Source organism: Haemaphysalis longicornis, unplaced genomic scaffold, assembly GCF_048455015.1.
Source record: "Haemaphysalis longicornis isolate Haplotype H1 unplaced genomic scaffold, Haemaphysalis longicornis Haplotype H1 scaffold_5, whole genome shotgun sequence".
Lineage (NCBI taxonomy): Eukaryota > Metazoa > Arthropoda > Arachnida > Ixodida > Ixodidae > Haemaphysalis > Haemaphysalis longicornis.
This window is the reverse complement of record NW_027526385.1, coordinates 205,986,693-206,056,147: the sequence shown is the minus strand read 5'-3', so window position 1 is coordinate 206,056,147 and position 69,455 is coordinate 205,986,693. Positions and strand designations below refer to the sequence as shown.

At 47.2% G+C, this 69,455-nt stretch overlaps 20 non-coding genes across 20 annotated transcripts; all 20 read left to right on the top strand.

Annotated features, from left to right (window-relative positions):
* Positions 1–31,118: 31,118 nt before the first annotated feature.
* Trnas-acu (transfer RNA serine (anticodon ACU)) lies at positions 31,119–31,190 on the top strand. Its single transcript has one exon. It is a non-coding gene; the product is annotated as a tRNA-Ser (tRNA).
* Positions 31,191–33,050: 1,860 nt separating this feature from the next.
* On the top strand, positions 33,051–33,122 carry Trnas-acu (transfer RNA serine (anticodon ACU)). The gene has a single exon. It is a non-coding gene; the product is annotated as a tRNA-Ser (tRNA).
* A 410-nt stretch (positions 33,123–33,532) lies between these two features.
* On the top strand, positions 33,533–33,604 carry Trnak-uuu (transfer RNA lysine (anticodon UUU)). Its single transcript has one exon. It is a non-coding gene; the product is annotated as a tRNA-Lys (tRNA).
* A 1,849-nt stretch (positions 33,605–35,453) lies between these two features.
* On the top strand, positions 35,454–35,525 carry Trnar-ucu (transfer RNA arginine (anticodon UCU)). Its single transcript has one exon. It is a non-coding gene; the product is annotated as a tRNA-Arg (tRNA).
* A 1,851-nt stretch (positions 35,526–37,376) lies between these two features.
* On the top strand, positions 37,377–37,448 carry Trnak-uuu (transfer RNA lysine (anticodon UUU)). Its single transcript has one exon. It is a non-coding gene; the product is annotated as a tRNA-Lys (tRNA).
* A 2,503-nt stretch (positions 37,449–39,951) lies between these two features.
* Trnas-acu (transfer RNA serine (anticodon ACU)) lies at positions 39,952–40,023 on the top strand. Its single transcript has one exon. It is a non-coding gene; the product is annotated as a tRNA-Ser (tRNA).
* A 407-nt stretch (positions 40,024–40,430) lies between these two features.
* Positions 40,431–40,502, top strand: Trnar-ucu (transfer RNA arginine (anticodon UCU)). Its single transcript has one exon. It is a non-coding gene; the product is annotated as a tRNA-Arg (tRNA).
* A 2,329-nt stretch (positions 40,503–42,831) lies between these two features.
* Positions 42,832–42,903, top strand: Trnak-uuu (transfer RNA lysine (anticodon UUU)). Its single transcript has one exon. It is a non-coding gene; the product is annotated as a tRNA-Lys (tRNA).
* Positions 42,904–45,401: 2,498 nt separating this feature from the next.
* On the top strand, positions 45,402–45,473 carry Trnas-acu (transfer RNA serine (anticodon ACU)). The gene has a single exon. It is a non-coding gene; the product is annotated as a tRNA-Ser (tRNA).
* Positions 45,474–47,800: 2,327 nt separating this feature from the next.
* Positions 47,801–47,872, top strand: Trnas-acu (transfer RNA serine (anticodon ACU)). The gene has a single exon. It is a non-coding gene; the product is annotated as a tRNA-Ser (tRNA).
* Positions 47,873–48,279: 407 nt separating this feature from the next.
* On the top strand, positions 48,280–48,351 carry Trnar-ucu (transfer RNA arginine (anticodon UCU)). The gene has a single exon. It is a non-coding gene; the product is annotated as a tRNA-Arg (tRNA).
* Positions 48,352–49,240: 889 nt separating this feature from the next.
* Positions 49,241–49,312, top strand: Trnas-acu (transfer RNA serine (anticodon ACU)). Its single transcript has one exon. It is a non-coding gene; the product is annotated as a tRNA-Ser (tRNA).
* Positions 49,313–50,683: 1,371 nt separating this feature from the next.
* On the top strand, positions 50,684–50,755 carry Trnas-acu (transfer RNA serine (anticodon ACU)). Its single transcript has one exon. It is a non-coding gene; the product is annotated as a tRNA-Ser (tRNA).
* Positions 50,756–52,597: 1,842 nt separating this feature from the next.
* On the top strand, positions 52,598–52,669 carry Trnas-acu (transfer RNA serine (anticodon ACU)). The gene has a single exon. It is a non-coding gene; the product is annotated as a tRNA-Ser (tRNA).
* Positions 52,670–53,076: 407 nt separating this feature from the next.
* Positions 53,077–53,148, top strand: Trnar-ucu (transfer RNA arginine (anticodon UCU)). The gene has a single exon. It is a non-coding gene; the product is annotated as a tRNA-Arg (tRNA).
* Positions 53,149–57,888: 4,740 nt separating this feature from the next.
* Trnas-acu (transfer RNA serine (anticodon ACU)) lies at positions 57,889–57,960 on the top strand. Its single transcript has one exon. It is a non-coding gene; the product is annotated as a tRNA-Ser (tRNA).
* Positions 57,961–59,812: 1,852 nt separating this feature from the next.
* Trnas-acu (transfer RNA serine (anticodon ACU)) lies at positions 59,813–59,884 on the top strand. The gene has a single exon. It is a non-coding gene; the product is annotated as a tRNA-Ser (tRNA).
* A 3,292-nt stretch (positions 59,885–63,176) lies between these two features.
* Positions 63,177–63,248, top strand: Trnas-acu (transfer RNA serine (anticodon ACU)). The gene has a single exon. It is a non-coding gene; the product is annotated as a tRNA-Ser (tRNA).
* A 3,287-nt stretch (positions 63,249–66,535) lies between these two features.
* Trnas-acu (transfer RNA serine (anticodon ACU)) lies at positions 66,536–66,607 on the top strand. Its single transcript has one exon. It is a non-coding gene; the product is annotated as a tRNA-Ser (tRNA).
* Positions 66,608–67,500: 893 nt separating this feature from the next.
* On the top strand, positions 67,501–67,572 carry Trnas-acu (transfer RNA serine (anticodon ACU)). Its single transcript has one exon. It is a non-coding gene; the product is annotated as a tRNA-Ser (tRNA).
* The last annotated feature ends 1,883 nt before the right edge of the window (positions 67,573–69,455 follow it).

Sequence of the window (69,455 nt, the reverse complement as noted above, 5' to 3'; positions counted from 1 at the left end):
TCGTTTAATTTAAATGAACTAGGATTCAGTATCTCACTCAGCTGCATTCCAGCCGCAAGAGGTGCCTTTTAACGAAAAGAAATGCAAGAAGTATTGAAAAATCTCAAAATTTTGCGCCACAGTGACGTCTTATGGAGAAGAGTGACGTCGTACGGTCCAGCACTAAAACATAATTTTTATGCGTTAAATGAACGTTAGAAGTAAAGTGATGCGGTAAAATGAAACTAGATGCCCCATTACATGGTCCAGTCATGCGTTTTTGCGACTGGCCAGTTAGGCGGCGCCAATTGCACAAACAAGGTTCTGTGATGACATAGCAGAGTGGCAGGAACTTGGCTATGGAGTCGCCGCGGCTTCACACGTTTTCTATATCTCCATTATTTTTCGAAGATTGGGATGATATTGGTATCATTGTTAGTGGCATTAAGCAGTCTTTCGAATAAACTCAACTTGTATGTTGTCTTCATAGCTCCTTTCCGTCGTGCGGATATTCGCATCGAGCTCTCAGTGGCTCGAAAAAGTCGTGAAGCCATGCCTGCTCTTTGAGATCACACAGAGATGTACACGTAACTCTTGCGACTTGTTACTTCACGTTCCAGGCGAGATAAAAGCACCTCCCCGGCTGAAGCAGAACTCCCATGAGGGTCAGGCTCCTCTCTAAACAAGTTGAAACAAAGCTCGGGATTCATTTTAAGTTTACCACCCTGTGTGACGTCAACATTGGAACATTACTTTGCGGCGATTTGCAGCCGCTAAGCTTCAGATACGCGCGTCCGAATAACCGAAGTGCATACTGAGCCCATAGTATTCGAGTAAAAACAATCTCGCAGATTTAACGCTTCATGTTAGATTCAGTGTTGATCCTGTACCGTTCCCACATTACAATCATCAACCTACGCGCCATTACAAAATGGTTCGTAAGAAGTACAACGGTATTGTTACACTAAATTTCAACTGGAACTCGTTTTCTTCCCCACGCACGGCACCAGATTGCGTCTCGCCAGGAAAAACCTTTGTCCCCTAGAGCCTAACTTTCGAAACTACAAAACGTCTTTCCTGAAACGGTTTGTGTATTAACTTCCGGAAGCATTAAAAATGCACTATGTGAAAGCTTTCACTTTAATGTCTTCATTCTCACTGCATCAATTTATGGAATCTGAAGAAAAACGACAACATGCGGGTGAAAATGCAGAGATCATAGTTTTTGACTGGGGACTTCATCAAACGTAGTTTGACAAATTTTCAACGGTAAAAGGCGCCACATGAAGCCCTAGTTCCGAATAACTGTCATCTTCCAGGGTAACTTTCTCGCACCAAAATTTATAAATAAATTAAAGTAGCGAAAAACATGCAGGTCCATACTGAAATTTTATCCGAAAGCGCCACAACATACATGTAATTATTCATACTTCTACATTTCGCCTGGAGGGCACAACAGTAGGGGGCAAAACACATTTTTTACACAAGAAATGTTCCTTCAAATATGAAGAAATAAAGAGTAACAACAAACAGGGAAATAAACAGAGAAAAACGTACATTTAAAAGCGTACAAAATATGCATTAAAGTACAAAAATATGCAGCACTGCAAGCAAAACGTGTATGCAGACACATGTAAATAGGCACGCGCACGAAAGAAAACAACTATGTAATAAGCAGACATGCGCACGCGGAAGAATAGTGCAAAAATTTAGATTTGAAAATGATTGCGCAAATGTTCAAGAGATTTGTTGTCGCCTGCGCCTTTGGTGGTTTCCCGGGGAAGCTGATTCAAGGATTTTATTGCGCGGAAAAAAGGGATTCATAAAAGCAGTTGTATGAGCAAAGATTTTTTTATAATAAGCGCGTGGTGAAGATGGTGCGAAACATTAGTGGGCTGCAGTAGATGAGCATTTTTCTTGAGTGGTGTTCTGTCAACTTGTACCTCTCTCAGAAAAGCTACACGAAAAAAAGCACGACGCGATGCAACCGTAGGCCAGGCAAGGCAATCTTTTATCCGAGTAATCCTACTAGGAAATCTGTAGCTCTTCGTTACAAAACGAGCAGCGCGTTTCTGTATGACCTCGAGACTACCTATCTGACTCTCAGGGAAGGCATCCCATAACGTGCAACCGTATTCCAGAATCGGATACATATTTTTGCTTGATAAGAGTTCTCTTACATCTTCGGAGCCTGCGTAAACTTTCCCCTAATGAAATGAGGAGTGCGGGCTGATTGCATTGTTATATATTCCATATGTTGCTTCCTTGTTAGGTCGCCAAAAATGTGACTCCTAAATATTTATCCTGGGTTACCTGGGTCATAGCTTCGTTATTAGGATTGTATTCTGTTTGAATGGTTGGCGTTTCCAGAAAAATTGAATGTGGTTGCATTGAGATACGTTTAGAGACCTTAGCCACTGTCTGCACCAAAGACAGATGTTATCTGAATCAGTTTCTAACGTAAGCCTATCAGAATTGTCTCACATCTCCCGGTACAAAGCCCAATCCTCTGCGTATAGCCTTGTATTTGACGTTATGCGAGCACCGATATCATTGATATCTATAAAAAATAAAAGTGGTACGACGACCGACATTTGGGGTACACCACATGACACGTAAACGTTTGTGAACTAAACACCAATAAATAAAACCTTTTTAGCCCTGCCGGTTAGATTATTCTGAAGCCAACACAGAATACTGCCTGCTAAATCAAGAAACGAAAGCTTGTATAAGGGGATGTTGTGAGAAACATTGTCAAAAGTTTTCTGAAAATCCAGCGGTACACACTCTGTTCCAACACCGTTATCGAAAGCTTTAAATGGATCCTACAAGAATTCAATTAGATGAGTGGTACATGATCGGCCAGACCTAAACCCGTGTGGACAATCTACAAAGAAATTGTTTTTTTTGGAGATGGGTAATTATGGCTGTGAACATTATGCGTTCAAGTGTCTTTCAACAAACACTACTTAAGAATATAGGTCGATAATTTGGAACCAAATCTTGGCTTCCGCCTTTGTGGAATGGGGACGACCTCTCCAATTTTCCAATCCTCCGATATTGTGGAACTTCAAACAGATATGTTATACAAGAGTGTTAAATATTTAAATATGTCAGAAGCGCAGTATATCAGTAAAAGATTTAAAATTCTATCACCAGCTGCTGCAGAGTTTGGTTTTATGTTTTGAAGAAGCTTTAGCACTCCGTAAGCATCAACGATAATTTCAGGCATACGCTCAAGTATTGAGAACATGCAAGTCGGCTATTGGCTCGAAAGGACTACGCGGAATACTCGTTAAAATATTTGGCCTTATCAACTTCGTTAAGGACACAGTTTTAATAAATTTGAGTGTAGGTATGCATGCACTGCCCTTGCAGTTGGACATCACCAGTTTCGAGAATTTTTTTTAAAATATTTCTAATATTTGAGCCCAACGAAAGAAAGAACGCACTTTGATCAGATTTTGTTTTGCATTTTAATTAATCTTCTAGTTCCCAAGGCTAACAAATAAATTCGGTCTTGGGTGGGCCCTATGATTTCTAAACATTCGTTTCCTCTTATTCACGAGTATGTTTATTTCTGATGTGAACCCTAGCTTATCTAACCTTTGCTTTCGCAGAAGTATCTTAAATGGTATATTTATACTATGAGGGCTAATATTTTTGTCTTGAATTTCAACCACAAATGCGTGATGTCTGATGCAGTGCTGTGAGACTCCAACAAAGTAAAATAATTTTATAGCTCTAAGGCAATTAAGTCGTATTCGCCCCTATTGCAGAGGTAAACCTTACGAGGCCGGGGGTTAAGTAAAGGAGGGCGATCACAAAAGACCTGTGCGGTTATTCCCACATAATACCTAATACCAGAGATTGCGGAGATTCAGAGTTAGAATCACGGATTCAGAGTCAGAAAAAAGGCAAATCAAGCGTGTTGACATCAACGCTAGAGTAAAAAGTAGGACACATCAGCAAATTTGGAAAGGCTATGGCTGGCAATAGGGTCTCCAAACGCTGTACCTAATTGTGCTTTGCAGGAAAATACAGGCAACCTATTTACCCAGCAGACGTCAGGCATTTGAAAATCTCCCCTGGGTACGAAATAATCTAACAGGATAACAAGTTGGGCGGGTTGGTGTTGATTCATCTTGAAAACAGGCGCGGAAAGACGTTGACTAAGAAGAGCGTCGTCCTGTGTATTTCTCTTCTTAGTCAACGTCTTTCCGCGCCCGTTTTCAAGAAGAAATTTTCTGTTTTCACGTTTTGCAGCTGATCCGATAATAAAAGGAGGGCCGCATACTGCAGTCACTGGGTGGGCGATGAAACGCCGCCATCGTAATGTGCTCGCCATTCTGATGCACGACCTTGCACCGTACCAATTCGCAGTTTATATTGCTAAGATCTATCGGAAAACTCGGAATGGTTTTTTTAACCAGAATAAATACACCTCCGCCGCGTGAATTTCTGTCTTTAGAGTATGCTTCATATTTGTGGAGGAACGCCTCAGAGTGGGTGATAGATTCGTCATGTCATGACTCCCAGCCAAAGAATATATCCGTGTTTAGGGAGGAAAAGAGGCTCGCTAGCACATCAGTTTTATTTTTAACACTGCGGCTGTTAACAAGAATATCAATATTTGAGGCAGCGCACTCACAGAAGACACAAATTCTCAGTAACAAGACGACTGCCGAGGCGTCGTGTGGGAACTACGTTATTGGCTGCACAATACTTTTGGAGACGACATCATAAAGATAACAGACCCCATCAATGAACACCTTGTCATGCCTGAGCTTGTATTTAAAGACTGCGATTTGCTAAATTCGAGCAGCTTTATTCGCGCAACACATAGTCGGCCTGAAAAATCTTCGCGCAAGGAACATTCAGTATCTTTTATTTTGATGCCTGAAGTTAACATACATTTTTCATCCTTAAACCTAACAGATCATGCAATGATGGGCAAAATATCGCCTTCGTCGAAAGAGCCAAATTTCTGTGTGGAGTCAATGTTAACTGCCTCAAGTTCAACCACAAGTTTATCGCTCCAGAACGAAACAACGGTTTCTTCGCACTCCTTCCACGTCTCGGATTTACTATCAGACAAAGCAAAAACCAGAAAATTTCCACGCTGCCTGTTCTCCGCATCGTCTGTGCATGCGTTCAGCGCTGCTATTTCGACTGATTGCACTTTGAAAGCACTTTCTGCACCCCCTGCACCATTACTAGAAGATCCCTGCCTTTGCTTAAAAGAATGGACTGTTTTCGTCAGTATTTGTAGCGGTTCGTCAGTGGTACGCTGTTTGCTACAGATATCTGCTAAGTCGGACATAATCTTTTCGTGACAGGACTCAAGTCTGTTCATTACTTCCAAGATTGCAGAAAATTTCGATGTTTCTGTCTGGGTGCACGATTCACGTAGATCGGTACGGCTAGAATTCGACTCTGGGTCCCCCGAGAATAATAAGAGGAACTGCGACACAACAGCACAGTTCACTGCAATCAGCAGTTGTTTAGCGACTGCGAGGAGAACGTTTTTGGCGTCAAACGGGCATGACGCCGCAATTAAAAATGATTTGCCCTTCTCCTACGTGAAATGTTATCGAAGTAATTAACCTGGACGAGAAGCGTTGTTCCGTACAGCGCCGTCCCCTTTAGGTGTGAACACGGCACGCCGTAGCGTGGCCGCGCTCCACGGAGCGACAGCGCACAGGCCACGGCTGCGCATCGACACTAAGCAGCGCAGGTGCATAGGGGCTTGGAGGCGGGGCTTCGTGTCCTCTGCTAGCGCGGGAGCGCGCCGTCCTTGCTTTGCTGTGAAGCACGCCTAAAACTCTCCGCATGGTTGTTGCGTCTTAGCGCGCCGCGACCCCTTTGCGTGGAAGCGCCCTTCTCTCACTGCACCGCGTTCTGTAGTTTTGCGTTCGACAACTGAGCGCTTCCTGTTTTCAGGTCCGCAGTCCTAGTGAAAGGCATGTATTGTAAGGAATTTCGGGACTGGTTTGGCTGCGGCTATAGGGTTTAGCGCCACAAAATGAGTCTTGCTACAAAGACGCTGCAGAGAAGGGCTCCGGATAACAACCTCAGGCTCTGTACTGTGCACTGATACCGCGCATCAAACGCACGTTCCTCCAATTCGCAGCTCTTGAAAAATCGGCACCATCCACTGCGATCCAAAATGAGTTTTCCGGCTGTGTATACACAAACACCCAAACCACTGAAACACCTTGGTGGGCCAGGTAAATTACTGGTGGGTTTCCCAAGACTTCCCGCAACCTACAAGGAAAGCGGGTTGAGGAAAGCTTTATTTTCTGCGTGTGCTTTCTAAAGCAGATGGACGTATGACTGGACATGCTGTCGGGCCTGCCTTTTTAACAGTGGAGCGTTGTTACTGACCGCAAGTTCACCGTTGCAGACAAAAAATACCAATTCCAAGCGCAGGTGATCGCGTGCCTCGCAGTGGCCGCTGGGTCCCCAGCTCGCGCAATGGCTTTAGCGAAAAATAAAATAAAGAACGTTCAGCACTGTCGTCAACCACTGCCGGGCATGTAAAAAACTTAATTGCAAATGCTACAGATCTAATGCTAAATTTGAAAAGGCGCCCTGTTTGGTAGAGGTGACTGAGACGGCCACATTATCTGGAAGCCCTTATGGATAATTCCAGGAATGGCTACGATTGTGCAAATCTTTCCCCAGACGATTTCCACATGCCGAACCACTGCCTCAAGCGGATGACCAAGAGCTGGTGGAAGTCTACAATGCTGAGGATGAATTTCCATCCACCAGTAGCCACGAAGAATAAGATGAACTCTTTGATAAATATGACGACAATTACTAGCATCGCAACTATGCAAACGAGCAATGATAATCAAACTTAACTGTGTCTGGAAATTACCACAACAGCTTCGCTATTCAAGCCTTGTGGGTGAGTGCAAGCTTACCAGTTGTTTTTTTTATCAGAGTGTCATATGGTAAGTGAAGCTCGAAGACGCTGGGGGATTGTTCGATGCGGCATTCAATGTGATCAAGGCACTCATAGAAATCGACAAGAAATATAATAAATAGGAAAAGAAATCACAATGTGTTCAGTCCACAATGCATGAATTTGTTTATATGTAGGGCATTGCGTGCAATATTAAGCACATTGAAAACTTATCGAAGATATTGGTGATTTTTTTGTTCGTGGCATTTGGATATGCAATGTGTCTGGGATGGTAAAGAAAAGAATGCAGAAGTTGTGGACCTGAAGAAGGAGAAGCTGTTTCGCAATTGTGGAGCTTGGAACTGGTGACCACAGCTTTATTACTCACGTAGGCCCATTGCGAGGATACCAGAAAAGAGGATACGTAGTAGGGTGAACAAAGGGAAAGGCCACTGTCACCCAATAACAGGCCAGAAGGCACCGCAACCAATGGACTATGCATTAAAATGTAGCAGACGAGAGTGGGAGCAGTCCAGGACTCAGCTGGAGAGTTGGAAGATTGTGCTGGGTGCGTGACCCGCTGGCTGTGAGACTGCTTGAGCCGTCTCGACGATGTACGATATTCATTGATATGACAAAAAGACCACACACATCGATTCCAAAAGTCGGAGATCGAAACCCAGTCGCTGTGAAGAAAATACCGCGGGGGAAAAATGCACAGACGCCGAAAAGCTCCGTAATACGAGTGCATTATAAATGAGTCCTGGTGGCCGAAATTATATGTACACCTCCTCTACAGCATCTATCAATATTCCAAATCAAGCCAGTTCTGAATCTCCTTCAACAATGCATGCATTTAACTGGACTGTGGACCTGAAAACAGAATGCGCTCAGTTGTGGAACGCAGAAACTTCACAACGCGGCCTAGTGAGAGAAGTATGCTTTAGGGCAACGCAGTCGCGGCGCCCTAAGACGCTACAAGCATGCTAGAGTTTCAGCGTGCTTCAGAGCAAATCAAGCACGGCCCGCTCTCGCGCTAGCAGACGACACAAAGCCCCCTCCCCCACCAAGCCCATATGCGTCTGCGGCGCTTAGCTTCCATACGCTGCCGCGGTCTGTGCGCTGGCGCTCCCTGGAGCGCGGCCACGCTGCGCCGTGTTCGCACTTAAAGTGGACGGCACTGTACATGGCACGTCGAGCGGTGTCCTTCCCCGATGACTGCAGCGGGGGTGGGCGTATATTATCACAACGCGATGTCCCTGGTTGCGAGGCCAGGTCACCGGGTTGCCACGCTAGATAGTCGGTCAGGGCCAAGTTTGAAATGACACCCCAAACTGGAAAATTGGGGCGTTGAAGTAGCAGAAGTGGCGACGGGTCCGATTCTTGCTGGAAGTCAGAAGTCTATGTTTTGACGACGACGCCGCACGAGGAGGTTGGCAGGATGAAAAGAAAAACCTGGAAGAGAAGCGTTGGTAAATACATGGCACGTCGAGCGGTGTCATGACCCCATTTGCCCCATCATGCCGACAGTTATCAAAGCCAAAACAAATGGCATAAGGTTTATCAAAAATTTGAAAGACATGAATGGACATTTTTTATATAAACCTTGCAAGCTTTTATTGCTCTTGAAGTATCGATTGGACATGCATGGCGCGTTCGCATACTTTTTTTATTAGTTCTTCGAAAAAAAAACAGCTCGGGGATCGGCAGTCACGACAACAGATCGAAGACCATTTTACATATACGACACAAACTTCTTGTTTGCAGAGTCCTTATTCTACTAAAAGTTACGACACTGTTGTTCAGCGGCCTAATAGAAGAAACTAAAAACATTTTTTGATGTAAAATTGTGAAGTATCTCGGTCTTCAAAAGCACAGCCTCGTTGGGGCCATAAATACTTGTAAACGGTTTACGGACATAAACTTACCTTATACCAGTTCTGAAAATATTGCCACAGGTATATATATTGGTAATATTATGAAAATTACCAAAATCCCGGTCGTAACCAAATAAGTGCAAAATATTATTTGTTTTAGTCCTCTGAATACCTGTAGCATATCAGAAGAAACGAGAAAATGTGGTTGAAGGAATTGTAATTATTACATGAAATATGAGTATATTTTACAAAGCACAGTTTACAAATTGTCCAATGCTGACTTCATGTGTCATATTTTAAGGATGTGCAGAAGGCGCCCACCAAGGAGGTGGAAACACATCCCCCCCTAAGTAGCTATAAATATTCTGTAAACGAAATTTATACCTATGCGTAAGACTCCTGCAATGTTGCAGCCACGTGTAGCCACATAGAGATCTGCACTTCTTATTCTAAAATTTCCACACAGAAAAATACCCTGCCGCACATGTAAGGACTCTTCCCCCTTTTAAATATTTGTACCTACGATTGCCCTAAAACGTTACTCTGTCAAACCAATTGCTTCACAGAGACTGCACTAATAACCCCCCTGTTGTGCGATACGTGTTTTCAAATTAGTTAGTATAGTCCCACCGCATTACACATCCTTACACCAGCATTACACGCATTACAAATCCTCACAAAACTTGAACTCCGAAAGACTTACTATAGTAAAGTAGAGGCATATATTTATTGGAGGCGGTACGTTCTGCACACCAAATATACACAGCTGCTGTCAAACTATATTTATGGCAACAACACATATCGGTAGGCTGACATCCGCTCCGTTATATTTTAACACGTCTCTGTTACTTGCTTTTAGTGACACAGCCACTTTTAGCTAGTAAAAAAAACTGGCCTGTCGAGTAACGTGGTCACTCACACTCCGCGGTATGAAATACCTAGAGACCAAATTGCATGCTCACTGTGCCCTGTCAACGTTTTGCGATGCTTCACATACACCCAGGACGTCAGTGTTGCTGAAGACACAACATAAGGAGCCTATACAGATTCCAACTAAGGGACTATATTACCATTAAGCAACACATATCACTAATTTCCTTGCACACAAACCCACAATACTGCAAACCATTCATAACTCGACCTAGTGAGCACCTTTTTTAATCAAGACGAATTCAAACAATGTTATATAAATACCACTGTTGTGGCCGGCGCAGTCGTAACCCAACACAACCACCGATGCCGAACCTTTTACAGCACACGAAACGCAAGCAACTTATCGCATCTAAGCGCATTTATGTGACAGTCCTGGTGGGCCTGCAACCAGCATAGAATTTCCTTACGATGTCATCTATACCTGCAATATAGGAGCCGTAAATTAACCCTTTATTCTTTGTGTGATTCTGCCTAGGCTGGGACCCGAACTTTTTGGATTGGGCAGAACGCGTCGCATGACCCACATAAATATTCAGTAGTCTCAAATTCGTTAGGAGTCACGGGCAAAGACCTGTATTCTTCTACACGCCCTTTTTCCTACCCCAATTTTACACACACAAAAACACACGCACGCACGCACGCAAACACGCTCTCACACACACACGCACACGCGCATGCACGCACGCAAACACGCACACATGCACACACGCACACACGCGGAAGCACGTACACACGCTCGCCCGAACACACGCAGGCACACACTCTTGCGCACAAACACACACACAAATATATATATATATATATATGTGTATATATATATATATATATATCAGTGGGTGTACCCGTGGTACGTAGGGATCGCCAACACCGATCACAAGGTTAATTCCGACCGTGGTTGTTGCTTACCAGCTTGCCTGCTCTTGGATCAACGGGAATCGGGATGACGCTGATCATAGTTGTTGCACAGTCGCTTTGCGCCACTTGCTTGTCTTCCGCACTACAATTATCCTCCAACCCGAAGGGAACCACCCTGGTTACCGAAAAGCACAATCACGACGGCTGGGTCGTAGTATGGCTTGGGGCGATGTACCTGTATAGCTTCGCGGGCGCGGTACCGCAGGTCTGATTATGATGTGAGCGGATCGACAACGTAATTAACGCGAGAGGTTTGTGCGAGTACGGGTTACGGTTCATTAAATATGCAAAGGTGTTGTTAGAGAGCCTAGGGGTACTAGCTCGCTATAAAATCCCTTTAATAGGGTTAGGAGCAAAAGTCACTTGTGGTTTGTCACGTTAGCGCCGATGTTTCCGACAACATCTTTTGTGGTAAAGTTGTGTACAAGCTAATGACACTCCTCAGCGTGTCTGAACAGCTGAGACACTGTCGTGCACCCCGAATTATAGGGTCAATAGAGTAGAATACTGTCGTGAGGACAGGATGCTTCAAGGCCATACCGAAAGCACGGCGTTCCTTGTCTGCTTGGTGGTCGTTCGCGTCCGAGTGTTCTACGCGGAAGTAACCAAGGGGAAAATCGTTTCCCACTCGGAATGGGAAGGAGATCCGCACTCGGGGAGCATGTCGCCTAGGGCGCGGGTTAATCTCCCCGTCAGCCCATTAGTCTGGGGATGATAACCGTAGTGCTACGGTGGGTGACATTGAATGCTTTGAGGAGACCCTCAACCCCTTCTCGCACAAAGACACGCCCGCTGTGAATTTGAAGTTTCCGGAGAGCTTCGTGACGCAGTATAAAATGATGCAAAGCCAAGACCATCTTCTCGTGCCGTCGCAGCTGGTAGAGAAGCGGTCCCAGCATATCAACTAAGGTGACCGACGGCAACGATAGCTCAATGTTTGTGGGCAGCAGTCAGGGACAGTGGGCCACAAGAGTCTATCTCGACGCAATCGAAAGGGCATGCGAGGAAATCAAATGTAATGGGGAAGTAGGTGGCTAAGGCGGGTACTCCCTGCGCTACTTTTCACATCCCTCGCCTAAATTACCTCATCCGCCACCTCTGGTACGCCTTAAAGACACCTGCATGGGTGCACTGCGCACCCAGTGGAGCGTAAGTAGAGCACATCCGGTAGCGGGCATGCGGTAAAGCGCATCTGATATAGCGCAAATGACGAGTGATTACAGACCACTTACTAATTTCGACGAAAATATATCATTGCAGTAAACAAGCCCGTCACGTGTAGTGTGAGCAGCGGTACATACTGTTTTAGAATGTGGACAATCGCCGTCATCTGGGTTTGCACCCTATCATCATCGCACCATTAGCGAATGATTGACGCCGTCCTTCGTTGCCTTCAATGGAGAACCTGCCTATGTTATCTAGACGACATTGTTTTTTCACTACATTTGCTGACCACCTACACCGCCTCGATGAAGTACTTACATGCCTTGCCAAGGCAGGGTTTCAACTAAATACGAACAAGGGCCGATTCGCGAGAAAATCCATCAAGGTGCACGGACACGTGGTGACCAAAGACGGAATTTGCCCGGACGTCGACAAAAATAATGCCGTGCAACACTTTCCCTGGCCGACCCATCTCAAGTATCTCCGAAGTTTCCTCGGCTTAGCTTCTATTTCCGGCGTTAATTATGAAACTTCGCTTCACTTTCTTCGCCCCTCTTTCGCATCTGGAAACTACTACACATGGTCTGATGACTGTGGAGCCGCGTTCAAAATTCTCCAGCGCACTCCCACTTCTGCGCCGGTGCTGCACCGTTTTGACCAAACGGCGGCCACTATACTACAGACAGACCCCTGTGGGCATGGCCTCGGTGCCGTTCTGTTGAAGCGCACCGCATCCTGAATGGAAAACGTTGTGGCCTACCCAGGCCTGCACTCACACCTGCCAAATGAAATTATACAATCACTGAACAGGAGTGTCTCGCAGTTGTTCGGGCAGTACAAAAATTTCGCCCATAACTGTACGGACGTCATTTTATCGTGGTCACAGACAACCATGCTTTATGTTGTCCCTCGTCCCTCAAGAACCTGAACGGGCGCTTGGCCGCTGGGTCTTGTGGCTGCAAGAGTACGACTTCACTGTGACCTGCAAATCTGGCAAAAAGCATATGAATTCGGACTCCCTTTCGCGTTTCCCTGTCTCGTCACAAAGTGAGTCATCAACTCCTGCGGCTCAAGTCACCCTGCCAATGGCGCCTGTGGGCGTTGTGAGTTTCAACTGTCCTGAAGAATAGGTTCCACTCCAACGGGCAGACCATTATTTCCGGAACTCATGGATCAACTGAGCGGTTTGGCAGAGCCGTGGAACAGCCGCTTGCGTTGTCAGCTGCAGAAGTTACATCTCTTTATTGGTATCCTGCATCGTTATAATTACGACCCTAATGGTGACAAGTGGGTTCCCGTCTTTCGCCGTGCTCTTCAACTGCAGATATTTCGAACTTCACGACAACGCTACGGCCGAACATTTAGCCTTTCACAAGACCTATCACCGGATTAAAAGTTGTTTATTGTGGCCTGGGTTTTCTACCCATGGTTCCAAATATGTCGCCTACTGCGCGCCCTGCCCGCAACGTAAACGACCAACCACAGCGCCTGCAAGAATGCTGCAACCACTACGTTGTCCGTCAGCACCATTCGATGTTGTGGGCATCGAATTATATGGCCAGTTTCCCGTTACCCCAGCTGGTCATCGGTGGGAAGTAACTGCATTTGGCCACCTTATCCGCTTTAATGAAACCGCCCCTCTCAGAACTGGTTGCGCTGTAGAGGTCGCCGAGTTTTTCTTACACACGCAATTCTTGCGCCACGGTATACCACGTGCTCTTCTAAGCGACCGTGAGAAGTTTCTGTCAGCAGTCCTTGCGGAAGTTCTCCGTTCCGCCGAAACCGTCCATAAAACGACCTCGACTTATCACCCTCAAACAAACGGGTTGACTGAGCACTTTCACCAGACAATTTCTGGTATGCTTTCTGCCTACATCCGACCAGATCACCGCAGTTGAGACACTGTTCTGCCTTTTGTGACATACGCGTATAATTCTGCAGTTCAGCGCACCACTGGTTTTTCGCCGTATTATTTTGTCTATGAACGCCTACCTTCTTCTGTTCTGGATTTCAACTTTCCTTTTTGCACATGTTGACTACACAACGAATGTTCGCGAATTCATTGCTTACTGCCACCAATTAGCTTCCGCGAATACTGAAGCCAGTCGCCATCTCCGCAAGTCTTATCAAGCCCTTCATAAAGGCTCATTACTCATCAAGGTGTCTCCATCATCGCATGGGACAATCTGAAGCTGTTACAACCCCACGACACCCCCACTCCCCCGTCTTTGGCTCCCTGGAACCGCGCTTCTGTCACGGACTCTACGGCCACCCATCCCGTCCAGTGTAACGCCCACCCAGTTCGCACAGACCAAATCAACGCCATCTGGAACTGTAAACGCCCCCACGAAACTGAGTTTTACACCAACGCAAGCATAGCTCATCAACTAGTTGGCATCACATGGACCTCACCACATCTCCCCTCCATCCAAGCCAAACGAACGCTTGATATTCCATGTGCTACAATTATAGAATCGAAACTTTATGCCATCATTCAAGCCATCGACTTCCCAATGTTCGACTTTCACTCCTCCGTTCCATCCCAAATACGCATCCTCACTGACTCATTCGAAGCCCTCAAAATACTACAAAGTCCCTCATTGACCAATCTTATTGGCAACAAAATCTTGCATCAGATCTCCATCCTAAACTCTAGCGGCATCAATCTTCGCATCGACTGGTCTCCTGGACACGAGGAGTCCTCACCGGAAAACCAGGCAGCCCAATTGGCTGCACGGAAGTGTATAACCTCAAGTCCTCCGCAGCTACCCGACTTGGCTACGGCTCCTGTGTCATTACCGCCAGCCATGCAGATTCTACGGTACAAAAAAAGAGTGCTCAAGATTCCCACTCCCACCGGCTGTTCATCCGCTCTGCCCCGCTCCAAAGATAAGCCGAATTTTTTATAAACAAGTACTTTGCCAATGCTAACCTAAACCCAGAGACATTTTGTAAATGGTACTCCCCATCCCTGCCGCCTGGATGTCTCTTCTGGGCCTCCCTCACACCCGTCAATCTCCAGCACCTAATTTGTCACTGTGCGAAACTTACGCGTCACAGAACCTTCAACCCCCCTCCAAATGCCTCCTGCTCATAAACGACCCTCGAACACTAGCACCCTCCACGCTGACTTTAATTGCACACTACTCTCTAGAAAGCGGCCTTGCGCGAGCAGTTGAGAGCCGTGAGCCTGCTCTCCTCGCCCCACGTGGTCTCTTCGCCTTTGTGAGGAGCCAACCAGCTTCCACTTTAACGGTTTATTTTCAAGATGCCCCAAGCTACGAAAATCCCACCCTATACATCCGCTTCCCCCACTTGACCTAGCGTTTTCCTGATGTAATAAAGTCTATCTCCACTCTCCTTGCTACGATTCGACTCACCGCAGTGTGTCTTGGAGGCCAGGGGAACACGTTTTGCTCTGCACACCCGTGTGTCAATCTGGTGTGTCAGAAAAGCTGCTTTCGCGATTCATCGGTCCTTATACCGTGCTTCAGCAAACGTCCCCGGTCAATTACCGCGTGGCTCCGAACACAGCCGTCACCGATCGTCGCTGCCGTGGGAGTTAAATTTTTCAATTTTCTCCGCTGAAGCCATACGTTCATCGTTCTGACATTCCCGAGGTAGCGGTCCTGTGACCGTTTTTCCGAAGGGGGAGGATAAGTGTGAGAAGCGGTACAGGCTGGTTTAGCATGTGGACAGTCGCCCTCTTCTAGGTGTGCACCCTATTATTATCGCATTATCTTCGTCTTGGCGGCGACAGTGTCAACAACATCGCCTTTTTTGCTGAGTCTTCCTGGCGCTGTGACCACACGAATACAGTCTCCTGCCTGTCGACACCCAGAGCCTCTCAATAACTAAATCAACGGCCTGACGTCACAGTGCCCGAGAGGTGCTAGATAACATAGGGGTAGAAATCAAGTGCCAAATTAAAGACACCCAAAGGTCCTTGCATGCCTGACCGGTCATGTCCTCAAGTGGTTTGGATGCCTGTGTTCAACCAATAGCTGTAATCTCTGCTGAATCGGTGGATAAAGGTGAACGGGAGCATCGGCGTCGCTGTGCTTGTGCCCAGACTGGTATATCCATTGGATGTCGTATTCTGGAAGGCAAACAGAGCTTAAGCGACAAGGGCCAACAAAGGGAATGATGATTTGCGACTACATCGAAGGTTCGACACTAACGGTTTGGTCGTAACTTCAAATTAGCCCACGCGGTTCCCAAACAAGGCATTTCAGGAACAGAGTAACTAGATTCTACCTTTTTAAGAGTGCGGCTGGCAGTATTGCGGCATACTTCTCGAAACAAGCCTTCCTTTGGGCAAGGAATGTTCACAGACCTAGATAGCTGGCGTCGGCATTGATTTCTGTGTGCGAAGAAATATCGAAATGGCGATAAATTAGAGGTGACGTAAGCGAGGCATGCAGCGTCAGGAAGGCATCAACGCATGTAGGAAACCGAGTAGGCAATTCGTGACTGCTGCCGAGCAGCTTCGTTAGAGGTGAAATTACGAACACAAATGTGGATACGAAGTGTCGGAAGTACAAACGCAGTACGACGAAACTGTTCAGAGCTTTCCCACTACTCCGCTTTGGGAAGGCGGCAAGAGCTTGGCGTTCACAGGGTCTTAAAGGAGACCCTCCGTTGAAACAACATGGCCCAAACTTGTCAGTTTGCGTGAAACGAAGTGACTTTTTTTAACATTCTATCTGAGTGCAGCATTGGTAAGGCCCTGCAGAATGTGTTCCAGCCAACTGAGATGGGTGTCAATGTAAGGTATAAATAAAACGATAATATTCAAGCAACATAAACAAGTCTCCCACTTGATACCACACTGATTGTCGTCCGTCACACAATTAAAAGTGACCTGCTCATTACATACCTCGAACGGCATCACGTTGAATTCGTATAACCCTTCGGGCTCCCGAAGACGGTTTTGATGCTATCGTTGTCTGCCATCGGCACCCGCGAGTAACCGAAGCGGATGTCTAATGAAGAAAACTACTCTGCGCCTTGCAGATACTGTATTGCCTCGTCAATGCCTGGGAACGGATTAACGTATTTGCTGGGGCTTTTGTTCACTCGGTGATATTCGACACAAAAACAAATTGATGATGATTGTGTTTAATTGCGCAACGGCTTCTAGGCCAAACACCGGCAAAACATGGGTGTGTAATGACGCAGGTGGTTTATATGCTGCAAGCTTTTGTCAAAAGATGGTATTGTAAATTGGTATATAGGTCCAATGATGTTATCTAAAAAGTGAATAAAACTAGTTCGGACAGTAGAAAAAGATTTGGGCTAAAATCAGGGTGCCTCGGGGAGAGTTTTTGCCTAGCACAGAAAAGATGAGGCCCCTGATTGTCATAGAAAAATACCTCAGCAATGTCCTCATTACTGACGAACGAGCTGGGGTGATGCGTGATAAGAAATTTTCCTTTCAAAAACCAACCTTGGCCATGTTTTCTAAAACTTTTCTGTAATTGATTATTCTTTCATACGAGAGAAAGTGCGCCGAGTGTAGTGGTATGTGTTGTGTGTTTATACAAGCCAACTGACCTTGTTTCGAGTGATTCACATTCAATTAGGATATGGCGTACTCGTAGATCTCTTCCACATTTTTCATACGTCGGTCGTGGCGTTCCATTTAGGCGGTATCCATGTGTGGCATGTGTGTGCCTTATCCGTAAACGACAGAGAGCAACTTCTACAAACCCGTTTAGTTTTCGCTTATGTGTCTACGTATTTGTGGTTTGATTGCATGGAGCTTGAATTCCGTTTCCGTGTCCCAATATTTCTGCCAGCGTTCCCGGAGTTTTCTTTTATTGAGCGATTTCAGGTCACAGTAAGGCACTCACATAAGGTCCCCATTTCTGCGAAGAGCGGGACCAGCTGCCTCCCTATCAGCAGCCTCATTTTCTGCAGTTGAACAATGACCAGAGACCTAGCAGACAATTATTTTGAGCCCAATCGATTATGCTGCCATGATAAGGTTTATGAGCGAATTGAAGACTTCGTTCTTATGCGGCTTCGCTAACGACATGGCTGTCCCGACAGTTATAGAATCAGTGTATAGGACCGAAAAAAACTAATAAATGCAAAGCATCTCTTGCACTCGGCTCCGTCGTCCGTCCTTCCGTCCTTCCATCCGTCCGTCCGCAACTCTCTCCACCAGCTGTGCGATAGTGTGCGCTTCTTCTCCTCCACCTCTCTCCACGCCAGCTGTGCGATAGCGCGCTTGGGCGTCTCCTCTCTCATGTCCTCCTCTCCACTCCATCTGCTCAATATAAAAAACCCGGTCCGCGCGCCGCTCCTTCAGTTGCTGCTTCGGTTGAGTCACGCTGCGCCGTCCGATGAGCTGAATGGACACCAACAATTCTGTCAGGGAACTGACTGGCACACCTTCAACCAGTACCAGCAAGCTCACTCACAGAACCACGAGCGCCTCTGAAGAAGAGGCTGCGCAGAAGAGAGCTCGCGATGCACAACGTAAACTTCAGCGTTTCCTCAGTTGCTGCTTCAGTTGAGACACGCTGAGCTGTCCGATGAGCTAATTGGACGAAGATTTTTGAAGCACAGAGGTTCGGTCCAAGTACTGCACATGACACGGCTGAATTCGGTTTGGACGCATCTGTGTAGAACTCTGCATATTGATATTTATGCTGAAGAGTTGAAAAGTGCTGCTTTTGAATTAGGGCACTAGGTGCCTTGTTTTGTTTATGCTTGCAAGTGACATGTCGCATGCTACAGGCGATAACTTCCATGAGGCTATAACATCACCTAAAGAGGTTTTGTACGTGTCCTTGAAGGAAATTTCTAAGTTGGAGGATACAGTGTTCATGGTTATTGCAAAGGGCCCTGGAAGCGACCGCCACCTAACGAACAGAGATACAGTGAATGTGTCTGGATTAAGATGTTTGGTGGGTGCTCTACGACTGTAGTTATTTTTACAGCATATAACAAGGATGTGTAGGCAAGCTGGTTTTTCAAAGACCACACGTGAGATTCTACATACAAATTTCTATCGGGTCGTACGAAAAGCACGCGTACCCAACAACAGACCTAAACGATACCCAGGAACCATTAGTTTCAGAGCAGCTTTTGTGGCTGACTGATACACTAGGCTACCATAATCAAGCCTAGACTTTAGGAGGCTGTTTAAAATTTTTATTAGGCATTCTCTCTCTGTGCCATAAGACTGACGTGACCCAGTCTTTTTATAGTTAGTGCTTTAGTGCATTTTATTCGTAATTGTTTTATGGGAAGAATAAAGTATAATTTTTCATCTAGCAGCACAACCGAACATTTGCGCTCTTTTACTATCGGGATGGGCTTCCCTTAAATAGTCAGACATGGGTCTGTCCACATGCCTCGCAAGATAGCTGCTTTTGTCAGAGTAAAACTTAAAACCATTCGCCTTTGCCCAACTTTAGAGGCTGTTCACTCCAAGTTAGAGTTCTCTCTCACAAATTGCCATATTGCGAGATATAAAAGTAATGTGACATAATCCACCTATAAAGAGTAAAAGAGAGACCGGGTAAAATGTAGAATTAATTTTGACTAATAAAAGTGAGCAACTCAAGATACCTCCCTGAGGTACACCATTTTCATGGATAAAAGTGAGTGATAAGAGGTCACCAATTCTCACTCGGAATTTCCGGAGGGTCAGACAGTTTTCTATGACATTTACATATTGCGACCGATTCTGAACAAAGGTCGAGTAGAATACCGTAACGCCACGTAGTATTATAGGCCTTTTTAGGTCAAAGAATGTAGTCGTGCAGTGTTGTTTATGCATGAAGGCGGCAGGCGCGTGTTCCTCAAAGGCCTCAAGGTGATCCGTGGTACACCTTCTCAAACGAAAGCCTGCTTTCCACTTTCCTAAAATCCTGTTATGCTTTAAAAATAAACAAGGAGTCTGTTTATCTTTTTTTCCGAATGCTTGCATAAACCGCTTGTTAACCCTTTACCCCCCGATCAACAATATTGTCGACCTAACGAAAAACAATCCCTGTTCAAAACGCGCGCCTAACGTAAGCTTATTTCGCTAAGTTTAGCGGAAACAGGACACATGTTCTTCATTTCAGTTGGTAAATAGGATCACAGATGGCGCCAGTCACAGCCTTGTTGACAATAATTTACCGGTTTGTGGTTTGCTGACACTCTCTACAACGACGGAATTCTGCCTTGGTATCCCAGAGCTCCTACAAGGTAAGCAACTCAAGAATATTTAAACACGTAGAAGAAGGTATGAGGAACCGGCTATATGAATACCGTGTTGTTGTTTAGCCGAGACGCTAATCAACGAGCTCGTTACCGCGGTCCACAAAATTTTTGAGCTGCCAGGCAAGAGTTGAGGAGCGCCTTTCGTGCCGTGTGAAGGGTTTCGCTGCTACATGCCTCGGTTCGGGCGGTTTATTATTATAATTATTGGCGGCTGTGATATTCTTATCACAGCAGATAAAGCCGAATAAGCTATTAGGTGGGCACTCTGATCCATAATTACTTCGACGTTTTTCACAATCAAAGCTCTGGGTCCAGAATTTGACAGTGGAACGGTGCGAGTGGATTTTCGTGCAACTCCGCGAACGTTTTCTTTGCAGGAATGGACAGACATCTTTTATGGAGTGCGGGGAATGGAGAGCGTGTTGCTTTTGTTCTGCAGTGACTCCAATGTAGATGGTGCAAGTGACTCCAATGTAGATGGCACAAGTTATAAAACTGCACGCGGATACCTCAGAAGCACCACCAACCCATGCTTATGACGTGACCAGTAGTCCTGATCGCTTTACGAGAACCAGTCTACAGGTCTGGAAATCATCATTGTCGGCTAGCAGCTCCTCCCCTCCATCAAAGAAAGCAAAAGTCGCGCAATCGCCTCCTCGTGCCAGTTTCAGACGATGATGATGATTACGACAAGGGTGGCACTTTGCGCTTTTCGCGTATTCCTTGGACGTTAGCATAGTAAAGCGCTTGGCATAGCATAGTAAAGCACACGTTAGCATAGTAAAGCACAGTGAAGCGCTTGGCTTCAATGCAACAAGAACTGCTTTGCCCTATACAAAAAAAATTACTCCTCTCAAAAATTTTCGTCTCTCGGTTTTCCCGCTTCTCATGATGCCCGTTACGAGAAGGTCAGCCACTACTCAATTGCAGCTCTAGAACGTGACTTTGGTTCTCCGTCGCACCAAGGAAACCAGACAAGGGGTCGCTTCGCCAATGTGCCACAGGGGCGTCTCTGAATTCAAGTGCGCTGAAAGCGGTGTAAAGAGCAGAAATTTCTGACTTTTTGAGCCCGCTAGAATCTCTTGAAAACTGATAAAAAATAACCAAAGTAAAAGCGTCAGAATGTTCCCTAAACCAAAAAAATGTTTTTTTAAGCCCCGCCTTTTTACCGTTAACTGAAAGATCAACAAATTTTTTACCTTCTCTACCTTTTTTGGTTTTTTTATAAAACATCATGAAACTTGTTTCGTTGGTTCTGAGGTTGCTCTGGAGAACAAATAAACCAGAAAAAAATATTTTCCGCTGTTTTTTTCTTATCTTGCGAGCTAAAGGGTTAATGCAATTGGCCAGCAGCTCGCAAGAAAAGAAGTATCCTGCCTTCTTTTGGTATTTGAATTACAATGAACTCTTTCCCAGATTTAGTAAAGGGTTCTGCTTTACATAAGTTATTGAATGGGAAAAGAATTGCCTTTTCAGTGTCTTGATGAACGTGTTTTCACATTTTATCAGTGATTTTGTTGGCCCCTGGAGCAGCTTCTCTACTGTTCCAAAGTGCAACAGCAAACTTATGTTTGGTGGAGTAGCAGTTGTTGCCTATGTGATCTTTCTTTTTCTGCAGAGGTTGGTGTTTCATTCAGTTTTTCTGTTGAACGAATTGTTCCGTTGGGGATGCACAGCTGGAGACACTCTCAAAGTGTTGCCAAAGGCTTGATCTTCAAGGGTGTCTCCAGTTGTAGTAACAACGGGTAGGGTGTGTTTTTTCCTTGTAGTGCCCTATTTTTTTTCAAGTTTTGTGGGTATCCGTGCAAGAGCTGATGGAAGAAAGAAACGTTTTCCAGCTTTCGGTTTTCGCCTCTCCTCTAGTTCTGCGGCCCTTTGCCTTTGCGCGCTCCAAGGCAAGCAGATTTCTAGTAGTTGGATACCTTCTGAGGGCTGCCCAGGCTTTATTTCGTTGTTTGCGAGCTATCTTGCACGTGTCGTTCCACCAAGGCCTCCGTTTCTTGTTGTTTCTAAAAGAGGTTTGGGGAATTGAGGAATGTGCTGCCTCTATTATGTGTGCAGTAATTATATCTGCAGCTTCATCAATATCTAACTTTTCTATTGAGCCATACGACAGTTGGGACATCACCCTAAATGTTTTACAGTTGGCTTCCTATTGACGAAATCACTCTATGTGTGTTGCTAATGTGGGGCTATCTATTTCGGGTAATGCAACCGGAAAATGGTCACTACCTTACAGATTTGTTGTTACACTCCTCTACTAATGGAAAGAGAGTTGGGCAGCCTATTTCGAGATCGATCGGAGAGTAATTGTTGTGGGTTGTGTTAATAGGTCGGCTTTTTTTCTAAATAAGCAGTTTCCAGAAGAGTGCCACATTTTTTTGTGAGGCTTCTATGTGTATCGGCATGTGCACAACCCCAGAGTTGAAGATGAGCATAAAAATCACACATCAGTATGTAAGAAACCCTATGGAGTTGGTAGACTAATGTTTCAAATTCCTTAGCCTGAAGATAGTAATTTGGGGGTATATATATATATATAATAAACAAACAGTTATTAGAATATTAGAGATAATTTCCCTCATGGCAACTGCTTCACGGTTATTTTGCAGGGTTATTTAATAAAAAGCAATCAAAATTTGAAGTACTAAGGCAACATCTCCAGAGGAGTGATTGCAGCCATCTCTAGCCTTTCTAAAAACGTGTACTGTGTCAGAAAGTGTGTGCGTTTTGCATTCACATGTGTTTCCTGGAGACAAATGGTTTCTGGCTTGTATTCTGACAATATTTCGTGAATGTCGTCAAGATTTTTCAACAAGTTCCTACAATTCCACGAGATAATATTTTGCAGCATAGATTTCGTTTTGGGGAAGATTGTGCTTGCTTGTTTACTTCAGTTTCTTAATTATTGCGTGGTGTACCTGTTACTCTTTTTATTTGTTTTCTGCGCTCAAGTGAGGGACGCCGCTTCCTCGACAGCTCTGGTGCCACCGGGAACGGCGTTACGTCCATTTCCTAAACGGGCGCCCCATGAGAAGCTCATAAATCTTGCTCTTTTGTGCCTGCTCCAAGAGGGTTGGTGTTTGTGTCGACCACGCGCTGTGGAAGCGCAGAACGCGGCATGGCAAACGTGGAGGGTGGAGCCGGTCCGTCGAGTCCATCATCCCCAACCTCTCAGGAACCGTGAGGGTATGTGCAACAGACACCGGAGCGGCCGCACCATCTCCAGAAGTCTTTGTTGCCAAAGCTCCTGCAGTCACAGGTAGTGTGACGACGTTGTGGGCTGGCGTGGGCAGCACAGCAGAGTGCGAGAATGGGACCAAAGTAGTACTGCTGTACAGGTTGCCACTGGCTCCAGACGCGACCCTGCCCCCCTGGCGAGCCGCGTTTGCATACCTAGGAAAAACATGGCTAGTTTTCTCCGTGCTTCGGGTAGGTGATGTTTTGCGTTACTTTCAGGTTGATGATTAGTTTTTCGGCTTTGAACTTTCCGCATGCTCGGGAATAGGCTGCGTGCGGTTGTTCACATTTGACACATCTCAGCTGATCAGATGTACAGTTTTCAGATGAGTGATCGTGCGCTGCACAATCGGCGCACGTCAGACATCCGCAACAGGAGGTCGTACTGTGTCCATACCATTGGCACTTGAAGCATTGGCGTGGGTTGGGGATGTATGGTCGGACTTCGCATTGCAAAACTCTTGCAGTGACTGGCTGGGGAAGAGTGTTCCGATCGAATGTTAGAATGACGTGATACGTGGGTATTTCATTTCCTCACGCCTGGTCATTATTGGACGTATCTTTGAACGGACTCAATGTACGAGTCCAAGTGTTTTTCCCGCTCTGATTTCGGTGTCCATTGCCGCCCTACATTGACGGAGGTTGGGGCAGTGCGCTCTTTATCCAGCTTATCGAAACAATATTCTTCTAGGCGTAAATTTCGTGTAAAATTGTCCAGATCTTTCAGCAAGCTTAACTCGTTGTATCGGCTGGTACTTGGGCAAAATGTCAACCCGCGCAAGATTAACGACCACTCATGAATAGTAAGCTGTACCCCGGAGAGATTAATTATATTTTCATCTATGTTCTTTTGAGTTTTTGACAGTTCTTTTGACTTGTAGGGTGGGATTGGGGGTGCAATTTTGGAATTTTCAATGTCTGTGTGGTGCGGAGCTGAATTGATTTGAGAAAACTCGTTCGAGTATGGAACTTTATTCCTTGACAATTTTTTTAATTTTGATTCTCATTATTTCATCTGTCTTCGTTTTCTCAAAAAGTTCCAGTTCGCTGGCCTCCAGCGCAGAAAGGACAATATTATTCCTAGCACGAAGCTCCTCCGCCCTCAGAGACGCGAGTGTATTATCACAATGATCTACTACGTTTTTAGTTAGCTGAAGTGATGCGGATTTAAGAGTGTCGTTCCAATTTTGTGTTTAACACTTGTTAAACGTATGCATCGATGGTGTTAATGATAGAAGAAGGCCCTGGGGGGCGATCCCAGCCTTTAGATTTATTTTGAGTGTACGCACATGTAGATCATGGCGCACCCGCTTCTCAATTGTTTTCCTTATCTTAAAAAAATTAGGCTTCAGCAGCTGATCACGCGTGCCATCTGAGAGAGAGAAGGTCGGAAAATTTGCGCGGCCAGGATGTCAATTCATGCAAATGCGACGTGGAGAGCCACAGTGTTTTCGGAGACCGTACCTTTTGACGGCTGGGGTGGCAGGTCTTTTCTTGTTTTCTGGACTGGATTCCAGAATCTCGCAGTCTCTCGCGCTCGGCTGCGGATCAGAAGGTTGTGGGCTCGTTGAAGTGCGTGGGTTGAGTTCTGATTGCCTGGGCTTGGGCTCGATCGTCTGCAGGTTTTCCGACGCAGATGTGCTTGTGGCAGAGAGCCCTGGGTCCGGGCCTTGGGGTTGTTCAGGTGGTGCGCTGTTTGATTTGGCGATGGGTTTGGCTGGTTGCGGTGCTTTACGAGGCTTTTGGGGTTTTTTGTTGATAGCCACAGAAAGAACGCTGCAATGTGTTTCGCTGGGTTTCTACGCGGAGTCCGGAGACGCTGCGTCATCTTTCTGGGGGTCACAGTTGTACGCACAGTCCCAGCTGTAAGCCTTCGGTGGTCGTTCGGACGAGCGACCGGGCTGGGCGCCGGTTCTCTACTGCTAGCAGAGGGACTGTTCGAGCTGACCACCTGGGCGAAGGATGGTATCTGTGGCTGCAGGTGGCTAGTTGCACTGGGGCATGTGGGGTAGGCCCTATCGTCCATGTGAAAACTGTTGATGCAGGGGACGTTCGGGCTCGTCGGCGGTGGTTGGACGGTGGCACGGGGGAGGGCATGGTCTCTCCAATCTCCGATTTGGGGTTTCCGGGTTCGCAGCAGCAGGTTGTACAAGTTCCAGGAAAGTAGTGATACTCCCGTGAAGTTCGGGTGCAACCCATCTGCCGCCAACCTAGTTTTGACGTTCGGGAGCAATTCCCCAAACATAAACAAAATCTTGAAAAAGCACTTCAACATGCTACAACAGAGTGAACGGCTTTCGAAAATCTTCCCCACCCCTCCTCGGGTCGTATACAGGCGGCCCAAAAATATTAAAGATTACCTTGTACACACCAAAACTGAGAGGGCACCGAAGGGTGGGTGTCGACCATGCGGAAAGGAACGGTGCCGCGTATGTAAACACATGCAGACAACCAGGGTGGCAGAAAGCACCAACTCAAATTTCAAGCATCTAATTCACGCGACACTCGACTGTGGCTCTTCTAATGTGGTGTACCTTCTGGGGTGCGGTGTTTCTGGCATCCAATACATTGGCCAGACGGACACGGCATTCCCATGCGCTTCAACAACCATCGCGCACATGTTCGTTCACTACCGGATGTACCCTTATCACGACATAGTAACTCCAAAAACCACCCGTTCGAATCCAACAGGGTCACACTTTTACAAAGTGGATTTTATACTACAAGAGAACGCGAACAACGTGAATCTTTATTTACAAATTCAACACCGTAAAGGCAGGAATGAATGTTAGCCCGGGCATTGTGTCGTCTATACATGCTGTTGATAATCTGGCTGCAGAAAAATCCCCTATCTAAATTGTAAGTCTCTTTGTTGTTGAAACAAGTAATCAAGTTTTCTTATTTTATTTATTACCTCCTGGGGTTTCCGCACAGGCGGCATTTGCCACAAACAACAGCGAGGCGCCCGCCGCCGTTTACTCCAACAAAGGACCCGCGCGAGTCCCGCGTGCGGTTAGAGGATTAGTTAAGCTCCTTCTCCCTGGTTCATGGTCAGGGACGACCCTGTCTGCTCCCCGGGCAGGGCGGAAGAATAGAGCTAAGAATGATGAATGGCGCTCGCCCGTCCTGCCGGTAGGCGGAATCTACATGCTTTGAGCCACAGTGCGGAGATCATACCTACACTCTTAACGAGCATGCCTGTTTGTTTTGTAGGGTTGGCGTAACTGAGAAATGTGTGCGGCTGCGACCGCTTCTTGTAAACTCTTCCCGTAATGTCAGTGACCATTAAAATTCTGTGCCTCCCAGTGATGGTGTGAGAGCGTCCCTGTTACTGCTTTGCGCTTTCGTTATTTAAGCAGAGCGGCCCCCCTCTGAAGCGGGCGCTACCTGTCAATCGTTCTACAAGCGGGCAAACGATGGAGGACAGTGTTTTTGAAAGAGTTGTGTACTCCTCTCTCTTTTCTGCATGTTTAGGTTTCTTTTTGTTTTACGTTTTCTTTCTTTTCCTCCTTTTTTTTCCTCTCTCTTTTTCGCAAACATTCACCTCACCTCGCCGAGAGCGTGTTTGTTGCTTCCTCTCTCCCCAAATCCCCTTTCTCTCTTTTTTCGGCGTCGTTGGACGACGAGCTTATACATACGTTCACAGAAATACGAAATGTTTTCTTGAGAAAGATCGGCATCCGATCGAAACTTCGACCAATAAACAGTTTTGTTAGAAGCTATACCCATTTTTTACTATATATATATATATATATATATATATATATATATATATATATATATATATATATATATATATATATATATATATATATATATATATATATATATATAGAGAGAGAGAGAGAGAGAGAGAGAGAGAGTCAGAATAGGAAATCAGGGGCTCGTAGAAATAACACAGAAATAAGGGATGGCAGCCAAGAAAACCTCGGAAAGCCAAGGAGAGGTTGTGGTAGGTCATTGAAACAGATAAAGAATTTGGAAAGAAAGAAAGAAAGCGGAGAACAAATGCCCGGCAGGTGGGATCCGAACGCACGACCTCCAGAATACCGGTCTGGTGTGATAACCACTACACTACCGGCGGGGCGATTTTCCCCCTCGCTTTCGGGGTATTATGTCAATGTAATTTTTTTTCTTTGTTTTGGGGTGGTAGCCAGCGCCACTCTGACTTCTCGGGGTGACGGGGACCTTCTTTTTAATCCCCGCGCCGTGCCTCGAGTGTCTACGACATGTCGAGAGTGGTCAACCAGCGTTAAAACCTCCTAAGCTCCCTATGGCACCAAGACTGCAGAACAGAGGCCCTCGCTTTGCATGTAGCGAATCAGAATAGGAAATGAGGGGCTCATAGAAATAACACAGAAATAAGGGTTGGCAGCCAAGAAAACCTCGGAAAGCAAAGGGGAGGTTGTGGTAGGTCATTGACACAGATAAAAAATTTGGAAAGAAAGAACGAAAGCCGAGAAAAAATGCCCGCCAGGTGGGATCTGAACCTACGACCTCCAGAATACCGATTTGTTGTGATGACCACTACGCTACCGGCTGGGCGATTCCACCCCCACCGTACCTGCGTATTTATGTCAATGTAATGTTTTTTCCTGTGCTTGTGGGTGGTAGCCAGCGCCACTCTGACTTCTCGGGGTGAAGGGGACCCCCGACTTATTTTGCACTAGCCGCTCATTTCCTATTCTTATTCGAACATGCATAGCGAGGGCCTCTGTTCCGGGAGTCTTGGTGCCATAGGGAGCTTAAGAGGGTTCAACGCTGGTTGACCACTCTCGAAATGTCTTAGACACTCTTGTCATGGCCCGCGGGTTAAAAAGAAGGTCCCCATCACCTCGAGAAATCGGAGTGGCATGGCTACCACCCCCAAGCACAGGAAAAAATTACATTGACGTAAATTCCCCGAAAGCGGGGGGGTAAATCGCCCCACCGGAAGCGCAGTGGTTATCGCACCAGACCGGTACTCTCGAGGTTGTGGGTTTGGATCCCACCTGGCGGGCATTTTTTCTCCACTTTCATTCTTTCTTTCCAAATTCTTGATCTTGACCTCCCCTTCACTTTCCGAGGTTTTCTTGGATGCCAACCATTATTTCTGTGTTATTTCTACGAGCCCCTCAATCCCTATTCTGATTCGCTATACATATATATACAATTATATATATATATATATATATATATATATATATATATATATATATATAAATATATATATATATATATATATATATATATATATGTATATATTTATATATATATATATATATATATATATATATATATATATATATATATATATATATATATATATAAATATATATATATATATATATATATATATATATATATGTATATATTTATATATATATATATATATATATATATATATATATAGATATATATATATATATATATATATTTATATATATATATAAGCGAAATAGCACACAAAGTGAAGGAGAACACAGTCGCCCAGATAGCCGAATTGGTAAGGCATTCGAGATCTAATCGAAAGGCGTGGGTTCGGTCCCCACTCTGGGCGCGCGTTTTTCTTTCTTTCTTTCTTCCGTATATTAAAAAAAAGAAAAGTTAACTTTAATAACCGTAGTAAAAAATGAGCCTAACCACAACCCTATGCCTCCTTTGGCGTTGTAGACTGCCGACCTATATTTCTGTATTTCCTCAACGAGCTCTTCATTTCCTTACTATATTATTCTGCGAAAGCATAGCGAGGGTCTCGGTTCTGGCAGCCTTGATGCCTAGGTAGCATAAGAGGGCATCCCGCCAGTTACCCGCACATGACATGCTGTAGACGCTCAAGTCACGCCCCGGGGGTTGAAAAGAAGGTCCCCTTCTCCCCGTATTGTCAGAGTGGCGTTGGCTGCCACCCTCAAGCGTCAGATACACTTCTAGCAAATATAAATAGCACAGAAAGTGAAGGACAACACAGGTGCCCAGATAGCCGAATTGGTAAGGCATTCGAGATTTAATCAAAAGGCGTGGGTTCGGTCCCCACTCTGCGGGCGTGTTTTTCTTTCTTTCTTTCTTCTGTATATTTAAAAAAAAGTTAACGTTATTAACCGTAGTAAAAAAAGAGCCTAACCACACCCCTATGCCTCCTTTGGCATTGTAGACTGCCGACCTATCTTTCTGTATTTCCTCAACGAGCCCCTCATTTCCTTACAATATTATTCTGCGAAAGTGTAGCGAGGGTCTCGGTTCTGGCAGCCTTGATGCCTAGGTAGCATAAGAGGGCTTCCCGCCTGTTACCCGCTCATGACAGGCTGTAGACGCTCAAGTCACGCCCCGGGGGTTTAAAAGAAGGTCCCCTTCTCCCCGTGTAGCCAGAGTGGCGCTGGCTGCAACCCTCAAGCGTCAGATCCACTTCTAGCAAATATAAATAGCACAGAAAGTGAAGGAGAACACAGTTGCCCAGATAGCCGAATTGGTAAGGCATTAGAGATCTAATCGAAAGGCGTGGGTTCGGTCCCCACACTGGACGCGTGTTTTTCTTTCTTTCCTTCTTCCGTATATTTAAAAGAAAAAGAAAATGTAATTTTATTAACCGTAGTACCAAAAGAGCCTAACCACACCCCTATGCCTCCTTTGGCGTTGTAGACTGCCGACCTATCTTCCTGTATTTCCTCAACGAGCCCCTCATTTCCTTACTATATTATTCTGCGAAAGCGTAGCGAGGGTCTCGGTTCTGGCAGCCTTGATGCCTAGGTAGCATAAGAGGGCTTCCCGCCAGTTACCCGCTCATGACAGGCTGTAGACGCACAAGTCACGCCCCGGGGGTTGAAAAGAAGGGCCCCGTCTCCTCGTGTAGTCAGAGTGGCGCTAGCTGCAACCCTCAAGCGTCAGATACACTTCTAGCAAATATAAATAGCACAGAAATTGAAGGAGAACACAGTCGCCCAGATAGCCGAATTGGTAAGGCATTCGAGATCTAATCGAAAGGCGTGGGTTCGGTCCCCACTCTGGGCGCGTGTTTTTCTTTCTTTCTTTCTTCCGTATATTTAAAAAAAGAAAAGGTAACTTTATTAACCATAGTAAAAAAAGAGCCTAACCACACCCCTATGCCTCCTTTGGCATTGTAGACTGCCGACCTGTCTTTCTGTATTTCCTCAAGGAGCCCCTCATATCCTAACTATATTATTCTGCGAAAGCATAGCGAGGGTCTCGGTTCTGGCAGCCTTGATGCCTAGGTAGCATAAGAGGGCTTTACGCCAGTTACCCGCTCATGACAGGCTGTAGACGCACAAGTCACGCCCCGGGGGTTGAAAAGGAGGGCCCCTTCTCCTCGTGTAGTCAGAGTGGCGCTGGCTGCAACCCTCAAGCGTCAGATACACTTCTAGCAAATATAAATAGCACAGAAAGTGAAGGAGAACACAGTCGCCCTGATAGCCGAATTGGTAAGGCATTCGAGAACTAATCAAAAGGCGTGGGTTCGGTCCACACTCTGGGCGCGTGTTTTTCTTTCTTTCTTTCTTCCGTATGTTAAAAAAAGAAAAGGTAACTTTATTAACCATAGTAAAAAAGAGCCTAACCACACCCTTATGCCTCCTTTGGGATTGTAGACTGTCGACCTATCTTCCTGTATTTCCTCAACGAGCCCCTCATTTCCTTACTATATTATTCTGCGAAAGCGTAGCGAGGGTCTCGGTTCTGGCAGCCTTGATGCCTAGGTAGCATAAGAGGGCTTCCCGCCAGTTACCCGCTCATGTCAGGCTGTAGACGCACAAGTCACGCCCCGGGGGTTGAAAAGAAGGGCCCCTTCTCCCCGTGTAGTCAGAGTGGCGCTGGCTGCAACCCTCAAGCGTCAGATACACTTCTAGCAAATATAAATAGCACAGAAAGTGAAGGAGAACACAGTTGCCCAGATAGCCGAATTGGTAAGGCATTCGAGAACTAATCAAAAGGCGTGGGTTCGGTCCCCACTCTGGGCGCGTGTTTTTCCTTTCTTTCTTTCTTCCGTATATTTAAAAAAAGAAAAGGTAACTTTACTACCCGAGGTAAAAAAAGAGCCTAACCACACCCCTATGCCTCTTTGGCATTGTAGACTGCCGACCTGTCTTTCTGTATTTCCTCAACGAGCCCCTCATATCCTAACTATATTATTCTGCGAAAGCATAGCGAGGGTCTCGGTTCTGGCAGCCTTGATGCCTAGGTAGCATAAGAGGGCTTCCCGCCAGTTACCCGGACATGACAGGCTGTAGACGCTCAAGTCACGCCCCGGGGGTTGAAAAGAAGGTCCCCTTCTCACCGTGTAGTCAGAGTGGCGCTGGCTGCCACCCTTAAGCGTCAGATACACTTCTAGCAAATATAAATAGCACAGAAAGTGAAGGAGAACACAGTCGCCCAGATAGCCGAATTGGTAAGGCATTCGAGATCTAATCGAAAGGTGTGGGTTCGGTCCCCACTGTGGGCGCGTGTTTTTCTTTCTTTCTTTCTTCCGTATATTTTAAAAAAAGAAAAGGTAACTTTATTAACCGTAGTAAAAAAAGAGCCTCACCACACCCCTATGCCTCCTTTGGCATTGTAGACTGCCGACCTATCTTCCTGTATTTCCTCAACGAGCCCCTCATTTTCTTACTATATTATTCTGCGAAAGCGTAGCGAGGGTCTCGGTTCTGGCAGCCTTGATGCCTAGGTCGCATAAGAGGGCTTGCCGCTGGTTACCCGCTCATGACAGGTTGTAGACGCTCAAGTCACGCCCCGGGGGTTGAAAAGAAGGTCCCCTTCTCCCCGTGTAGTCAGAGTGGCGCTGGCTGCCACCCTCAAACGTCAGATACACTTCTAGCAAATATAAATAGCACAGAAAGTGAAGGAGAACACAGTCGCCCAGATAGCCGAATTGGTAAGGCATTCGAGATCTAATCGAAAGGCGTGGGTTCGGTCCCCACTCTGGGCGCGTGTTTTTCCTTTCTTTCTTTCTTCCGTATATTTAAAAAAAGAAAAGGTAACTTTACTACCCGAGGTAAAAAAAGAGCCTAACCACACCCCTATGCCTCCTTTGGCATTGTAGACTGCCGACCTGTCTTTCTGTATTTCCTCAACGAGCCCCTCATATCTTAACTATATTATTCTGCGAAAGCATAGCGAGGGTCTCGGTTCTGGCCGCCTTGATGCCTAGGTAGCATAAGAGGGCTCCCGCCAGTTACCCGGTCATGACAGGCTGTAGACGCTCAAGTCACGCCCCGGGGGTTGAAAAGAAGGTCCCCTTCTCACCGTGTAGTCAGAGTGGCGCTGGCTGCCACCCTCAAGCGTCAGATACACTTCTAGCAAATATAAATAGCACAGAAAGTGAAGGAGAACACAGTCACCCAGATAGCCGAATTGGTAAGGCATTCGAGATCTAATCGAAAGGTGTGGGTTCGGTCCCCACTCTGGGCGCGTGTTTTTCTTTCTTTCTTTCTTCCGTATATTTTAAAAAAAAAGAAAAGGTAACTTTATTAACCGTAGTAAAAAAAGAGCCTCACCACACCCCTATGCCTCCTTTGGCATTGTAGACTGCCGACCTATCTTCCTGTATTTCCTCAACGAGCCCCTCATTTTCTTACTATATTATTCTGCGAAAGCGTAGCGAGGGTCTCGGTTCTGGCAGCCTTGATGCCTAGGTAGCATAGGAGGGCTTCCCGCCAGTTACCCGCTCATGACAGGCTGGAGACGCACAAGTCACGCCCCGGGGGTTGAAAATAAGGGCCCCTTCTCCCCGTGTAGTCTGAGTGGCGCTGGCTGCAACCCTCAAGCATCAGATACACTTCTAGCAAATATAAATAGCACAGAAAGTGAAGGAGAACACAGTCGCCCAGATAGCCGAATTGGTAAGGCATTCGAAAACTAATCAAAAGGCGTGGGTTCGGTCCCCACTCTGGGCGCGTGTTTTTCTTTCTTTCTTTCTTCCGTATGTTAAAAAAAAGAAAAGGTAACTTTATTAACCATAGTAAACAAAGAGCCTAACCACACCCTTATGCCTCCTTTGGCGTTGTAGACTGCCGACCTATCTTTCTGTATTTCCTCAACGAGCCCCTCATTTCCTTACTATATTATTCTGCGAAAGCATAGCGAGGGTCTCGGTTCTGGCAGCCTTGATGTCTAGGTCGCATAAGAGGGCTTGCCGCCAGTTACCCGCTCATGACAGGCTGTAGACGCTCAAGTCACGCCCCGGGGGTTGAAAAGAAGGTCCCCTTCTCCCCGTGTAGTCAGAGTGGCGCTGGCTGCCACCCTCAAGCGTCAGATACACTTCTAGCAAATATAAATAGCACAGAAAGTGAAGGAGAACACAGTCGCCCAGATAGCCGAATTGGAAAGGCATTCGAGTTTTAATCGAAAGGCGTGGGTTCGGTCCCCACTCTGGGCGCGTGTTTTTCTTTCTTTCTTTCTTCTGTATATTTTTAAAAAAGTTAACGTTATTAACCGTAGTAAAAAAAGAGCCTAACCACACCCCTATGCCTCCTTTGGCGTTGTAGACTGCCGACCTATCTTCCTGTATTTCCTCAAAGAGCCCCTCATTTCCTTACTATATTATTCTGCGAAAGCGTAGCGAGGGTCTCGGTTCTGGCAGCCTTGATGCCTAGGTAGCATAAGAGGGCTTCCCGCCAGTTACCCGCTCATGACAGGCCGTAGACACACAAGTGACGCCCCGGGGGTTGAAAAGAAGGGCCCCGTCTCCTCGTGTAGTCAGAGTGGCGCTAGCTGCAACCCTCAAGCGTCAGATACACTTCTAGCAAATATAAATAGCACAGAAAGTGAAGGAGAACACAGTCGCCCAGATAGCCGAATTGGTAAGGCATTCGAGATCTAATCGAAAGGCGTGGGTTCGGTCCCCACTCTGGGCGCGTGTTTTTCTTTCTTTCTTTCTTCCGTATATTTAAAAAAAGAAAAGGTAACTTTATTAACCGTAGTAAAAAAAGAGCCTAACCACACCCCTATGCCTCCTTTGGCATTGTAGACTGCCGACCTGTCTTTCTGTATTTCCTCAACGAGCCCCTCATATCCTAACTATATTATTCTGCGAAAGCATAGCGAGGGTCTCGGTTCTGGCAGCCTTGATGCCTAGGTAGCATAAGAGGGCTTCCCGCCAGTTACCCGCTCATGACAGGCTGTATACGCTCAAGTCACGCCCCGGGGGTTGAAAAAAAGGTCCCCTTCTCACCATGTAGTCAGAGTGGCGCTGGCTGCCACCCTCAAGCGTCAGATACACTTCTGGCAAATACAAATAGCACAGAAAGTGAAGGAGATGACAGTCGCCCAGATAGCCGAATTGGTAAGGCATTCGAGATCTAATCGAAAGGCGTGGGTTCGGTCCCCACTCTGGGCGTGTGTTTTTCTTTCTTTCTTTCTTCCGTATATTTTAAAAAAAAGAAAAGGTAACTTTATTAACCGTAGTAAAAAAGAGCCTAACCACATCCCTATGCCTCCTTTGGGATTGTAGACTGTCGACCTATCTTCCTGTATTTCCTCAACGAGCCCCTCATTTCCTTACTATATTATTCTGCGAAAGCGTAGCGAGGGTCTCGGTTCTGGCAGCCTTGATGCCTAGGTAGCATAAGAGGGCTTTACGCCAGTTACCCGCTCATGACAGGCTGTAGACGCACAAGTAACGCCCCGGGGGTTGAAAAGGAGGGCCCCTTCTCCTCGTGTAGTCAGAGTGGCGCTGGCTGCAACCCTCAAGCGTCAGATACACTTCTAGCAAATATAAATAGCACAGAAAGTGAAGGAGAACACAGTCGCCCTGATAGCCGAATTGGTAAGGCATTCGAGAACTAATCAAAAGGCGTGGGTTCGGTCCACACTCTGGGCGCGTGTTTTTCTTTCTTTCTTTCTTCCGTATGTTAAAAAAAAGAAAAGGTAACTTTATTAACCATAGTAAAAAAGAGCCTAACCACACCCTTATGCCTCCTTTGGCGTTGTAGACTGCCGACCTATCTTTCTGTATTTCCTCAACGAGCCCCTCATTTCCTTACTATATTATTCTGCGAAAGCATAGCGAGGGTCTCGGTTCTGGCAGCCTTGATGCCTAGGTCGCATAAGAGGGCTTGCCGCCAGTTACCCGCTCATGACAGGCTGTAGACGCTCAAGTCACGCCCCGGGGTTGAAAAGAAGGTCCCCTTCTCCCTGTGTAGTCAGAGTGGCGCTGGCTGCCACCCTCAAGCGTCAGATACACTTCTAGCAAATATAAATAGCAAAAAGTGAAGGAGAACACAGTCGCCCAGATAGCCGAATTGGTAAGGCGTTCGAGATCTAATCGAAAGGCGTGGGTTCGGTCCCCACTCTGGGCGCGTGTTTTTCTTTCTTTCTTTCTTCCGTATATTTAAAAAAAAGAAAAGGTAACTTTATTACCCGTAGTAAAAAAAGAGCCTAACCACACCCCTATGCCTCCTTTGGCATTGTAGACTGCTGACCTGTCTTTCTGTATTTCCTCAACGAGCCCCTCATATCCTTACTATATTATTCTGCAAAAGCTTAGCGAGGGTCTCGGTTCTGGCAGCCTTGATGCCTAGGTAGCATAAGAGGGCTTCCCGCCAGTTACCCGCTCATGACAGGCTGTAGACGCTCAAGTCACGCCCCGGGGGTTGAAAAGAAGGGCCCCTTCTCCCCGTGTAGTCAGAGTGGCACTGGCTCCAACCCTCAAGCGTCAGATACACTTCTAGCAAATATAAATAGCACAGAAAGTGAAGGAGAACACAGTCGCCCTGATAGCCGAATTGGTAAGGCATTCGAGAACTAATCAAAAGGCGTGGGTTCGGTCCACACTCTGGGCGCGTGTTTTTCTTTCTTTCTTTCTTCCGTATGTTAAAAAAAGAAAAGGTAACTTTATTAACCATAGTAAAAAAAGAGCCTAACCACACCCTTATGCCTCCTTTGGCGTTGTAGACTGCCGACCTATCTTTCTGTATTTCCTCAACGAGCCCCTCATTTCCTTACTATATTATTCTGCGAAAGCATAGCGAGGGTCTCGGTTCTGGCAGCCTTGATGCCTAGGTCGCATAAGAGGGCTTGCCGCCAGTTACCCGCTCATGAGAGGTTGTAGACGCTCAAGTCACGCCCCGGGGGTTGAAAAGAAGGTCCCCTTCTCGCCGTGTATTCAGAGTGGCGCTGGCTGCCACCCTCAAGTGTCAGATACACTTCTAGCAAATATAAATAGCACAGAAAGTGAAGGAGAACACAGTCGTACAGATAGCCGAATTGGTAAGGCATTCGAGATCTAATCGAAAGGCGTGGGTTCGGTCCCCACTCTGGGCGCGTGTTTTTCTTTCTTTCTTTCTTCTGTATATTTAAAAAAAGTTAACGTTATTAACCGTAGTAAAAAAAGTGCCTAACCACACCCCTATGCCTCCTTTGGCGTTGTAGACTGCCGTCCTATCTTCCTGTATTTCCTCAACGAGCCCCTCATTTCCTTACTATATTATTCTGCGAAAGCGTAGACAGGGTCTCGGTTCTGGCAGCCTTGATGCCTAGGTAGCATAAGAGGGCTTCCCGACAGTTACCCGCTCATGACAGGCCGTAGACACACAAGTGACGCCCCGGGGGTTGAAAAGAAGGGCCCCGTCTCCCCTTGTAGTCAGAGTGGCGCTGGCTGCAGCCCTCAAGCGTCAGATACACTTCTAGCAAATATAAATAGCACAGAAAGTGAAGGAGAACACAGTCACCCAGATAGCCGAATTGGTAAGGCATTCGAGAACTAATCAAAAGGCGTGGGTTCGGTCCCCACTCTGGGCGCGTGTTTTTCTTTCTTTCTTTCTTCCGTATGTTAAAAAAAAGAAAAGGTAACTTTATTAACCATAGTAAAAAAAGAGCCTAACCACACCCTTATGCCTCCTTTGGCGTTGTAGACATCCGACCTATCTTTCTGTATTTCCTGAACGAGCCCGTCATTTCCTTACTATATTATTCTGCGAAAGCATAGCGAGGGTCTCGGTTCTGGCAGCCTTGATGCCTAGGTCGCATAAGAGGGCTTGCCGCCAGTTTCCCGCTCATGACAGGCTGTAGACGCTCAAGTCACGCCCCGGGGGTTGAAAAGAAGGTCCCCTTCTCCCCGTGTAGTCAGAGTGGCGCTGGCTGCCACCCACAAGCGTCAGATACACTTCTAGCAAATTTAAATAGCACAGAAAGTGAAGGAGAACACAGTCGCCCAGATAGCCGAATTGGTAAAGCGTTCGAGATTTAATCGAAAGGCGTGGGTTCGGTCCCCACTCTGGGCGCGTGTTTTTCTTTCTTTCTTTCTTCCGTATATTTAAAAAAAAGAAAAGGTAACTTTATTACCCGTAGTAAAAAAAGAGCCTAACCACACCCCTATGCCTCCTTTGGCATGGTAGACTGCTGACCTGTCTTTCTGTATTTTCTCAACGAGCCCCTCATATCCTCACTATATTATTCTGCAAAAGCATAGCGAGGGTCTCGGTTCTGGCAGCCTTGATGCCTAGGTAGCATAAGAGGGCTTCCCGCCAGTTACCCGCTCATGACAGGCTGTAGACGCTCAAGTCACGCCCCGGGGGTTGAAAAGAAGGTCCCCTTCTCACCGTGTAGTCAGAGTGGCGCTGGCTGCCACCCTCAAGCGTCAGATACACCTCTAGCCAATACAAATACCACAGAAAGTGAAGGAGATGACAATCGCCCAGATAGCCGAATTGGTAAGGCATTCGAGATCTAATCGAAAGGCGTGGGTTCGGTCCCCACTCTGGACGCGTGTTTTTATTTCTTTCTTTCTTCCCTATATTTAAAAAAAAAGAAAAGGTAACACTTCTAGCAAATATAAATAGCACAGAAAGTGAAGGAGAACACAGTCGCCCAGATAGCCGAATTGGAAAGGCATTCGAGATCTAATCGAAAGGCGTGGGTTCGGTCCCCACTCTGGGCGCGTGTTTTTCTTTCTTTCTTTCTTCTGTATATTTAAAAAAAGTCAACGTTATTAACCGTAGTAAAAAAAGAGCCTAACCACACCCCTATGCCTCCTTTGGCGTTGTAGACTGCCGACCTATCATCCTGTATTTCCTCAACGAGCCCCTCATTTCCTTACTATATTATTCTGCGAAAGCGTGGCGAGGGTCTCGGTTCTGGCAGCCTTGATGCCTAGGTAGCATAAGAGGGCTTCCCGCCAGTTACCCGCTCATGACAGGCCGTAGACACACAAGTGACGCCCCGGGGGTTGAAAAGAAGGGCCCCGTCTTCCCGTGTAGTCAGAGTGGCGCTGGCTGCAACCCTCAAGCGTCAGATACACTTCTAGCAAATATAAATAGCACAGAAAGTGAAGGAGAACACAGTCGCCCAGATAGCCGAATTGGTAAGGCATTCGAGATCTAATCGAAAGGCGTGGGTTCGGTCCCCACTCTGGTCGCGTGTTTTTATTTCTTTCTTTCTTCCGTATATTTTAAAAAAAAGAAAAGGTAACTTTATTAACCGTAGTAAAAAAAGAGCCTAACCACACCCTTATGCCTCCTTTGGCATTGTAGACTGCCGACCTATCTTCCTGTATTTCCTCAACGAGCCCCTCATTTCCTTACTATATTATTCTGCGAAAGCGTAGCGAGGGTCTCGGTTCTGGCAGCCTTGATGCCTAGGTAGCATAAGAGGGCTTTACGCCAGTTACCCGCTCATGACAGGCTGTAGACGCACAAGTCACGCCCCGGGGGTTGAAAAGAAGGGCCCCTTCTCCCCGTGTAGTCAGAGTGGCGCTGGCTGCAACCCTCAAGCGTCAGATACACTTCTAGCAAATATAAATAGCACAGAAAGTGAAGGAGAACACAGTCGCCCTGATAGCCGAATTGGTAAGGCATTCGAGAACTAATCAAAAGGCGTGGATTCGGTCCACACTCTGGGCGCGTGTTTTTCTTTCTTTCTTTCTTCCGTATGTTAAAAAAAAGAAAAGGTAACTTTATTAACCATAGTAAAAAAAGAGCCTAACCACACCCTTATGCCTCCTTTGGCGTTGTAGACTGCCGACCTATCTTTCTGTATTTCCTCCACGAGCCCCTCATTTCCTTACTATATTATTCTGCGAAAGCATAGCGAGGGTCTCGGTTCTGGCAGCCTTGATGCCTAGGTCGCATAAGAGGGCTTGCCGCCAGTTACCCGCTCATGACAGGTTGTAGACGCTCAAGTCACGCCCCGGGGGTTGAAAAGAAGGTCCCCTTCTCCCCGTGTAGTCAGAGTGGCGCTGGCTGCCACCCTCAAGCGTCAGATACACTTCTAGCAAATAGAAATAGCACAGAAAGTGAAGGAGAACACAGTTGCCCAGATAGCCGAATTGGTAAGGCATTCGAGATCTAATCGAAAGGCGTGGGTTCGGTCCCCACTCTGGCGCGTGTTTTTCTTTCTTTCTTTCTTCTGTATATTTAAAAAAAGTTAACGTTATTAGCCGTAGTAAAAAAAGAGCCTAACCACACCCCTATGCCTCCTTTGGCGTTGTAGACTGCCGACCTATCATCCTGTATTTCCTCAACGAGCCCCTTATTTCCTTACTATATTATTCTGCGAAAGCGTAGCGAGGGTCTCGGTTCTGGCAGCCTTGATGCCTAGGTAGCATAAGAGGGCTTCCCGCCAGTTACCCGCTCATGACAGGCCGTAGACACACAAGTGACGCCCCGGGGGTTGAAAAGAAGGGCCCCGTCTCCCCGTGTAGTCAGAGTGGCGCTGGCTGCAACCCTCAAGCGTCAGATACACTTCTAGCAAATATAAATAGCACAGAAAGTGAAGGAGAACACAGTCGCCCAGATAGCCGAATTGGTAAGGCATTCGAGAACTAATCAAAAGGTGTGGGTTCGGTCCCCACTCTGGGCGCGTGTTTTTCTTTCTTTCTTTCGTCCGTATGTTAAAAAAAAGAAAAGGTAACTTTATAACCCATAGTAAAAAAAGAGCCTAACTACACCCTTATGCCTCCTTTGGCGTTGTAGACTGCCGACCTATCTTTCTGTATTTCCTCAACGAGCCCCTCATTTCCTTACTATATTATTCTGCGAAAGCATAGCGAGGGTCTCGGTTCTGGCAGCCTTGATGCCTAGGTCGCATAAGAGGGCTTGCCGCCAGTTACCCGCTCATGACAGGCTGTAGACGCTCAAGTCACGCCCCGGGGTTGAAAAGAAGGTCCCCTTCTCCCCGTGTAGTCAGAGTGGCGCTGGCTGCCACCCTCAAGCGTCAGATACACTTCTAGCAAATATAAATAGCAAAAAGTGAAGGAGAACACAGTCGCCCAGATAGCCGAATTGGTAAGGCGTTCGAGATCTAATCGAAAGGCGTGGGTTCGGTCCCCACTCTGGGCGCGTGTTTTTCTTTCTTTCTTTCTTCTGTATATTTAAAAAAAAGTTAACGTTATTAACCGTAGTAAAAAAAGAGCCTAACCACACCCCTATGCCTCCTTTGGCATTGTAGACTGCCGACCTGTCTTTCTGTATTTCCTCAACGAGCCCCTCATATCCTTACTATATTATTCTGTGAAAGCATAGCGAGGGTCTCGGTTCTGGCAGCCTTGATGCCTAGGGAGCATAAGAGGGCTTCCCGCCAGTTACCCGCTCATGACAGGCTGTAGACGCTCAAGTCACGCCCGGGGGTTGAAAAGAAGGTTCCCTTCTCACCGTGTAGTCAGAGTGGCGCTGGCTGCCACCCTCAAGCGTCAGATACACTTCTAGCAAATATAAATAGCACAGAAAGTGAAGGAGAACACAGTCGCCCAGATAGCCGAATTGGTAAGGCATTCGAGATCTAATCGAAATACGTGGGTTCGGTCCCCACTCTGGGCGCGTGTTTTTCTTTCTTTCTTTCTTCCGTATATTTTTAAAAAAAGAAAAGGTAACTTTATTAACCGTAGTAAAAAAAGAGCCTAACCACACCCCTATGCCTCCTTTGGCATTGTAGACTGCCGACCTATCTTCCTGTATTTCCTCAACGAGCCCCTCATTTTCTTACTATATTATTCTGCGAAAGCGTAGCGAGGGTCTCGGTTCTGGCAGCCTTGATGCCTAGGTAGCATAAGAGGGCTTCCCGCCAGTTACCCGCTCATGACAGGCTGTAGACGCTCAAGTCACGCCCCGGGGGTTGAAAAGAAGGGCCCCTTCTCCCCGTGTAGTCAGAGTGGCACTGGCTCCAACCCTCAAGCGTCAGATACACTTCTAGCAAATATAAATAGCACAGAAAGTGAAGGAGAACACAGTCGCCCTGATAGCCGAATTGGTAAGGCATTCGAGAACTAATCAAAAGGCGTGGGTTCGGTCCACACTCTGGGCGCGTGTTTTTCTTTCTTTCTTTCTTCCGTATGTTAAAAAAAGAAAAGGTAACTTTATTAACCATAGTAAAAAAAGAGCCTAACCACACCCTTATGCCTCCTTTGGCGTTGTAGACTGCCGACCTATCTTTCTGTATTTCCTCAACGAGCCCCTCATTTCCTTACTATATTATTCTGCGAAAGCATAGCGAGGGTCTCGGTTCTGGCAGCCTTGATGCCTAGGTCGCATAAGAGGGCTTGCCGCCAGTTACCCGCTCATGAGAGGTTGTAGACGCTCAAGTCACGCCCCGGGGGTTGAAAAGAAGGTCCCCTTCTCGCCGTGTATTCAGAGTGGCGCTGGCTGCCACCCTCAAGTGTCAGATACACTTCTAGCAAATATAAATAGCACAGAAAGTGAAGGAGAACACAGTCGTACAGATAGCCGAATTGGTAAGGCATTCGAGATCTAATCGAAAGGCGTGGGTTCGGTCCCCACTCTGGGCGCGTGTTTTTCTTTCTTTCTTTCTTCTGTATATTTAAAAAAAGTTAACGTTATTAACCGTAGTAAAAAAAGTGCCTAACCACACCCCTATGCCTCCTTTGGCGTTGTAGACTGCCGTCCTATCTTCCTGTATTTCCTCAACGAGCCCCTCATTTCCTTACTATATTATTCTGCGAAAGCGTAGACAGGGTCTCGGTTCTGGCAGCCTTGATGCCTAGGTAGCATAAGAGGGCTTCCCGACAGTTACCCGCTCATGACAGGCCGTAGACACACAAGTGACGCCCCGGGGGTTGAAAAGAAGGGCCCCGTCTCCCCTTGTAGTCAGAGTGGCGCTGGCTGCAGCCCTCAAGCGTCAGATACACTTCTAGCAAATATAAATAGCACAGAAAGTGAAGGAGAACACAGTCACCCAGATAGCCGAATTGGTAAGGCATTCGAGAACTAATCAAAAGGCGTGGGTTCGGTCCCCACTCTGGGCGCGTGTTTTTCTTTCTTTCTTTCTTCCGTATGTTAAAAAAAAGAAAAGGTAACTTTATTAACCATAGTAAAAAAAGAGCCTAACCACACCCTTATGCCTCCTTTGGCGTTGTAGACATCCGACCTATCTTTCTGTATTTCCTGAACGAGCCCGTCATTTCCTTACTATATTATTCTGCGAAAGCATAGCGAGGGTCTCGGTTCTGGCAGCCTTGATGCCTAGGTCGCATAAGAGGGCTTGCCGCCAGTTTCCCGCTCATGACAGGCTGTAGACGCTCAAGTCACGCCCCGGGGGTTGAAAAGAAGGTCCCCTTCTCCCCGTGTAGTCAGAGTGGCGCTGGCTGCCACCCACAAGCGTCAGATACACTTCTAGCAAATTTAAATAGCACAGAAAGTGAAGGAGAACACAGTCGCCCAGATAGCCGAATTGGTAAAGCGTTCGAGATTTAATCGAAAGGCGTGGGTTCGGTCCCCACTCTGGGCGCGTGTTTTTCTTTCTTTCTTTCTTCCGTATATTTAAAAAAAAGAAAAGGTAACTTTATTACCCGTAGTAAAAAAAGAGCCTAACCACACCCCTATGCCTCCTTTGGCATGGTAGACTGCTGACCTGTCTTTCTGTATTTTCTCAACGAGCCCCTCATATCCTCACTATATTATTCTGCAAAAGCATAGCGAGGGTCTCGGTTCTGGCAGCCTTGATGCCTAGGTAGCATAAGAGGGCTTCCCGCCAGTTACCCGCTCATGACAGGCTGTAGACGCTCAAGTCACGCCCCGGGGGTTGAAAAGAAGGTCCCCTTCTCACCGTGTAGTCAGAGTGGCGCTGGCTGCCACCCTCAAGCGTCAGATACACCTCTAGCCAATACAAATACCACAGAAAGTGAAGGAGATGACAATCGCCCAGATAGCCGAATTGGTAAGGCATTCGAGATCTAATCGAAAGGCGTGGGTTCGGTCCCCACTCTGGACGCGTGTTTTTATTTCTTTCTTTCTTCCCTATATTTAAAAAAAAGAAAAGGTAACACTTCTAGCAAATATAAATAGCACAGAAAGTGAAGGAGAACACAGTCGCCCAGATAGCCGAATTGGAAAGGCATTCGAGATCTAATCGAAAGGCGTGGGTTCGGTCCCCACTCTGGGCGCGTGTTTTTCTTTCTTTCTTTCTTCTGTATATTTAAAAAAAGTCAACGTTATTAACCGTAGTAAAAAAAGAGCCTAACCACACCCCTATGCCTCCTTTGGCGTTGTAGACTGCCGACCTATCATCCTGTATTTCCTCAACGAGCCCCTCATTTCCTTACTATATTATTCTGCGAAAGCGTGGCGAGGGTCTCGGTTCTGGCAGCCTTGATGCCTAGGTAGCATAAGAGGGCTTCCCGCCAGTTACCCGCTCATGACAGGCCGTAGACACACAAGTGACGCCCCGGGGGTTGAAAAGAAGGGCCCCGTCTTCCCGTGTAGTCAGAGTGGCGCTGGCTGCAACCCTCAAGCGTCAGATACACTTCTAGCAAATATAAATAGCACAGAAAGTGAAGGAGAACACAGTCGCCCAGATAGCCGAATTGGTAAGGCATTCGAGATCTAATCGAAAGGCGTGGGTTCGGTCCCCACTCTGGTCGCGTGTTTTTATTTCTTTCTTTCTTCCGTATATTTTAAAAAAAAGAAAAGGTAACTTTATTAACCGTAGTAAAAAAAGAGCCTAACCACACCCTTATGCCTCCTTTGGCATTGTAGACTGCCGACCTATCTTCCTGTATTTCCTCAACGAGCCCCTCATTTCCTTACTATATTATTCTGCGAAAGCGTAGCGAGGGTCTCGGTTCTGGCAGCCTTGATGCCTAGGTAGCATAAGAGGGCTTTACGCCAGTTACCCGCTCATGACAGGCTGTAGACGCACAAGTCACGCCCCGGGGGTTGAAAAGAAGGGCCCCTTCTCCCCGTGTAGTCAGAGTGGCGCTGGCTGCAACCCTCAAGCGTCAGATACACTTCTAGCAAATATAAATAGCACAGAAAGTGAAGGAGAACACAGTCGCCCTGATAGCCGAATTGGTAAGGCATTCGAGAACTAATCAAAAGGCGTGGATTCGGTCCACACTCTGGGCGCGTGTTTTTCTTTCTTTCTTCCGTATGTTAAAAAAAAGAAAAGGTAACTTTATTAACCATAGTAAAAAAAGAGCCTAACCACACCCTTATGCCTCCTTTGGCGTTGTAGACTGCCGACCTATCTTTCTGTATTTCCTCCACGAGCCCCTCATTTCCTTACTATATTATTCTGCGAAAGCATAGCGAGGGTCTCGGTTCTGGCAGCCTTGATGCCTAGGTCGCATAAGAGGGCTTGCCGCCAGTTACCCGCTCATGACAGGTTGTAGACGCTCAAGTCACGCCCCGGGGGTTGAAAAGAAGGTCCCCTTCTCCCCGTGTAGTCAGAGTGGCGCTGGCTGCCACCCTCAAGCGTCAGATACACTTCTAGCAAATAGAAATAGCACAGAAAGTGAAGGAGAACACAGTTGCCCAGATAGCCGAATTGGTAAGGCATTCGAGATCTAATCGAAAGGCGTGGGTTCGGTCCCCACTCTGGCGCGTGTTTTTCTTTCTTTCTTTCTTCTGTATATTTAAAAAAAGTTAACGTTATTAGCCGTAGTAAAAAAAGAGCCTAACCACACCCCTATGCCTCCTTTGGCGTTGTAGACTGCCGACCTATCATCCTGTATTTCCTCAACGAGCCCCTTATTTCCTTACTATATTATTCTGCGAAAGCGTAGCGAGGGTCTCGGTTCTGGCAGCCTTGATGCCTAGGTAGCATAAGAGGGCTTCCCGCCAGTTACCCGCTCATGACAGGCCGTAGACACACAAGTGACGCCCCGGGGGTTGAAAAGAAGGGCCCCGTCTCCCCGTGTAGTCAGAGTGGCGCTGGCTGCAACCCTCAAGCGTCAGATACACTTCTAGCAAATATAAATAGCACAGAAAGTGAAGGAGAACACAGTCGCCCAGATAGCCGAATTGGTAAGGCATTCGAGAACTAATCAAAAGGCGTGGGTTCGGTCCCCACTCTGGGCGCGTGTTTTTCTTTCTTTCTTTCGTCCGTATGTTAAAAAAAAGAAAAGGTAACTTTATAACCCATAGTAAAAAAAGAGCCTAACTACACCCTTATGCCTCCTTTGGCGTTGTAGACTGCCGACCTATCTTTCTGTATTTCCTCAACGAGCCCCTCATTTCCTTACTATATTATTCTGCGAAAGCATAGCGAGGGTCTCGGTTCTGGCAGCCTTGATGCCTAGGTCGCATAAGAGGGCTTGCCGCCAGTTACCCGCTCATGACAGGCTGTAGACGCTCAAGTCACGCCCCGGGGTTGAAAAGAAGGTCCCCTTCTCCCCGTGTAGTCAGAGTGGCGCTGGCTGCCACCCTCAAGCGTCAGATACACTTCTAGCAAATATAAATAGCAAAAAGTGAAGGAGAACACAGTCGCCCAGATAGCCGAATTGGTAAGGCGTTGGAGATCTAATCGAAAGGCGTGGGTTCGGTCCCCACTCTGGGCGCGTGTTTTTCTTTCTTTCTTTCTTCTGTATATTTAAAAAAAAGTTAACGTTATTAACCGTAGTAAAAAAAGAGCCTAACCACACCCCTATGCCTCCTTTGGCATTGTAGACTGCCGACCTGTCTTTCTGTATTTCCTCAACGAGCCCCTCATATCCTTACTATATTATTCTGTGAAAGCATAGCGAGGGTCTCGGTTCTGGCAGCCTTGATGCCTAGGGAGCATAAGAGGGCTTCCCGCCAGTTACCCGCTCATGACAGGCTGTAGACGCTCAAGTCACGCCCGGGGGTTGAAAAGAAGGTTCCCTTCTCACCGTGTAGTCAGAGTGGCGCTGGCTGCCACCCTCAAGCGTCAGATACACTTCTAGCAAATATAAATAGCACAGAAAGTGAAGGAGAACACAGTCGCCCAGATAGCCGAATTGGTAAGGCATTCGAGATCTAATCGAAATACGTGGGTTCGGTCCCCACTCTGGGCGCGTGTTTTTCTTTCTTTCTTTCTTCCGTATATTTTTAAAAAAAGAAAAGGTAACTTTATTAACCGTAGTAAAAAAAGAGCCTAACCACACCCCTATGCCTCCTTTGGCATTGTAGACTGCCGACCTATCTTCCTGTATTTCCTCAACGAGCCCCTCATTTTCTTACTATATTATTCTGCGAAAGCGTAGCGAGGGTCTCGGTTCTGGCAGCCTTGATGCCTAGGTAGCATAAGAGGGCTTCCCGCCAGTTACCCGCTCATGACAGGCTGTAGACGCACAAGTCACGCCCCAGGGGTTAAAAAGAAGGGCCCCTTCTCCCCGTCTAGTCAGAGTGGCGCTGGCTGCAACCCTCAAGCGTCAGATACACTTCTAGGAAATATAAATAGCACAGAAAGTGAACGAGAACACAGTCGCCCAGATAAACGAATTGGTAAGGCATTCGAGAACTAATCAAAAGGCGTGGGTTCGGTCCCCACTCTGGGCGCGTGTTTTTCTTTCTTTCTTTCTTCCGTATGTTAAAAAAAAGAAAAGGTAACTTTATTAACCATAGTAAAAAAAGAGCCTAACCACACCCTTATGCCTCCTTTGGCGTTGTAGACTGCCGACCTATCTTTCTGTATTTCCTCCACGAGCCCCTCATTTCCTTACTATATTATTCTGCGAAAGCATAGCGAGGGTCTCGGTTCTGGCAGCCTTGATGCCTAGGTCGCATAAGAGGGCTTGCCGCCAGTTACCCGCTCATGACAGGTTGTAGACGCTCAAGTCACGCCCCGGGGGTTGAAAAGAAGGTCCCCTTCTCCCCGTGTAGTCAGAGTGGCGCTGGCTGCCACCCTCAAGCGTCAGATACACTTCTAGCAAATAGAAATAGCACAGAAAGTGAAGGAGAACACAGTTGCCCAGATAGCCGAATTGGTAAGGCATTCGAGATCTAATCGAAAGGCGTGGGTTCGGTCCCCACTCTGGCGCGTGTTTTTCTTTCTTTCTTTCTTCTGTATATTTAAAAAAAGTTAACGTTATTAGCCGTAGTAAAAAAAAGAGCCTAACCACACCCCTATGCCTCCTTTGGCGTTGTAGACTGCCGACCTATCATCCTGTATTTCCTCAACGAGCCCCTTATTTCCTTACTATATTATTCTGCGAAAGCGTAGCGAGGGTCTCGGTTCTGGCAGCCTTGATGCCTAGGTAGCATAAGAGGGCTTCCCGCCAGTTACCCGCTCATGACAGGCCGTAGACACACAAGTGACGCCCCGGGGGTTGAAAAGAAGGGCCCCGTCTCCCCGTGTAGTCAGAGTGGCGCTGGCTGCAACCCTCAAGCGTCAGATACACTTCTAGCAAATATAAATAGCACAGAAAGTGAAGGAGAACACAGTCGCCCAGATAGCCGAATTGGTAAGGCATTCGAGAACTAATCAAAAGGCGTGGGTTCGGTCCCCACTCTGGGCGCGTGTTTTTCTTTCTTTCTTTCGTCCGTATGTTAAAAAAAAGAAAAGGTAACTTTATAACCCATAGTAAAAAAAGAGCCTAACTACACCCTTATGCCTCCTTTGGCGTTGTAGACTGCCGACCTATCTTTCTGTATTTCCTCAACGAGCCCCTCATTTCCTTACTATATTATTCTGCGAAAGCATAGCGAGGGTCTCGGTTCTGGCAGCCTTGATGCCTAGGTCGCATAAGAGGGCTTGCCGCCAGTTACCCGCTCATGACAGGCTGTAGACGCTCAAGTCACGCCCCGGGGTTGAAAAGAAGGTCCCCTTCTCCCCGTGTAGTCAGAGTGGCGCTGGCTGCCACCCTCAAGCGTCAGATACACTTCTAGCAAATATAAATAGCAAAAAGTGAAGGAGAACACAGTCGCCCAGATAGCCGAATTGGTAAGGCGTTCGAGATCTAATCGAAAGGCGTGGGTTCGGTCCCCACTCTGGGCGCGTGTTTTTCTTTCTTTCTTTCTTCTGTATATTTAAAAAAAAGTTAACGTTATTAACCGTAGTAAAAAAAGAGCCTAACCACACCCCTATGCCTCCTTTGGCATTGTAGACTGCCGACCTGTCTTTCTGTATTTCCTCAACGAGCCCCTCATATCCTTACTATATTATTCTGTGAAAGCATAGCGAGGGTCTCGGTTCTGGCAGCCTTGATGCCTAGGGAGCATAAGAGGGCTTCCCGCCAGTTACCCGCTCATGACAGGCTGTAGACGCTCAAGTCACGCCCGGGGGTTGAAAAGAAGGTTCCCTTCTCACCGTGTAGTCAGAGTGGCGCTGGCTGCCACCCTCAAGCGTCAGATACACTTCTAGCAAATATAAATAGCACAGAAAGTGAAGGAGAACACAGTCGCCCAGATAGCCGAATTGGTAAGGCATTCGAGATCTAATCGAAATACGTGGGTTCGGTCCCCACTCTGGGCGCGTGTTTTTCTTTCTTTCTTTCTTCCGTATATTTTTAAAAAAAGAAAAGGTAACTTTATTAACCGTAGTAAAAAAAGAGCCTAACCACACCCCTATGCCTCCTTTGGCATTGTAGACTGCCGACCTATCTTCCTGTATTTCCTCAACGAGCCCCTCATTTTCTTACTATATTATTCTGCGAAAGCGTAGCGAGGGTCTCGGTTCTGGCAGCCTTGATGCCTAGGTAGCATAAGAGGGCTTCCCGCCAGTTACCCGCTCATGACAGGCTGTAGACGCACAAGTCACGCCCCAGGGGTTAAAAAGAAGGGCCCCTTCTCCCCGTCTAGTCAGAGTGGCGCTGGCTGCAACCCTCAAGCGTCAGATACACTTCTAGGAAATATAAATAGCACAGAAAGTGAACGAGAACACAGTCGCCCAGATAGCCGAATTGGTAAGGCATTCGAGAACTAATCAAAAGGCGTGGGTTCGGTCCCCACTCTGGGCGCGTGTTTTTCTTTCTTTCTTTCTTCCGTATGTTAAAAAAAAGAAAAGGTAACTTTATTAACCATAGTAAAAAAAGAGCCTAACCACACCCTTATGCCTCCTTTGGCGTTGTAGACTGCCGACCTATCTTTCTGTATTTCCTCAACGAGCCCGTCATTTCCTTACTATATTATTCTGCGAAAGCATAGCGAGGGTCTCGGTTCTGGCAGCCTTGATGCCTAGGTCGCATAAGAGGGCTTGCCGCCAGTTACCCGCTCATGACAGGCTGTAGACGCTCAAGTCACGCCCCGGGGGTTGAAAAGAAGGTCCCCTTCTCCCCGTGTAGTCAGAGTGGCGCTGGCTGCCACCCACAAGCGTCAGATACACTTCTAGCAAATTTAAATAGCACAGAAAGTGAAGGAGAACACAGTCGCCCAGATAGCCGAATTGGTAAAGCGTTCGAGATCTAATCGAAAGGCGTGGGTTCGGTCCCCACTCTGGGCGCGTGTTTTTCTTTCTTTCTTTCTTCTGTATATTTAAAAAAAGTTAACGTTATTAACCGTAGTAAAAAAAGAGCCTAACCACACCCTTATGCCTCCTTTGGCATTGTAGACTGCCGACCTATCTTCCTGTATTTCCTCAACGAGCCCCTCATTTCCTTACTATATTATTCTGCGAAAGCGTAGCGAGGGTCTCGGTTCTGGCAGCCTTGATGCCTAGGTAGCATAAGAGGGCTTTACGCCAGTTACCCGCTCATGACAGGCTGTAGACGCACAAGTCACGCCCCGGGGGTTGAAAAGAAGGGCCCCTTCTCCCCGTGTAGTCAGAGTGGCGCTGGCTGCAACCCTCAAGCGTCAGATACACTTCTAGCAAATATAAATAGCACAGAAAGTGAAGGAGAACACAGTCGCCCAGATAGCCGAATTGGTAAGGCATTCGAGATCTAATCGAAATACGTGGGTTCGGTACCCACTCTGGGCGCGTGTTTTTCTTTCTTTCTTTCTTCCGTATATTTTTTAAAAAAGAAAAGGTAACTTTATTAACCGTAGTAAAAAAAGAGCCTAACCACACCCCTATGCCTCCTTTGGCATTGTAGACTGCCGACCTATCTTCCTGTATTTCCTCAACGAGCCCCTCATTTTCTTACTATATTATTCTGCGAAAGCGTAGCGAGGGTCTCGGTTCTGGCAGCCTTGATGCCTAGGTATCATAAGAGGGCTTCCCGCCAGTTACCCGCTCATGACAGGCTGTAGACGCACAAGTCACGCCCCAGGGGTTAAAAAGAAGGGCCCCTTCTCCCCGTCTAGTCAGAGTGGCGCTGGCTGCAACCCTCAAGCGTCAGATACACTTCTAGGAAATATAAATAGCACAGAAAGTGAACGAGAACACAGTCGCCCAGATAGCCGAATTGGTAAGGCATTCGAGAACTAATCAAAAGGCGTGGGTTCGGTCCCCACTCTGGGCGCGTGTTTTTCTTTCTTTCTTCCGTATGTTAAAAAAAAGAAAAGGTAACTTTATTAACCATAGTAAAAAAAGAGCCTAACCACACCCTTATACCTCCTTTGGCGTTGTAGACTGCCGACCTATCTTTCTGTATTTCCTCAACGAGCCCGTCATTTCCTTACTATATTATTCTGCGAAAGCATAGCGAGGGTCTCGGTTCTGGCAGCCTTGATGCCTAGGTCGCATAAGAGGGCTTGCCGCCAGTTACCCGCTCATGACAGGCTTTAGACGCTCAAGTCACGCCCCGGGGGTAGAAAAGAAGGTCCCCTTCTCCCCGTGTAGTCAGAGTGGCGCTGGCTGCCACCCACAAGCGTCAGATACACTTCTAGCAAATTTAAATAGCACAGAAAGTGAAGGAGAACACAGTCGCCCAGATAGCCGAATTGGTAAAGCGTTCGAGATCTAATCGAAAGGCGTGGGTTCGGTCCCCACTCTGGGCGCGTGTTTTTCTTTCTTTCTTTCTTCTGTATATTTAAAAAAAGTTAACGTTATTAACCGTAGTAAAAAAAGAGCCTAACCACACCCTTATGCCTCCTTTGGCATTGCAGACTGCCGACCTATCTTCCTGTATTTCCTCAACGAGCCCCTCATTTCCTTACTATATTATTCTGCGAAAGCGTAGCGAGGGTCTCGGTTCTGGCAGCCTTGATGCCTAGGTAGCATAAGAGGGCTTTACGCCAGTTACCCGCTCATGACAGGCTGTAGACGCACAAGTCACGCCCCGGGGGTTGAAAAGAAGGGCCCCTTCTCCCCGTGTAGTCAGAGTGGCGCTGGCTGGAACCCTCAAGCGTCAGATACACTTCTAGCAAATATAAATAGCACAGAAAGTGAAGGAGAACACAGTCGCCCTGATAGCCGAATTGGTAAGGCATTCGAGAACTAATCAAAAGGCGTGGGTTCGGTCCACACTCTGGGCGCGTGTTTTTCTTTCTTTCTTTCTTCCGTATGTTAAAAAAAAGAAAAGGTAACTTTATTAACCATAGTAAAAAAAGAGCCTAACCACACCCTTATGCCTCCTTTGGCATTGTAGACTGCCGACCTATCTTTCTGTATTTCCTCAACGAGCCCCTCATTTCCTTACTATATTATTCTGCGAAAGCATAGCGAGGGTCTCGGTTCTGGCAGCCTTGATGCCTAGGTCGCATAAGAGGGCTTGCCGCCAGTTACCCGCTCATGACAGGTTGTAGACGCTCAAGTCACGCCCCGGGGGTTGAAAAGAAGGTCCCCTTCTCCCCGTGTAGTCAGAGTGGCGCTGGCTGCCACCCTCAAGCGTCAGATACACTTCTAGCAAATATAAATAGCACAGAAAGTGAAGCAGAACACAGTCGCCCAGATAGCCGAATTGGAAAGGCATTCGAGATCTAATCGAAAGGCGTGGGTTCGGTCCCCACTCTGGGCGCGTGTTTTTCTTTCTTTCTTTCTTCTGTATATTTAAAAAAAGTTAACGTTATTAACCGTAGTAAAAAAAGAGCCTAACCACACCCCTATGCCTCCTTTGGCGTTGTAGACTGCCGACCTATCATCCTGTATTTCCTCAACGAGCCCCTCATTTCCTTACTATATTATTCTGCGAAAGCGTAGCGAGGGTCTCGGTTCTGGCAGCCTTGATGCCTAGGTAGCATAAGAGGGCTTCCCGCCAGTTACCCGCTCATGACAGGCCGTAGACACACAAGTGACGCCCCGGGGGTTGAAAAGAAGGGCCCCGTCTTCCCGTGTAGTCAGAGTGGCGCTGGCTGCAACCCTCAAGCGTCAGATACACTTCTAGCAAATATAAATAGCACAGAAAGTGAAGGAGAACACAGTCGCCCAGATAGCCGAATTGGTAAGGCATTCGAGAACTAATCAAAAGGCGTGGGTTCGGTCCCCACTCTGGGCGCGTGTTTTTCTTTCTTTCTTTCTTCCGTATGTTAAAAAAAAGAAAAGGTAACTTTATTAACCATAGTAAAAAAAGAGCCTAACCACACCCTTATGCCTCCTTTGGCGTTGTAGACTGCCGACCTATCTTTCTGTATTTCCTCAACGAGCCCCTCATTTCCTTACTATATTATTCTGCGAAAGCATAGCGAGGGTCTCGGTTCTGGCAGCCTTGATGCCTAGGTCGCATAAGAGGGCTTGCCGCCAGTTACCCGCTCATGACAGGCTGTAGACGCTCAAGTCACGCCCCGGGGTTGAAAAGAAGGTCCCCTTCTCCCCGTGTAGTCAGAGTGGCGCTGGCTGCCACCCTCAAGCGTCAGATACACTTCTAGCAAATATAAATAGCAAAAAGTGAAGGAGAACACAGTCGCCCAGATAGCCGAATTGGTAAGGCGTTCGAGATCTAATCGAAAGGCGTGGGTTCGGTCCCCACTCTGGGCGCGTGGTTTTCTTTCTTTCTTTCTTCCGTATATTAAAAAAAAGAAAAGGTAACTTTATTACCCGTAGTAAAAAAAGAGCCTAACCACACCCCTATGCCTCCTTTGGCATTGTAGACTGCCGACCTGTCTTTCTGTATTTCCTCAACGAGCCCCTCATATCCTTACTATATTATTCTGCAAAAGCATAGCGAGGGTCTCGGTTCTGGCAGCCTTGATGCCTAGGTAGCATAAGAGGGCTTCCCGCCAGGTACCCGCTCATGACAGGCTGTAGACGCACAAGTCACGCCCCGGGCGTTGAAAAGAAGGGCCCCTTCTCACCGTGTAGTCAGAGTGGCGCTGGCTGCCACCCTCAAGCGTCAGATATACTTCTAGCAAATATAAATAGCACAGAAAGTGAAGGAGAACACAGTCGCCCAGATAGCCGAATTGGTAAGGCATTCGAGATCTAATCGAAAGGCGTGGGTTCGGCCCCCACTCTGGGCGCGTTTTTCTTTCTTTCTTTCTTCCGTATATTAAAAAAAAAGAAAAGGTAACTTTATTAACCGTAGTAAAAAAAGAGCCTAACCACACCCCTATGCCTCCTTTGGCGTTGTAGACTGCCGACCTATCTTTCTGTATTTCCTCCACGAGCCCCTCATTTCCTTACTATATTATTCTGCGAAAGCATAGCGAGGGTCTCGGTTCTGGCAGCCTTGATGCCTAGGTCGCATAAGAGGGCTTGCCGCCAGTTACCCGCTCATGACAGGCTGTAGACGCTCAAGTCACGCCCCGGGGGTTGAAAAGAAGGTCCCCTTCTCCCCGTGTAGTCAGAGTGGCGCTGGCTGCCACCCTCAAGCGTCAGATACACTTCTAGCAAATATAAATAGCACAGAAAGTGAAGGAGAACAGAGTCGCCCAGATAGCCGAATTGGTAAGGCATTCGAGATCTAACCGAAAGGCGTGGGTTCGGTCCCCACTCTGGGCGCGTGTTTTTCTTTCTTTCTTTCTTCTGTATATTTAAAAAAAAGTTAACGTTATTAACCGTAGTAAAAAAAGAGCCTAACCACACCCCTATGCCTCCTTTGGCGTTGTAGACTGCCGACCTGTCTTTCTGTATTTCCTCAACGAGCCCCTCATATCCTTACTATATTATTCTGCCAAAGCATAGCGAGGGTCTCGGTTCTGGCAGCCTTGATGCCTAGGTAGCATAAGAGGGCTTCCCGCCAGTTACCCGCTCATGACAGGCTGTAGACGCTCAAGTCACGCCCCGGGGGTTGAAAAGAAGGTCCCCTTCTCACCGTGTAGTCAGAGTGGCGCTGGCTGCCACCCTCAAGCGTCAGATATACTTCTAGCAAATATAAATAGCACAGAAAGTGAAGGAGAACACAGTCGCCCAGATAGCCGAATTGGTAAGGCATTCGAGATCTAATCGAAATACGTGGGTTCGGTCCCCACTCTGGGCGCGTGTTTTTCTTTCTTTCTTTCTTCCGTATATTTTTAAAAAAAGAAAAGGTAACTTTATTAACCGTAGTAAAAAAAGAGCCTAACCACACCCCTATGCCTCCTTTGGCATTGTAGACTGCCGACCTATCTTCCTGTATTTCCTCAACGAGCCCCTCATTTCCATACTATATTATTCTGCGAAAGCGTAGCGAGGGTCTCGGTTCTGGCAGCCTTGATGCCTAGGTAGCATAAGAGGGCTTCCCGCCAGGTACCCGCTCATGACAGGCTGTAGACGCACAAGTCACGCCCCGGGCGTTGAAAAGAAGGGCCCCTTCTCACCGTGTAGTCAGAGTGGCGCTGGCTGCCACCCTCAAGCGTCAGATATACTTCTAGCAAATATAAATAGCACAGAAAGTGAAGGAGAACACAGTCGCCCAGATAGCCGAATTGGTAAGGCATTCGAGAACTAATCAAAAGGCGTGGGTTCGGTCCCCACTCGGGGCGCGTGTTTTTCTTTCTTTCTTTCTTCCGTATGTTAAAAAAAAAGAAAAGGTAACTTTATTAACCATAGTAAAAAAAGAGCCTAACAACACCCTTATGCCTCCTTTGGCGTTGTAGACTGCCGACCCATCTTTCTGTATTTCCTCAACGAGCCCGTCATTTCCTTACTATATTATTCTGCGAAAGCATAGCGAGGGTCTCGGTTCTGGCAGCCTTGATGCCTCGGTTGCATAAGAGGGCTTGCCGCCAGTTACCCGCTCATGACAGGCTGTAGACGCTCAAGTCACTCCCCGGGGGTTGAAAAGAAGGTCCCCTTCTCCCCGTGTAGTCAGAGTGGCGCTGGCTGCCACCCTCAAGCGTCAGATACACTTCTAGCAAATATAAATAGCACAGAAAGTGAACGAGAACACAGTCGCCCAGATAGCCGAATTGGTAAGGCATTCGAGAACTAATCAAAAGGCGTGGGTTCGGTCCCCACTCGGGGCGCGTGTTTTTCTTTCTTTCTTTCTTCCGTATGTTAAAAAAAAAGAAAAGGTAACTTTATTAACCATAGTAAAAAAAGAGCCTAACAACACCCTTATGCCTCCTTTGGCGTTGTAGACTGCCGACCCATCTTTCTGTATTTCCTCAACGAGCCCGTCATTTCCTTACTATATTATTCTGCGAAAGCATAGCGAGGGTCTCGGTTCTGGCAGCCTTGATGCCTCGGTTGCATAAGAGGGCTTGCCGCCAGTTACCCGCTCATGACAGGCTGTAGACGCTCAAGTCACTCCCCGGGGGTTGAAAAGAAGGTCCCCTTCTCCCCGTGTAGTCAGAGTGGCGCTGGCTGCCACCCTCAAGCGTCAGATACACTTCTAGCAAATATAAATAGCACAGAAAGTGAAGGAGAACACAGTTGCCCAGATAGCCGAATTGGTAAGGCATTCGAGATCTAATCGAAAGGCGTGGGTTCGGCCCCCACTCTGGGCGCGTTTTTCTTTCTTTCTTTCTTCCGTATATTAAAAAAAAAGAAAAGGTAACTTTATTAACCGTAGTAAAAAAAGAGCCTAACCACACCCCTATGCCTCCTTTGGCGTTGTAGACTGCCGACCTATCTTTCTGTATTTCCTCCACGAGCCCCTCATTTCCTTACTATATTATTCTGCGAAAGCATAGCGAGGGTCTCGGTTCTGGCAGCCTTGATGCCTAGGTCGCATAAGAGGGCTTGCCGCCAGTTACCCGCTCATGACAGGCTGTAGACGCTCAAGTCACGCCCCGGGGGTTGAAAAGAAGGTCCCCTTCTCCCCGTGTAGTCAGAGTGGCGCTGGCTGCCACCCTCAAGCGTCAGATACACTTCTAGCAAATATAAATAGCACAGAAAGTGAAGGAGAACAGAGTCGCCCAGATAGCCGAATTGGTAAGGCATTCGAGATCTAACCGAAAGGCGTGGGTTCGGTCCCCACTCTGGGCGCGTGTTTTTCTTTCTTTCTTTCTTCTGTATATTTAAAAAAAAGTTAACGTTATTAACCGTAGTAAAAAAAGAGCCTAACCACACCCCTATGCCTCCTTTGGCGTTGTAGACTGCCGACCTGTCTTTCTGTATTTCCTCAACGAGCCCCTCATATCCTTACTATATTATTCTGCCAAAGCATAGCGAGGGTCTCGGTTCTGGCAGCCTTGATGCCTAGGTAGCATAAGAGGGCTTCCCGCCAGTTACCCGCTCATGACAGGCTGTAGACGCTCAAGTCACGCCCCGGGGGTTGAAAAGAAGGTCCCCTTCTCACCGTGTAGTCAGAGTGGCGCTGGCTGCCACCCTCAAGCGTCAGATACACTTCTAGCAAAAATAAATAGCACAGAAAGTGAAGGAGAACACAGTCGCCCATATAGCCGAATTGGTAAGGCATTCGAGAACTAATCAAAAGGCGTGGGTTCGGTCCCCACTCTGGGCGCGTGTTTTTCTTTCTTTCTTCCGTATGTTAAAAAAAAGAAAAGGTAACTTTATTAACCATAGTAAAAAAAGAGCCTAACCACACCCTTATGCCTCCTTTGGCGTTGTAGACTGCCGACCTATCTTTCTGTATTTCCTCAACGAGCCCCTCATTTCCTTACTATATTATTCTGCGAAAGCATAGCGAGGGTCTCGGTTCTGGCAGCCTTGATGCCTAGGTCGCATAAGAGGGCTTGCCGCCAGTTACCCGCTCATGACAGGCTGTAGACGCTCAAGTCACGCCCCGGGGGTTGAAAAGAAGGTCCCCTTCTCACCGTGTAGTCAGAGTGGCGCTGGCTGCCACCCTCAAGCGTAAGATACACTTCTAGCAAATATAAATAGCACAGAAAGTGAAGGAGAACACAGTCGCCCAGATAGCCGAATTGGTAAGGCATTCGAGATCTAATCGAAATACGTGGGTTCGGTCCCCACTCTGGGCACGAGTTTTTCTTTCTTTCTTTCTTCCGTATATTTTTAAAAAAAGAAAAGGTAACTTTATTAACTGTAGTAAAAAAAGAGCCTAACCACACCCCTATGCCTCCTTTGGCATTGTAGACTGCCGACCTATCTTCCTGTATTTCCTCAACGAGCCCCTCATTTCCTTACTATATTATTCTGCGAAAGCGTAGCGATGGTCTCGGTTCTGGCAGCCTTGATGCCTAGGTAGCATAAGAGGGCTTCCCGCCAGTTACCCGCTCATGACAGGCTGTAGACGCACAAGTCACGCCCCGGGGGTTGAAAAGAAGGGCCCCTTCTCCCCGTCTAGTCAGAGTGGCACTGGCTGCAACCCTCAAGCGTCAGATACACTTCTAGGAAATATAAATAGCACAGAAAGTGAACGAGAACACAGTCGCCCAGATAGCCGAATTGGTAAGGCATTCGAGAACTAATCAAAAGGCGTGGGTTCGGTCCCCACTCTGGGCGCGTGTTTTTCTTTCTTTCTTTCTTCTGTATATTTAAAAAAAAGTTAACGTTATTAACCGTAGTAAAAAAAGAGCCTAACCACACCCCTATGCCTCCTTTGGCATTGTAGACTGCCGACCTGTCTTTCTGTATTTCCTCAACGAGCCCCTCATATCCTTACTATATTATTCTGTGAAAGCATAGCGAGGGTCTCGGTTCTGGCAGCCTTGATGCCTAGGTAGCATAAGAGGGCTTCCCGCCAGTTACCCGCTCATGACAGGCTGTAGACGCTCAAGTCACGCCCCGGGGGTTGAAAAGAAGGTCCCCTTCTCACCGTGTAGTCAGAGTGGCGCTGGCTGCCACCCTCAAGCGTCAGATACACTTCTAGCAAATATAAATAGCACAGAAAGTGAAGGAGAACACAGTCGCCCAGATAGCCGAATTGGTAAGGCATTCGAGATCTAATCGAAATACGTGGGTTCGGTCCCCACTCTGGGCGCGTGTTTTTCTTTCTTTCTTTCTTCTGTATATTTAAAAAAAAGTTAACGTTATTAACCGTAGTAAAAAAAGAGCCTAACCACACCCCTATGCCTCCTTTGGCATTGTAGACTGCCGACCTGTCTTTCTGTATTTCCTCAACGAGCCCCTCATATCCTTACTATATTATTCTGTGAAAGCATAGAGAGGGTCTCGGTTCTGGCAGCCTTGATGCCTAGGTAGCATAATAGGGCTTCCCGCCAGTTACCCGCTCATGACAGGCTGTAGACGCTCAAGTCACGCACCGGGGGTTGAAAAGAAGGTCCCCTTCTCACCGTGTAGTCAGAGTGGCGCTGGCTGCCACCCTCAAGCGTCAGATATACTTCTAGCAAATATAAATAGCACAGAAAGTGAAGGAGAACACAGTCGCCCAGATAGCCGAATTGGTAAGGCATTCGAGATCTAATCGAAATACGTGGGTTCGGTCCCCACTCTGGGCGCGTGTTTTTCTTTCTTTCTTTCTTCCGTATATTTTTAAAAAAAGAAAAGGTAACGTTATTAACCATAGTAAAAAAAGAGCCTAACAACACCCCTATGCCTCCTTTGGCGTTGTAGACTGCCGACCTATCTTTTTGTATTTCCTCAACGAGCCCCTCATTTCCTTACTATATTATTCTGCGAAACCGTAGCGAGGGTCTCGGTTCTGGCAGCCTTGATGCCTAGGTAGCATAAGGGGGCTTCCCGCCAGTTACCCGCTCATGACAGGCTGTAGACGCTCAAGTCACGCCCCGGGGGTTGAAAAGAAGGTCCCCTTCTCACCGTGTAGTCAGAGTGGCGCTGGCTGCCACCCTCAAGCGTAAGATACACTTCTAGCAAATATAAATAGCACAGAAAGTGAAGGAGAACACAGTCGCCCAGATAGCCGAATTGGTAAGGCATTCGAGATCTAATCGAAATACGTGGGTTCGGTCCCCACTCTGGGCACGAGTTTTTCTTTCTTTCTTTCTTCCGTATATTTTTAAAAAAAGAAAAGGTAACTTTATTAACTGTAGTAAAAAAAGAGCCTAACCACACCCCTATGCCTCCTTTGGCATTGTAGACTGCCGACCTATCTTCCTGTATTTCCTCAACGAGCCCCTCATTTCCTTACTATATTATTCTGCGAAAGCGTAGCGATGGTCTCGGTTCTGGCAGCCTTGATGCCTAGGTAGCATAAGAGGGCTTCCCGCCAGTTACCCGCTCATGACAGGCTGTAGACGCACAAGTCACGCCCCGGGGGTTGAAAAGAAGGGCCCCTTCTCCCCGTCTAGTCAGAGTGGCACTGGCTGCAACCCTCAAGCGTCAGATACACTTCTAGGAAATATAAATAGCACAGAAAGTGAACGAGAACACAGTCGCCCAGATAGCCGAATTGGTAAGGCATTCGAGAACTAATCAAAAGGCGTGGGTTCGGTCCCCACTCTGGGCGCGTGTTTTTCTTTCTTTCTTTCTTCTGTATATTTAAAAAAAAGTTAACGTTATTAACCGTAGTAAAAAAAGAGCCTAACCACACCCCTATGCCTCCTTTGGCATTGTAGACTGCCGACCTGTCTTTCTGTATTTCCTCAACGAGCCCCTCATATCCTTACTATATTATTCTGTGAAAGCATAGCGAGGGTCTCGGTTCTGGCAGCCTTGATGCCTAGGTAGCATAAGAGGGCTTCCCGCCAGTTACCCGCTCATGACAGGCTGTAGACGCTCAAGTCACGCCCCGGGGGTTGAAAAGAAGGTCCCCTTCTCACCGTGTAGTCAGAGTGGCGCTGGCTGCCACCCTCAAGCGTCAGATACACTTCTAGCAAATATAAATAGCACAGAAAGTGAAGGAGAACACAGTCGCCCAGATAGCCGAATTGGTAAGGCATTCGAGATCTAATCGAAATACGTGGGTTCGGTCCCCACTCTGGGCGCGTGTTTTTCTTTCTTTCTTTCTTCTGTATATTTAAAAAAAAGTTAACGTTATTAACCGTAGTAAAAAAAGAGCCTAACCACACCCCTATGCCTCCTTTGGCATTGTAGACTGCCGACCTGTCTTTCTGTATTTCCTCAACGAGCCCCTCATATCCTTACTATATTATTCTGTGAAAGCATAGAGAGGGTCTCGGTTCTGGCAGCCTTGATGCCTAGGTAGCATAATAGGGCTTCCCGCCAGTTACCCGCTCATGACAGGCTGTAGACGCTCAAGTCACGCACCGGGGGTTGAAAAGAAGGTCCCCTTCTCACCGTGTAGTCAGAGTGGCGCTGGCTGCCACCCTCAAGCGTCAGATATACTTCTAGCAAATATAAATAGCACAGAAAGTGAAGGAGAACACAGTCGCCCAGATAGCCGAATTGGTAAGGCATTCGAGATCTAATCGAAATACGTGGGTTCGGTCCCCACTCTGGGCGCGTGTTTTTCTTTCTTTCTTTCTTCCGTATATTTTTAAAAAAAGAAAAGGTAACGTTATTAACCATAGTAAAAAAAGAGCCTAACAACACCCCTATGCCTCCTTTGGCGTTGTAGACTGCCGACCTATCTTTTTGTATTTCCTCAACGAGCCCCTCATTTCCTTACTATATTATTCTGCGAAACCGTAGCGAGGGTCTCGGTTCTGGCAGCCTTGATGCCTAGGTAGCATAAGGGGGCTTCCCGCCAGTTACCCGCTCATGACAGGCTGTAGACGCACAAGTCATGCCCCGGGGATTGAAAAGAAGGGCCCCTTCTCCCCGTCCAGTCAGAGTGGCGCTGGCTGCAACCATCAAGCGTCAGATACACTTCTAGGAAATATAAATAGCACAGAAAGTGAAGGAGAACACAGTCGCCCAGATAGCCGAATTGGTAAGGCATTCGAGAACTAATAAAAAGGCGTGGGTTCGGTCCCCACTCTGGGCGCGTGTTTTTCTTTCTTTCTTTCTTCCGTATGTTAAAAAAAAGAAAAGGTAACTTTATTAACCATAGTAAAAAAAGAGCCTAACCACACCCTTATGCCTCCTTTGGCGTTGTAGACTGCCGACCTATCTTTCTGTATTTCCTCAACGAGCCCCTCATTTCCTTACAATATTATTCTGCGAAAATATAGCGAGGGTCTCGGTTCTGGCAGCCTTGATGCCTAGGTCGCATAAGAGGGCTTGCCGCCAGTTACCCGCTCATGACAGGCTGTAGACGCTCAAGTCACGCCCCGGGGGTTGAAAAGAAGGTCCCCTTCTCCCCGTGTAGTCAGAGTGGCGCTGGCTGCCACCCTCAAGCGTCAGATACACTTCTAGCAAATATAAATAGCACAGAAAGTGAAGGAGAACACAGTTGCCCAGATAGCCGAATTGGTAAGGCATTCGAGATCTAATCGAAAGGCGTGGGTTCGGTCCCCACTCTGGGCGCGTTTTTCTTTCTTTCTTTCTTCCGTATATTAAAAAAAAAGAAAAGGTAACTTTATTAACCGTAGTAAAAAAAGAGCCTAACCACACCCCTATGCCTCCTGTGGCGTTGTAGACTGCCGACCTATCTTTCTGTATTTCCTCCACGAGCCCCTCATTTCCTTACTATATTATTCTGCGAAAGCATAGCGAGGGTCTCGGTTCTGGCAGCCTTGATGCCTAGGTCGCATAAGAGGGCTTGCCGCCAGTTACCCGCTCATGACAGGCTGTAGACGCTCAAGTCACGCCCCGGGGGTTGACAAGAAGGTCCCCTTCTCCCCGTGTAGTCAGAGTGGCGCTGGCTGCCACCCTCAAGCGTCAGATACACTTCTAGCAAATATAAATAGCACAGAAAGTGAAGGAGAACACAGTCGCCCAGATAGCCGAATTGGTAAGGAATTCGAGATCTAACCGAAAGGCGTGGGTTCGGTCCCCACTCTGGGCGCGTGTTTTTCTTTCTTTCTTTCTTCTGTATATTTCAAAAAAAGTTAACGTTATTAACCGTAGTAAAAAAAGAGCCTAACCACACCCCTATGCCTCCTTTGGCATTGTAGACTGCCGACCTGTCTTTCTGTATTTCCTCAACGAGCCCCTCATATCCTTACTATATTATTCTGCCATAGCATAGCGAGGGTCTCGGTTCTGGCAGCCTTGATGCCTAGGTAGCATAAGAGGGCTTCCCGCCAGTTACCCGCTCATGACAGGCTGTAGACGCTCAAGTCACGCCGCGGGGGTTGAAAAGAAGGTCCCCTTCTCACCGTGTAGTCAGAGTGGCGCTGGCTGCCACCCTCAAGCGTCAGATACACTTCTAGCAAAAATAAATAGCACAGAAAGTGAAGGAGAACACAGTCGCCCAGATAGCCGAATTGGTAAGGCATTCGAGATCTAATCGAAAGGCGTGGGGTCAACCCCCACTCTGGGCGCGTGTTTTTCTTTCTTTCTTTCTTCCGTATATTTAAAAAAAAGAAAAGGTAACTTTATTAACCGTAGTAAAAAAAGAGCCTAACCACACCCCTATGCCTCCTTTGGCGTTGTAGACTGCCGACCTATCTTCCTGTATTTCCTCAACGAGCCCCTCATTTCCTTACTATATTATTCTGCGAAACCGTAGTGAGGGTCTCGGTTCTGGCAGCCTTGATGCCTAGGTAGCATAAGAGGGCTTCCCGCCAGTTACCCGCTCATGACAGGCTGTAGACGCACAAGTCACGCCCCGGGGATTCAAAAGAAGGGCCCCTTCTCCCCGTCCAGTCAGAGTGGCGCTGGCTGCAACCATCAAGCGTCAGATACACTTCTAGGAAATATAAATAGCACAGAAAGTTAAGGAGAACACAGTCGCCCAGATAGCCGAATTGGTAAGGCATTCGAGAACTAATCAAAAGGCGTGGGTTCGGTCCCCACTCTGGGCGCGTGTTTTTCTTTCTTTCTTTCTTCCGTATGTTAAAAAAAAGAAAAGGTAACTTTATTAACCATAGTAAAAAAAGAGCCTAACCACACCCTTATGCCTCCTTTGGCGTTGTAGACTGCCGACCTATCTTTCTGTATTTCCTCAACGAGCCCCTCATTTCCTTACAATATTATTCTGCGAAAGCATAGCGAGGGTCTCGGTTCTGGCAGTCTTGATGCCTAGGTCGCATAAGAGGGCTTGCCGCCAGTTACCCGCTCATGACAGGCTGTAGACGCTCAAGTGACGCCCCGGGGGTTGAAAAGAAGGTCCCCTTCTCCCCGTGTAGTCAGAGTGGCGCTGGCTGCCACCCTCAAGCGTCAGATACACTTCTAGCAAATATAAATAGCACAGAAAGTGAAGGAGAACACAGTTGCCCAGATAGCCGAATTGGTAAGGCATTCGAGATCTAATCGAAAGGCGTGGGTTCGGTCCCCACTCTGGGCGCGTTTTTCTTTCTTTCTTTCTTCCGTATATTAAAAAAAAAGAAAAGGTAACTTTATTAACCGTAGTAAAAAAAGAGCCTAACCACACCCCTATGCCTCCTTTGGCGTTGTAGACTGCCGACCTATCTTTCTGTATTTCCTCCACGAGCCCCTCATTTCCTTACTATATTATTCTGCGAAAGCATAGCGAGGGTCTCGGTTCTGGCAGCCTTGATGCCTAGGTCGCATAAGAGGGCTTGCCGCCAGTTACCCGCTCATGACAGGCTGTAGACGCTCAAGTCACGCCCCGGGGGTTGAAAAGAAGGTCCCCTTCTCCCCGTGTAGTCAGAGTGGCGCTGGCTGCCACCCTCAAGCGTCAGATACACTTCTAGCAAATATAAATAGCACAGAAAGTGAAGGAGAACACAGTCGCCCAGATAGCCGAATTGGTAATGCATTCGAGATCTAACCGAAAGGCGTGGGTTCGGTCCCCACTCTGGGCGCGTGTTTTTCTTTCTTTCTTTCTTCTGTATATTTAAAAAAAAGTTAACGTTATTAACCGTAGTAAAAAAAGAGCCTAACCACACCCCTATGCCTCCTTTGGCGTTGTAGACTGCCGACCTGTCTTTCTGTATTTCCTCAACGAGCCCCTCATATCCTTACTATATTATTCTGCCAAAGCATAGCGAGGGTTTCGGTTCTGGCAGACTTGATGCCTAGGTAGCATAAGAGGGCTTCCCGCCAGTTACCCGCTCATGACAGGCTGTAGACGCTCAAGTCACGCCCCGGGGGTTGAAAAGAAGGTCCCCTTCTCACCGTGTAGTCAGAGTGGCGCTGGCTGCCACCCTCAAGCGTCAGATACACTTCTAGCAGAAATAAATAGCACAGAAAGTGAAGGAGAACACAGCTGCCCAGATAGCCGAATTGGTAAGGCATTCGAGATTTAATCGAAATACGTGGGTTCGGTCCCCACTATGGGCGCGTGTTTTTCTTTCTTTCTTTCTTCTGTATATTTAAAAAAAAGTTAACGTTATTAACCGTAGTAAAAAAAGAGCCTAACCACACCCCTATGCCTCCTTTGGCGTTGTAGACTGCCGACCTATCTTCTGTATTTCCTCAACGAGCCCCTCATTTCCTTACTATATTATTCTGCGAAAGCATAACGAGGGTCTCGGTTCTGGCAGCCTTGATGCCTAGGTTGCATAAGAGGGCTTGCCGCCAGTTACCCGCTCATGACAGGCTGTAGACGCTCAAGTCACGCCCCGGGGGTTGAAAAGAAGGTCCCCTTCTCCCCGTGTAGCCAGAGTGGCGCTGGCTGCCACCCTCAAGCGTCAGATACACTTGTAGCAAATATAAATAGCACAGAAAGTGAAGGAGAACACTGTCGCCCAGATAGCCGAATTGGTAAGGCATTCGAGATCTAACCGAAAGGCGTGGGTTCGGTCCCCACTCTGGGCGCGTGTTTTTCTTTCTTTCTTTCTTCTGTATATTTTAAAAAACGTTAACGTTATTAATCGTAGTAAAAAAAGAGCCTAACCACACCCCTATGCCTCCTTTGGCATTGTAGACTGCCGACCTGTCTTTCTGTATTTCCTCAACGAGCCCCTCATATCCTTACTATATTATTCTGTGAAAGCATAGCGAGGGTCTCGGTACTGGCAGCCTTGAAGCCTAGGTAGCATAAGAGGGCTTCCCGCCAGTTACCCGCTCATGACAGGCTGTAGACGCTCAAGTCACGCCCCGGGGGTTGAAAAGAAGGTCCCCTTCTCACCGTGTAGTCAGAGTGGCGCTGGCTGCCACCCTCAAGCGTCAGATACACTTCTAGCAAATATAAATAGCACAGAAAGTGAAGGAGAACACAGTCGCCCAGATAGCCGAATTGGTAAGGCATTCGAGATCTAATCGAAATACGTGGGTTCGGTCCCCACTCTGGGCGCGTGTTTTTCTTTCTTTCTTTCTTCTGTATATTTAAAAAAAAAGTTAACGTTAATAACCGTAGTAAAAAAAGAGCCTAACCACACCCCTATGCCTCCTTTGGCATTTTAGACTGCCGACCTGTCTTTCTGTATTTCCTCAACGAGCCCCTCATATCCTTACTATATTATTCTGTGAAAGCATAGCGAGGGTCTCGGTGCTGGCAGCCTTGATGCCTAGGTAGCATAAGAGGGCTTCCCGCCAGTTACCCGCTCATGACAGGCTGTAGACGCTCAAGTCACGCCCCGGGGGTTGAAAAGAAGGTCCCCTTCTCACCGTTTAGTCAGAGTGGCGCTGGCTGCCACCCTCAAGCGTCAGATACACTTCGGGCAAATATAAATAGCACAGAAAGTGAAGGAGAACACAGTCGCCCAGATAGCCGAATTGGTAAGGCATTCGAGATCTAATCGAAATACGTGGGTTCGGTCCCCACTCTGGGCGCGTGTTTTTCTTTCTTTCTTTCTTCCGTATATTTTTAAAAAAAGAAAAGGTAACTTTATTAACCGTAGTAAAAAAAGAGCCTAACCACACCCCTATGCCTCCTTTGGCATTGTAGACTGCCGACCTATCTTCCTGTATTTCCTCAACGAGCCCCTCATTTCCTTACTATATTATTCTGCGAAAGCGTAGCGAGGGTCTCGGTTCTGGCAGCCTTGATGCCTAGGTAGCATAAGAGGGCTTCCCGCCAGTTACCCGCTCATGACAGGCTGTAGACGCACAAGTCACGCCCCGGGGGTTGAAAAGAAGGGCCCCTTCTCCCCGTCTAGTCAGAGTGGCGCTGGCTGCAACCCTCAAGCGTCAGATACACTTCTAGGAAATATAAATAGCACAGAAAGTGAACGAGAACACAGTCGCCCAGATAGCCGAATTGGTAAGGCATTCGAGAACTAATCAAAAGGCGTGGGTTCGGTCCCCACTCTGGGCGCGTGTTTTTCTTTCTTTCTTTCTTCCGTATGTTAAAAAAAAGAAAAGGTAACTTTATTAACCATAGTAAAAAAAGAGCCTAACCACACCCTTATGCCTCCTTTGGCGTTGTAGACTGCCGACCTATCTTTCTGTATTTCCTCAACGAGCCCGTCATTTCCTTACTATATTATTCTGCGAAAGCATAGCGAGGGTCTCGGTTCTGGCAGCCTTGATGCCTAGGTCGCATAAGAGGGCTTGCCGCCAGTTACCCGCTCATGACAGGCTGTAGACGCTCAAGTCACGCCCCGGGGGTTGAAAAGAAGGTCCCCTTCTCCCCGTGTAGTCAGAGTGGCGCTGGGTGCCACCCTCAAGCGTCAGATACACTTCTAGCAATTATAAATAGCACAGAAAGTGAAGGAGAACACAGTCGCCCAGATAGCCGAATTGGTAAGGCATTCGAGATCTAACCGAAAGGCGTGGGTTCGGTCCCCACTCTGGGCGCGTGTTTTTCTTTCTTTCTTTCTTCCGTATATTTTAAAAAAAGAAAAGGTAACTTTATTAACCGTAGTAAAAAAAGAGCCTAACCACACCCCTATGCCTCCTTTGGCATTGTAGACTGCCGACCTATCTTCCTGTATTTCCTCAACGAGCCCCTCATTTCCTTACTATATTATTCTGCGAAAGCGTAGCGAGGGTCTCGGTTCTGGCAGCCTTGATGCCTAGGTAGCATAAGAGGGCTTCCCGCCAGTTACCCGCTCATGACAGGCTGTAGACGCACAAGTCACGCCCCGGGGGTTGAAAAGAAGGGCCCCTTCTCCCCGTCAAGTCAGAGTGGCGCTGGCTGCAACCCTCAGGCGTCAGATACAATTCTAGGAAATATAAATAGCACAGAAAGTGAAGGAGAACACAGTCGCCCAGATAGCCGAATTGGTAAGGCATTCGAGAACTAATCAAAAGGCGTGGGTTCGGTCCCCACTCTGGGCGCGTGTTTTTCTTTCTTTCTTCCGTATGTTAAAAAAAAGAAAAGGTAACTTTATTTACCATAGTAAAAAAAGAGCCTAACCACACCCTTATGCCTCCTTTGGCGTTGTAGACTGCCGACCTATCTTTCTGTATTTCCTCAACGAGCCCCTCATTTCCTTACTATATTCTTCTGCGAGAGCATAGCGAGGGTCTCGGTTCTGGCAGCCTTGATGCCTAGGTCGCATAAGAGGGCTTGCCGCCAGCTACCCGCTCATGACAGGCTGTAGACGCTCAAGTCACGCCCCGGGGGTTGAAAAGAAGGTCCCCTTCTCCCCGTGTAGTCAGAGTGGCGCTGGGTGCCACCCTCAAGCGTCAGATACACTTCTAGCAATTATAAATAGCACAGAAAGTGAAGGAGAACACAGTCGCCCAGATAGCCGAATTGGTAAGGCATTCGAGATGTAACCGAAAGGCGTGGGTTCGGTCCCCACTCTGGGCGCGTGTTTTTCTTTCTTTCTTTCTTCTGTATATTTAAAAAAAATTAACGTTATTAACCGTAGTAAAAAAAGAGCCTAACCACACCCCTATGCCTCCTTTGGCATTGTAGACTGCCGACCTGTCTTTCTGTATTTCCTCAACGAGCCCCTCATATGCTTACTATATTATTCTGCGAAAGCATAGCGAGGGTCTCGGTTCTGGCAGCCTTGATGCCTAGGTAGCATAAGAGGGCTTCCCGCCAGTTACCCGCTCATGACAGGCTGTAGACGCTCAAGTCACGCCCCGGGGGTTGAAAAGAAGGTCCCCTTCTCACCGTGTAGTCAGAGTGGCGCTGGCTGCCACCCTCAAGCGTCAGATACACTTCTAGCAAAAATAAATAGCACAGAAAGTGAAGGAGAACACAGTCGCCCAGATAGCCGAATTGGTAAGGCATTCGAGATCTAATCGAAATACGTGGGTTCGGTCCCCACTCTGGGCGCGTGTTTTTCTTTCTTTCTTTCTTCCGTATATTTAAAAAAAAAGAAAAGGTAACTTTATTAGCCGTAGTAAAAAAAGAGCCTAACCACACCCCTATGCCTCCTTTGGCATTGTAGACTGCCGACCTATCTTCCTGTATTTCCTCAACGAGCCCTCATTTCCTTACTATATTATTCTGCGAAAGCGTAGCGAGGGTCTCGGTTCTGGCAGCCTTGATGCCTAGGTAGCATAAGAGGGCTTCCCGCCAGTTACCCGCTCATGACAGGCTGTAGACGCACAAGTCACGCCCCGGGGGTTGAAAAGAAGGGCCCCTTCTCCCCGTCAAGTCAGAGTGGCGCTGGCTGCAACCCTCAGGCGTCAGATACACTTCTAGGAAATATAAATAGCACAGAAAGTGAAGGAGAACACAGTTGCCCAGACAGCCGAATTGGTAAGGCATTCGAGAACTAATCAAAAGGCATGGGTTCGGTCCCCACTCTGGGCGCGTGTTTTTCTTTCTTTCTTCCGTATGTTAAAAAAAAGAAAAGGTAACTTTATTAACCATAGTAAAAAAAGAGCCTAACCACACCCTTATGCCTCCTTTGGCGTTGTAGACTGCCGACCTATCTTTCTGTATTTCCTCAACGAGCCCCTCATTTCCTTACTATAATATTCTGCGAAAGCATAGCGAGGGTCTCGGTTCTGGCAGCCTTGATGCCTAGGTCGCATAAGAGGGCTTGCCGCCAGAGACCCGCTCATGACAGGCTGTAGACGCTCAAGTCACGCCCCGGGGGTTGAAAAGAAGGTCCCCTTCTCACCGTGTAGTCAGAGTGGCGCTGGCTGCCACCCTCAAGCGTCAGATACACTTCTAGAAAAATAAATAGCACAGAAAGTGAAGGAGAACACAGTTGCCCAGATAGCCGAATTGGTAAGGCATTCGAGATCTAATC